This window comes from Phyllobates terribilis, unplaced genomic scaffold, assembly GCF_046119375.1.
Source record: "Phyllobates terribilis strain yellow unplaced genomic scaffold, ASM4611937v1 Scaffold_11__3_contigs__length_659146591, whole genome shotgun sequence".
NCBI lineage: Eukaryota > Metazoa > Chordata > Amphibia > Anura > Dendrobatidae > Phyllobates > Phyllobates terribilis.
In genome coordinates, this window is record NW_027362771.1 from 637,305,812 (window position 1) to 637,377,900 (window position 72,089).

Below are 72,089 nucleotides of genomic sequence, written 5' to 3' on the forward strand. Positions count from 1 at the left end.
CCCCGCAGCCAGCGTTCTGTCTGAACGTGTGTTCAGCGCTACTGGTGGTGTGCTGACAGATAAGCGCACGCGGCTCTCCACTGATAATGTAGAGAGAAACGACTTTTCTACCCCTGTGTCATCCTGGGGAGAGTAAAAGCTTGATGATTGGTTAAAATCACCCTACCAACCGTTTTAAGCTTTCAAATTACTAATCATGTTTATCTGTATCTTGACTGGAAAATAATTTGGGCTTTGTAGCAGTGTGCAGCACTGATCCTATTAGGCCATCTATACTAAAGCTTCACCAGATTTAAAATTAATAATAATTTTTAGCTGCATCTAGCCCGGAAAATAATTTTGGGGCTCCGAGATGCGCAAGACACATAAGTGCCTTCTTGCTGCACTACCTGCAGCATGACCCTCATATTGTCAGAATTCGAAGTAATCATGACTACTGGGTTGCCACACTCTTAGATCCCCCAAACTTTTCGATCAACCTTTTCATTTTAATAAAGACCAAAAAAATGGTCATTTTTGAAATTATAAGCATTAGCAGGTTGTTAGAAACTGAAATCAAACAGTTTTCAACTCAAAACTTTATTCTAGGTGATGTTACATTTTCACATAGGACCCCTTGTTCGAAAGGAGCTTCTGAACTCTCTCGTCCATTGAATTTGTCAGGTTTTGGATGGTTTCTGCTTCAATTGTTTTGCATGAGGACAGAATACCCTCCCAGAGCTGTTGCTTAGATGTGAACTGCCTCCCGCCATCATAGACACTCCTTTTAATGATGCTCCAAAGGTTCTGAATGGGGTAGAGGTCAGGGGAGCATGGGGGTCACACCATAAGTTTGTCCCCTTTTATGCACATATCAGCCAGAGATGTAGATGTTTTATGTGCAGCATGAGATGGTGCATTATCATGCAAAAAAATGATCTTGCTGTGAAATACACGGTTCTTCTTCTTGAACCATGGCAGGAAGTGCTGTTTGAGAAAATCCACATACATTATGGAGTTCATCTTTAGCGCCTTCAGGGATCCTAAAGGGGCCGACAATCTCTCTCCCCATGATTCCAGCCCAAAACATTACTCCACCTCCTCCTTGTTGGCGCTGTAGCCGTGTTTGCGTGGGGTGTCCATCAACCAGCCATCCTCCACTCCATCCATCTGGACCATCGAGCGCTGCACGGCACTCATCCGTGAACAAAACAGTTTTGAAATCAGTCTTCATGTAATGTTTGGCCCACTGGAGCCGTTTCTGCTTGTGTGAAGTGGATAGAGGAGGTCGACAGGATGGCGTATGCACAGCTGCAAACCTCTGAAGGAGCCTGCATCTTGTTGTTCGGGGGACGTTGGAGGCACCAGCAGCTTCAAAAACTTGTCTGCTGCTATGACAAGGCTTTTTGCCGCTGCTCTTTCAACCTGACGTAATTGCCTGTAGGAAAGAGTCCTCAATTTGCCCTTATCAGCACGCACACGTGTGTACTGTGAATCAGCTACATACTTCTTGATTGCCAAGACACTTCATCCTGATCATCGCACAATGTTGATTGTAGTCATGCCTTGACCTAAACACTCCACAATTTTTTGCTTCTCAGCAGCCGACACATCCTTTTTCTTTCCCATTTTGGCAGAAAATGTAGGCTGCTTAATAATGTGAGACAGCCTTCTTAAGTAGTCTTGCCTTTCATTGGACACACCTGCCAAACTAATTAGCACAGGTGTCTGCAATTGCTTACAGTGATATAAAGAGCCCTGACACACATCACCATCAATGAGTTTAACTGACAAACAAACAAATTCTTCCCTTATCACTCAAACACTTTTTGCATAATAATTTGGAACGCAGTGTACATGTGCTTTTCCACAAAACACCAGTGGTTCACGTCGTGAATCTTACAGTTCTAACTTGCCAACCGTGGTCTGTATGGAGTTGTTCAATAAAGGGCCCAAAATTAAGATAACATAGATGGGAGAGGTCTCTATGAATAGGAATTCCTAAGTATTTGATACCCTGTGAGGGCCAGGCAAAGGGAAAGTTGGACTGGATGGAATCCTATATGGATTTGGAGAGGGAGACATCGAGGGCCTCAGACTTCGCTGCATTGATTTTAAAATATGACCATGTAACAAAGTGATCTATTTCAGCCATAACAGCATGGATGGATATATGTGATTGAGTGATATATACTAGGACATCATCAGCAAATAGAGAGCACTTGTACTCGGTGCCTCCCACCTCAATCCACCTAATATTGGGGTTATGGCGAATTGATGAGAGCAGGTGCTCCGTCACTAGGATGTATAAGAGAGGGGACAGAGAACATCCCTGCCTTGTCCCATTGGTGATTGTGAAAGGTGATGAAAATGTTCTGACGCGCCCCCTGGGCCTTGGGACACCCGGAGCCGGACCCTTTTTGGTGGATGCTGGTGGTTGTAGTCTCCATGTCGGCGACCCGGTTCCGTGGCTCAGGGCGGTCAAACCAGTGGTGGAACTATTTATGTGGTTTTGATGTTTAAATGTCCGACTACGCCACCCGTGGATTGCGGTCAGAGTGAACCGCCACTCCAGGGCAGACCGCTGAGGCTGGTGTTGTGGGTGCAGCAGAGCGTAGCATAACTCCCCACGGGAGGAGTATAGCCTCAGGGCAGTGTATGCGGAGGATGGGGGTGATGGTGCAGGGCAGCAGCAGTAACGACACAGAGTCAGTGATGCAGTCCAGGGCCTTTACTCACAGTTCTTATTATCCAGACCACGTCTGCAGGTAACGGCTGCCCACGTCGTACTGTGCTCACCAGGTGAGGGGCTCAGACAACTCCCAGATAACTTTGGAGTGCTTCACAGGACCCCCTTTGTGTGTCCTTTGTCTGGCCTTTCTTACCAACCCTTCTGTCCGGCTGCCTCGGGCCTCCTCTTGGTAAACTTGGCGCCAGTTTCCCTGACCCTATGTGGTGCCTTCCTAGCGGGTGTAGCGAGGGGCTGCGCCACATAAAATGTCACAGCCTCCTGTTTCTAGCTGAGGGTCGTTTCCTGCCTCCACTAGTTTCGGGGACCGGTCTCCCCCTTTGGCCTGACCCCTCCACGCAGGTGGATTCGGGCGTGCGGTGGCGACTCGCCCGTCCACACCCCTGGGATCCCTTCGTTCCTCGTTCCTGGAGCCTTCTCCGCTCCTCTTCCTTCCTTCTCCCTCTTCCAGGCCTGGGCCTCTGTTACTAGGCCCGCCTCCGGAGCAGAGCTCATGCAGAGCCCCTGCTCCCTGCCACTTCTGCTCAGACTTCTCTGCACTGAACTAAGATGGTGCCCACCTTTTATACTCCCTTCTCAATGCACCCAGGAACTGCTTCCTCCCTGCTCCTGAACTACAGGGTTCCCCTTCCTCAGTGTTCCCTCCCCCCACTCCAGCCAGGGACAGGGACTGTCGTGCCCATCTCAGGGGCATATTGGTCGCCCTGCCCCACGGCAATGTGGTGTAATGCATTCAGGTGTCGGGTCCTGATCCACACTACATCCTTACCTGAGAGTGAGATATCACACCTCTGGGTGAGGTGCAATACCTCTGTAGCAACCGAGCCCTCAGGGTGCTACAGTTCCATCTATCTTCAGCCTAGGTGACGTATTGCGATACAGGGCCGTGATTTTGGCTATAAAAGGGTCCCCTAGACCCCTACCCCAAGCTTTTTAAGAGAATCATATATGGCGTGCCAGGAGACTCTATGGAATGCTTTCTCAGCATCCAACGAGAGTATCTAATTACAAATTTTTAACTGCATCTAGCCCAGGAAATACTTTGTGCATAGTAGCAGTGTCTGCTAGTCAGCGGATTATCCCGGCTGTTATGCAAGCTACACCACCTGTAGTTTGGACACTTAATTTTTTCAAAGGAAATGCTTCGGGACCACGGGATACTCAGTGAAGAGCATCAGGAGGCGCCCCAAGGCATAGGGGCTGGGACTGGCACTAGGATGCCTTGCGGTGGACAGCCGAGCTCGATCCTTATAAAAGCTTTTTAACTGCAGCAGCTTTAGTGGACGCTACTGGAGCTGGAATTACGCGGCTGCTGGCATGAGACTTGCCCTCCAATAGATCCTTGTAAATGGATTTAAAGTGTATTCATTCAAATTAGAGAGACAATTTAAATTAAAAAGCTTAGAGCTGCCTCCACCACAGGGGGGCTCGCTCGACCCACCAGCGGACAGGCACCAGTATTGGGAGAGGGGGGCTGGCCGTCAGGGTTCACCGTGGCTCTGGCACAAACCCGGTGACACGGAGGTGGCACGGGCAGGAGCGGACTGAACGTGTCGGCTTCTCACTTTTTGGATTTTAGAAGGGCATGACATGCCTATATCTGTGTCTCCCCCTCCTTTTACTCCTCCACCTCTTTTCTTTTCGCATGACTATATGTACTTGTCACTTTTCCATGTGTTAGTTGTGTCTTCTGAGCAGTTTGTCAGCTTTTGGACACCTTTGAAGGTGTTTTCTATGTGTTTCTATGTGTTTTTGTTTGCCTGCCATTGGTTTTAACGGTGTTCGAAGGTGTTCGATGAACAGTTCCACGAACAGTTCGGCGAACACACCGGTGTTCGACGAACCGAACCGAACTCGAACACTACGGGGGTGGCTCAACACTAGTTGACAGTAAGTGGGATCTCCAACCTCGTCATCATCACCCTGTGTGTCATCACACCCGTCGTCCTCAGATCAAACCTCTTCCTGCCCTGACAAAAAACTAAAGTTGTTGCTCCAATCAGGTATTTGAGTCTCATCATCGTCTTCATCATTGTCTCCACCAACAGGAGATACAGTTTGGGAACTTGGGTCGACATTATGGTCAGAACCTTCTGTGTCTGGTCCTGGATCCGACTCATAAAGATTCTGGGCATCAGTGCAGATCATTTCCTTGTCTGGATTCACAGAAGCTCTGGAGTCGACCTCTGATTCCCAGGCTATAGTATGAGTAAACAGCTCTGCAGACTCAACCACCTGTTCTAACCCATACTCAGACGGGCAGCTGGAGACTTGGGAGTTGTGAGGAAGCAAGTGCGATTGGGGTGACACCTCTGAGGACTGGAGCATTTGTGATGTTGAAGTTGAAGTGGAGAAGAGCCCATTTAAAGGAGCACTTGATATCCGTTGAAGCACCTGCTGTTTTTGTGCCTCATCTGTAATTTGTAGCAATTGGCGTGGCCGTAAGAAAGGGATCTTATCACATTGTCCGTTAAAGAAGTAGACATCTTAGTTTGGCTGGAAGATGGTCTTTCTTCTGCAGATGCTACTGTTGCATTAACACCAACCCCACGGACACAACCTTTTTTCCCCTTCCCAACACGCCTATTCCCCTTTCCACCAGCAGCAGGCCTTTTTCCACTCATTTTGGTGGTTAACTAATTGACAACTCTGCAGTTGTTTGCACAAAAAACAATGGATGGGAACCGAGCAGAGCTGAGTGGCCAAACTGTGGTATTAGCCGAAAAGTATTGGCTGGGTTTGATGCAGATAAAAATTATTTTGAATTTGCAACCTGGTGGAGGTTAGTATAGATGGACTAACAGAACAAGTCCCACACACTGCTACAAGCCAAAATATCTATTCGGAGCTAGATGCAGAAAGAAATTATATTGAATTTGCAACCTGGTGGAGGTTAGTATAGAAGGACTAATAGAACAAGTCGCACACACTGCTACAATCCGAAATATTTTTTCAGAGATAGATGCAATAAAAAATTATATTGAATTTGCAACCTGGTGGAGGTTAGTATAGATGGACAAATAGAACAAGTCCCACACACTGCTACAAGCCAAAATATTTTTTCAGAGCTAGATACAGAATAAAAATTATATTGAATTTGCAACCTGGTGGAGGTTAGTATAGATGGACTAATATAACAAGTCCCACACACTGCTACGAGACTAAATATTTTTTCAGAGCTAGATGCAGAAAATAATTATATTGAATTTGCAACCTGGTGGAGGTTAGTATAGCTGGACTAATAGAACAAGTCCTACACACTGCTACAAGCCGAAATATTTTTTCAGAGCTAGATGCAAAAAAAAATTATATTGAATTTGCAACCTGGTGGAGGTCAGTTTAGATGGACTAATAGAACAAGTCCCACACACTGCTACAAGCCGAAATATTTTATCAGAGCTAGATGCAGAAAAAAATTATATTGAATTTGCAATCTGGCTGAGGTTAGTATAGATGGACTAATAGAACAAGTCCCACATACTGCTACAAGCCGATATATATTTTCAGAGCTAGATGCAGAACAAAATTATATTGAATTTGCAACCTGATGGAGGTTTGTATAGATGGACTAATAGAACAAGTCCCACTCACTACTACAAGCAGAAATAATTTTTCAGAGCTAGATGCAGAAAAAAATTATATTGAATTTGCAACCTGATGGAGGTCAGTATAGATGGACTAATAGAACAAGTCCCACACACTGCTACAAGCCGAAATATTTTTTCAGAGCTAGATGCAGAAAATAATTATATTGAATTTGCAACCTGGTGGAGGTTAGTATAGATGCACTAATAGAACAAGTCCTACACACTGCTACAAGCCGAAATATTTTTTCAGAGCTAGATGCAATAAAAAATTATATTGAATATGCAACCTGGTGGAGGTCAGTTTAGATGGACTAATAGAACAAGTCCCACACACTGCTACAAGCCGAAATATTTTATCAGAGCTAGATGCAGAAAAAAATTATATTGAATTTGCAACCTGGCTGAGGTTAGTATAGATGGACTAATAGAACAAGTCCCACATACTGCTACAAGCCGATATATATTTTCAGAGCTAGATGCAGAACAAAATTATATTGAATTTGCAACCTGATGGAGGTTAGTATAGTTGGACTAATAGAACAAGTCCCGCACACTACTAAAAGCAGAAATAATTTTTCAGAGCTAGATGCAGAAAAAAATTATATTGAATTTGCAACCTGATGGAGTTCAGTATAGATGGACTAATAGAACAAGTCCCACACACTGCTACAAGCCAAAATATTTTTTCAGAGCTAGATGCAGAAAAAAAGTATATTGAATTTGCAACCTGGTGGAGGTTAGTATAGATGGACTAATAGAACAAGTTCCACACACTGCTACAAGCCGAAACATTTTTTCAGAGCTAAATGCAGAAAAAAATTATATTGAATTTGCAACCTGGTGGAGGTTAGTATAGATGGACTAATAAAACAAGTCCCACACACTGCTACAAGCCGAAATATTTTTTCAGAGCTAGATGCAGAAAAAATTTATATTGAATTTGCAACCTGGTGGAGGTCAGTATAGATGGACTAATATAACAAGTCCCACACACTGCTTCAAGCCGAAATATTTTTTCAGAGCTAGATGCAGAAAAAAATTATATTGAATTTGCAACCTGGTGGAGGTTAGTGTAGATGGACTAATAGAACAAGTCCCACACACTGCTACAAGCCGAAATATTTTTTCAGAGCTAGATGAAGAAAAAAATTATATTGAATTTGCAACCTGGTGGAGGTTAGTATAGATGGACTAATAGAATGATGCTATGCCCAAAAGGTTTTTTTTCACTAGGTGCAGTAAAAAAATTGGTATTCTGTACATAGGTGGTGTAGCTTGCAACACAGATAGGCTACTCCACTGACTAACACACACTGCAAGAAGCCAAAAAGGATTTGCTTTGCTAGATTTATCCAAATGCTGTGAAAAAAACTTGCACAGCACAAAAACAGACCTGCCTGGCAAAAAGTGATAGGAACTGATGTAACCTAGCCCTCAAAAGGAGTGCAATTACAATTAGTCTTTACTCCCAACCTATCTATTTAAGAGCACAGACCTGCCTGATAAAAGTGATAGGAACTGATGTAACCTAGCCCTGAAAAGGACTGCAATTACAATTAGTCTTTACTCCCAACCTATCTATTTAAGAGCACAGACCTGCCTGATAAAAGTCGTAGGAAATTATGTAACCTAGTCCTTAAAAGGACTGCAATCACAACTATTCCCTACTCCCAAGCTATCTGTAGATTTGTGCGTAAATTTGCTTGAAATTAATAAAGTATAGCGCACACAGCAACAGCGGTGCCGTCTAACACGCAGCTGCAGCAGTGAGAAAATGGTGGCGACGGGGAAAATGGCTGGGTCTTATAGGGCAAGGACATGTGACATACACTGCCAATGACACATGCCCTTTCTTGTGTGAAAAAAAGCAGTTCGCTCCGTGTGTGCGCTGCTGATAGCCTGACAGATTGCACCTCCCCACTGTAAATGCAGGAAAGAGAAAAAAAAATGGAGATCTTCATTTTTTATGCAGAGATCCATCCCCTGCCCCTCCCCCCACCCCGCTGTACACTCAAACTGCGTATTAACATTAATTTTCAGCATTACTGAGAAAAATTCCAGTTATGATTTTGGTGCACGAACATTTATCGAACATAACCTCGAACAGCCAAATTTTTTTCAAATTTTTCGTGTTCACCGATTGGCTCGAACACCGCCCAAAACAGCTCGAATTTGAGATTGGCGAACAGTTTAAGTCGAACACCGCTCATCTCTACTCCTCATACTCCACCACCATATCAACAGGGTGACCATCAACCAACACCCACTTCATTTTTTTAAAGGTGTTTATGATTCCCATAGGAAATATTTTTAGAGGCCTCTAAAATTCTGAATATACAGTATGTTCATGTATACAGTATGTTCATGTATACCGTATGTTCATTTGTACCCCCCAGGGATAAATGTTTTTCAGCCCATGCATTACTAGTATAGGAGACCCACTCGTTAATAATGAAAACTATTTTTTTAATAAGGTCCTCCTCTATGTCTCTTCAAAGGGGTATTGGAGTGCATCCTAATTTTTGGCAGCCCTTACTGTCACTGCATACGAAATAACAGAATAGGAGACCCACTCCTTTATAATGGAACATTTTTTTAAATGAAGCCTACCTCTACGTCTCTTTCAATGTGTATTAAAGTGCATCCTAATTTTTAGAAGCCCTTGAACTTGTTGCATAAGTAATAACAGTATAGGAGGCACTCTCCTATGTTGTATGTTGCAGTACCAGATGGCCCTGATTGAAGAATTATTAAAAAAAATCCCATCTGGCATCAGCGGTCACAGTTTCTTGGACAACCAAAGAGTGCAAGTGAGGGCGAAAAAAAGCAGATGCAGCAGAGGCAGGGGAACACTGTCAAAGGTCTGGAACAGTTTTCTCAGACCCTTCCAGCACCCAGGCACTGATGCGCATGTTATTCTAACAAGGAGGGAAAAGTTTTCGAAGATGTTGAAGAACTACCTTGGCGACCGTACCAGTGACCTCCGTGATTCCTCTGTACCTTACAACTATTGGGTATCCAAACTGGACACATGGCATGAACTGTTTCTCAACGCCTGGGAGGTTCTGGCTGCTAGCATTTTGTAAGAGATGTTTTTTAGTGCCACCAGGGGTATTATAACATATACACAATAACAGTATAAGAGTCCTACTCCTTAATAATTGGAAGCCCAATTGAAATCGATTCAATATTCTACAATGTTACCTTTCTTGTCTGAAATTCTTTTACGGGTGAGGTATCCCAGTATGGATAACGTATTGCACCAATCCAGCCAGGTATTATTGCCTTATACTGCGCATTGCTGCTGCTATGGAGAAAAAAAATCTATTCTATACCCTATTGATACTGCTGTTAGCTATATTTACAATAGGGGCAAGTGGAAGGTATCATCAGCTGGAAATGAGTGTTGTTCATTGTCGTCCAATACATCTCTTCCACAGTGCATTACTTGATCTGTCCATGCATTCATTGACCGATTCATAATTTTTTATGGTGAACTGTAATTAGAAATTGATGAAAGCAGACAGGGTTGCTTGCAGTCCTTCACAGTTTAGTGGTGCAACGTACTGTGATAAATCGACTCACTTGTCTTCTTAAAAAGGCAGACACAGGACCAATTTCTATTTAAAGTGCGGCTGATTTATTGCAGTCCTCATAAATCACGTCACCAGAAAATGTAAATACAGCCTTTATCCGGCAGAAGGTAAAACATAAAATAACAAGTCCAGACAATAGTACTGGTTAGCCTACCTGGCTTAGACTCCAGCATCCATGTCCTTTAACAAAGGGATTCACACCAGGAGACCTGCAATCTCTATACATTAAGTATGTGTTAAACAAACAGCTGAGAGCATTCACCTCCAGACCACCCCACCCCACACCAAATGCTCTCCAGGCTGGGGTTTTATCCTCTTACCTCCTCCCTCTCTACAGGCGTTCAATCACCCTATCACTCAAGATGGATGTTTAACCCACTCATGTGCTGGAACCTTTTTCCTATTTTTAATTACTGGAACTAACAACCTCAGTGCTACATATCTCCCCTCCAGTACTTTGCCAGTGACTTTGTCACAGTACAAAAAAACCCTCTTCGGAACCAGTGAAATTCTATTTTCTATTGTATTATATTATCTCTCTTATCTCTTATCTGAGATTCATGTATGGGTGACTTGTAGCAGTTGGGATACTGTCTTATATGCATCTAATCAGGAATTATTGTATTATACTCTGTGCTGAAAAAAAAAAAAAACTATTCCCTATTGATTGATAATTCTGGTTTGATGGTATTATCAGCTGGAAATGACTGTTCATTATGGATGTGTCAGATCATGTCTCACACACCACATGCCCAGATAAGATAGTACAATGTTAAAATTACATTTGCTGGTGAATGTATTTTTCACCATTGAAAGAATTGCAAAAGTGCAAAAACGCATCAACAATGCCATATGTGTATATAGCCCTAGGTGTGGAGGAGCATTTTGGTTTTTGGTTATTTATTTTGTCTTTTTTAGAAGTCATTACCCTGGAAAGGATGTTCCTTATCATTTATTCAAGGAAAATATATTTTTGCTTTGTTTTTGTATGTTTTATTGTGAGTCCGTAAAAGTGGTGTAATACTCTAGCAATGATGTTGACAGAAGTGATCTGGGAGTCAGAGATGCTTCCAGGGGTCTTCCCCATGCTGTTCACATGTCATTTGGGCACTGTTTCTATCAATTGGACCAATTTTTAGGCCCTCTGCAGACCTCCGGGGGGAAATGTGCCTGAAAAATGCTCGAGTTTCCCATAGACTTACATTGGGCTCGTTGCTTGCACCAAGTACCCGAGCATTACGATTTGCTCGACCCGAGCAACGAGTCCCAGAGCATTTTAGTGCTCGCCCATCACTAAAGTTTACTTCTTCACTATGTTTAACTTTTTAGAGAATGTCATATATAACTTTTTTACATACTGTATTTTATGAATGTAAAAAAATGATTTGGGATTCTTAACTAAAGCTGATGACTTAAAGATTATTCTATTTCCCTATTGACTGGAACACTGGAGACTGATCAGAAAAGGAACATCTCCGGGGACTTATTCTATCAGGCACTTTGTCTTCATTTCATACATAAATATCCACAGATAATGAATCCCATTCTTATATTTCTAGTCCACGCTAAGCTGACTACACTGCTGTCTAACATCGATCCTCGAGAGCAACGAGAAGAAAGTAATGTGAAAACGATTGTCAAGAGCAAAGACGTTCCTGATGTGAGAATCATTTGTATAACAATGCACAAGAAATACTTAATGATTATTTCCAAGTGTTTTATAAATCATAATAAGATGAAGTATTCAAAAAGTAACCAAATATTATACATACAACATTTTTATTATTGATATTTACGGTAATTTGCATTTCATGTGTTTTGTAATCTGGAAGGTTCAAATTGTCTTTATAATTGTATCTTAATTCTTAAAATATTTTAACATTTCCAAATAATCAGTGAGATCAATGTAAATATATTTCAAGAGAAACTAAAATGCATTTATTTTTTTATCTTTTTTAATAATTTTGTCTGGGATGGAAAGTTATAAAAAGTTGCCTTCATTTACCTTCATTTCTGTAAAAAAAATTGTATGTAAGTCGCTTCCAATCCCCTCTGCTTTCCCTTGTCTATTTGCCTGCCTTCAGCTGCCTTGATATCAAAACATATACATTAGGAGTACAGATGATGGCAGTGGATGATCTTTGTTCCTCTGAGTGTCCTGCTGCTGACCCTTTCACTGCCATCATCTGTACTCCCAATGAGTATTTTCTGATATCAATGCAGCTGTAGGCAAGGAAATCGACTGGGGAAAAACAAGGGTTTGGACGTCGCTTACATACAATTTTTCAAAAATATTAAGACAAATCCCATAATAAAGTGTTTTGTAAAGTTTCATAAGTTTACATGCTGGACAAAATTAAATATAGAAAAATGAAACTTTAATTACTCCTTAATCACTTGTATTATGTGATGGCTTCATTTAACAATTTAGGATAGAAGAGGGAAAATTGATAACATTATATGTAAAGTTTGGTGTCTAAACTACAATGTGCAAAACTACAGTGCTAACCACTGAGCCACCATGCTGGCCATATATGAATATGCTTTCTAGTATGCTCATTGAAGTGAATTACTATCAGTATTTTAGGTGCTTTATATTTATATATCTTCTGCTGGGTGGCTTTAATGTATTTTTATCTTGAACTGGGTATAATATGTTTTAAAGATTATTTTATGAGTTTCATCTGGTTTTACCATCTGTCCTGATATGATTTTTTTTATTTTCTTTCCATTTTTACCATGACATGATAAAAAAATAATACATATTTTTCTAACATTTTCTGCATTACTTTGCTATTGATTGTTTTGATAATGCTACAATCTAGTACACGATACACTCTATCTATTTTAATGCTTTTTATTCTATAGATCGTATATTGAGGCCCCACCTGGTCTCATCTCTTATGAGAATATTTTTTTATCATTTTATATTAGTTTTTACTTTGAAGAAGTTCAGAATAACTAGCTCCCACAGGTCCAGACATGTACGCCAGAGATGAGCAAATCTACTAAGATTCAACTTCACAGACCGATAGTATTTTTCAATAAAATAATATTCACATTGAAGTTCTCTGATGTAAATTGAATGTTCCTTATTCTGCTCAGGAGCCTCTCAACTACAGAACATATAAATCATCGGGTGAAGAATAAATAAATACTCACCTTGCTCTCATCTATCTGGCCGCCATACATTGCCGTCCGGTGCTCTTCTCAATCTCTCGCTCTCACGGCATGATACAATGACCTGGGTGATGACATCTAAGATCTATGTAATGCCAAACGCCAAGTGAAGATTCTGGAAAAGGAGATGTCGGGACAAGTAAGTGGTGAAGTGAGTATCTAATTTGTTTTCCACAATTTTTTTTACTATAATTCAGCATATGAAAAAAATATTGAATTCTGAAGAGTTTGTAGTTCTTTTAAATTCTAAGCAAATTCACTTCACCTCCAAGAGATTTGCTCATCTTTAATGTACACACAAATATAAACATGTAAGAAACTTTCCATCGGTCCCTCATCTCATTGACCTGCAGTCCTACGGGCTTCAGGTATCCAGTGTGTTTGACTAACCAAGAAGTTCTAAAAAATGGAGTAGTAATTATTATAGCAATGTTGGGTTCAACATCTTAATGTCTGTGTCTCCTAAGATGTTATCATGTTTAGCCTGATACTGATACATCTGTACCATAAAGTCTATAGGATCAAGGATCAGGATAGCAAAGATTTGAAAAGAGAAATTATGGGATCAGACAGAAAACTAAAATAGTAGAAGGAGAACATTGATAGGAAAAAGTTTTTTTTTGTTTTATATAATAGGTTATAACTTCCACTTCCCCAGTCTACATGCAGAACAGGACGGCGGTTACAGATTTCATCCTCTTAGGGTTTCAAGTCCGTGTAGGTTTAAGACTTTTCCTCTTTTGTTTGTTCCTCATTGTTTATTGTCTGATAATATGTGGAAATCTCCTGATCATTGTCCTGGTGTCCATCAGCAAGAACCTCCAAACTCCAATGTACTTTTTCATCTCACAATTGTCCTTCGGTGACATTTTATTGACCATGATCATTGTTCCCAGTATGTTATACATTTTACTGAATAATGGAGGAACCATTACTTTTACCAATTGCATCGCCCAATTGTATTTCTTCTGTTCCTCAGAAGCATTTGAAGGTTTTCTTCTCGCTGTGATGTCCTACGACAGATATGTGGCCATCTGTAATCCTCTCCGTTACTCCTCTATCATGACAAGCGGGTATTGTGTTATATTGACCGTCTTCTGTTGGTTGTTTGGATTTTCTTTTAACTTGATCTACACCATTACAACATCCCAACTAACCTTTTGTGGTCCAAATGTCATTGACCATTTATTCTGTGACCTTGTTCCTCTTCTAGAACTTGCTTGTTCAGACATTTTTATTGTCCATTTAGAAATTTATGTAGTAGGCATTCCAAATTTATTAATTCCAATCACAATCATTGTATTATCTTATACTTATATTGTCTTAACCGTCGTAAGGATCCCATCTAGTACCGGTAGACAGAAAGCCTTCTCCACCTGTAGCTCCCACCTCACTGTTGTCTCTATATTCTATGGGACTATATTCAGTGTTTATGTTGTACCTACAAAACAATCAGTCATCATCAACAAAATCCTATCCCTGTTATATACTGTATTTACTCCACTGATCAACCCCATTATATACAGTCTGAGAAATAAAGACATTAAAAAAGATGTACAGGAAACATTTATCCTTATGATGTCGAATTTTCACAATATTTTATAAAGATAATCCCCCAATTAAAAAAATAAATAAAATTGCTGACAGTTGTGTCAGTCATGAATCCACAAAGTACTTGAATAGACTATTTTATTGAATTTGGTACTTGTCTTGAGGTTTAATTAATCATTTCACCCGATTACAAGTTCATTATTCACAACTGAACATACAGTAGTTGCTTACGTAGTAAGACACAAGTCCTGAAAGACCATCATTATACATCACGCAATGCTTTGTTAATTATAATATGGAATTTCCTTTATCCTTACAAAAGCATTTTGCTCTTTTCTGAATGTTGTCAATATATCTGTCATTATTTCCTTTCTTAAATTTAGTAATGTAATTAAGAAATACCCTTCCCTGGTTCTGGTATTACTAATTGTATTTCTTCACACTTTTGCTGCCACTGATTTTCATGAACAATTTACACGTCTGATTGGCAGGACAATTTTAACACATTTATTGTGGACATAGTGATGATCGAGCATGCTCGCCACTATTCGGCACTCGCCAGAGCATCTCAGTGCTCGATATGCTCGGTGCTCGGCGAGTAATTTTGAAATGCTCGGGTTGGAGCTCTAGTCCCGTCCTGCATGTTTGGTGCTGTTTAAACAGCGAATTAACATTCGGGAATTGCCTGCTAGCTACTGTAATGCCGTAGCCATGTTGGTTGTGGCATTACAGTGATTGTCTGGCCTCATAGCGTCATCAGGTTTATATAAGACCTGGTGACCCTATGCTCGTCACAGTGTACCGTGGAAACAGTGAGAGTTGGAAGAGGTGCTACTGACTGAGGGACAGAATTGGCGGCTATTTTAAACAGAGAATCCACATCACTGTTAGAAATGTATTCTAACAGTACTTCTAAGGACTAATTCTGATGAATATTAATCCTGGTGAAAGCAGTAGTTAGGCATAGTTTGAGGAGAACATATACTACAGAATAGGGTGTATTGGACGTTCTTTCTGCTGCTGTTACTCATATCCAGAGCCCTAGATATCAGGGCTAAAAATCTTTTTGTTTTTAATCCTGATTATTTTGGTGAAAAGCAATATAATACACAATTAGAGATGAGCGGTGTTCGAATCAAACTGTTCGACAATTTCAAATTCGAGCTGTTTTGGGCGGTGTTCGAGCCGTTCGACAAACCCGAACGATTTGAGAAAAATTCGGCTGTTCGAGGTTATGTTCGATAACTGTTCCTGCACCAAAATCGTAACTGGATTTTTTCACAGTAATGCTGATAATCAATGTTAATACGCAGTTTGAGTGTACAGCGGGGTGGGGGGAGGGGCAGGGGATGGATCTCTGCATAAATAATGAAGATCTCCATTTTTTTTCTCTTTCCCGCATTTACAGTGGCGAGGTGCAATCTGTCAGCCTATCAGCAGCGCACACACGGAGCGAACTGCTTTTTTTCACACAAGCAAGGGCATGTGTCATTGGCTGTGTATGTCACATGTCCTTGCCCTATAAGACCCAGCCATTTTCCCCATCGCCACCATTTTCTCACTGCTGCAGGTGAGTGTTAGACGGCACTGCTGCTGCTGTTAGCGCTATATTGTGTAACTGTGAATTGCAAGCAAATTTTCTCTTAAATAGACAGAAAGGTTTAGGGAGTAGAGACTAGTTTGTAATTTCAGCCCTTTTGAGGGCTAGGTTACAGCAGTTCCTAGCACTTTTAGCAGGCAGGTCTGTGCTCTTAAATAGACAGATAGGTTGGGAGTAGTGAATAGTTGTAATTCCAGCCCTTTTGAGGGCTAGGTTACATCAGTTCGTATCACTTTTTGCCAGGCAGGTCTGATTTAGTGCTGTGCAAGTGTTTTTCACAGCATTTGGCTAAATCTAGCTAAGCAAATCCTTTTGGGCCTCTTGCAGTGTGTGTTAGTCAGTGGAGTGGCCTATCTGTGTTGCAAGCTACACCACCTGTGTATGCAATACAATTTTTTTACTGCACCTAGCCAAGTAAAACCTTTTGGGCAAATTAGCAGTGTGTGTTAGTCAGTGGAGTAGCCTATCTGTGTTGCAAGCTACACCACCTGTGTAGGTAATACCAATTTTTTACTGCACCTAGCCAAGTAAAACCTTTTGGGCATATTAGCAGTGTGTGGTACTCATTCTATTAGGCCATCTATACTAAGTTCCACCAGCTTTCAAATTACTAATAATTTTTAGCTGCATCTTGCCTGTAAAATAATTTTGGGCAAAGTAGCAGTGTGCGCTGCTCATTCGATTAGGCCATCTATACTAAGCTCCACAAGCTTTCAAATTACTAATAATTTTTAGCTGAATCTTGCCTGGAAAATAATTTTGGGCCCGTAGCAGTGTGTGGTACTCATTCTATTAGGCCATCTATACTAAGCTCCACCAGCTTTCAAATTACTAATAATTTTTAGCTGCATCTTGCCTGGAAAATAATTTTGGGCATAGTAGCAGTGTGTGGTACTCATTCTATTAGGCCATCTATACTAAGCTTCACCAGCTTTCAAATTACTAATAATTTTTAGCTGCATCTTGCCTGTAAAATAATTTTGGGCATATTAGCAATGTGTGGTACTCATTCTATTAGGCCATCTATTCTAAGCTCAACCAGCTTTCAAATTACAAATAATTTTTAGCTGCATCTTGCCTGTAAAATAATTTTGGGCATATTAACAGTGTGTGGTACTCATTCTATTAGACCATCTATACTAAGCTCCACCAGCTTTCAAATTACTAATAATTTTTAGCTGCATCTTGCCTGGAAAATAATTTTGGGCATAGTAGCAGTGTGTGGTACTCATTCTATTAGGCCATCTATACTAAGCTCCACCAGCTTTGAAATTAATAATAATTTTTAGCTGCCTGTATCCCGGAAATTAAATTTGGGCATAGTAGCAGTGTGTGGTACTCATTGTATTAGGCCATCTATACGAAGCTCCACCAGCTTTGAAATTAATAATAATTTTTAGCTGCATCTAGCCCGGAAAATAATTTTTCTTCCCAATAGTGGTAGCAATAGAAATATGGGGCGCGCGCCTGGCTAACAAAAATATATGCTTCATAACAAAAAACACCAGCCTAGCGCACTGCATTAATAAGATGGCATCATCGTCACTCCCAGTGCTAGGCCTACTACGCCGGCTAGCATTCCTGTGCCTAAAACAATGTATGGGTCCGCGCTAGCCACGATGCTGAGGGGTCTAATGCTGCTGCTAATGCTTTTTCACAATTCAATTGGCAGATTTTCACAGAGCACCTCCCCAACGCCCACCCATCGGGCAACTGTTGCCCACCCTCCCTATGGGATCTAGTGGCGAATAGTTGATGCCATTAATCAGAGCGTCAGTTGCCCCGTCGACGTGGAAAGCATACTGTAAGGCTTGGGAAGAGTGGGCACGACTAGTAGCAGGCAGACAGGTTGACCAATGTGAACAAGCCAGATTACAAGTCACCATAGAATTTCTCCACCAGCTAAAGATGAGGGGCATATCAGGGGCGTCAGCGCAGCGGTGTCTGACCGGAGTAGCATTTCACTTCCAACTACTGAATTGGGGAGATGTGACAAAAAGATTCATCATCAGACAATCCATAAAAGGGTGGAAAAGGGGTCAGCCAAGTCAGGAGTGTAGAGGTCCCATCCCGTGTCACTTAAACTGATTTCTCACAACATATCCCTAACACCATTAACATGACACTCACAATTTGAAGCAACACTACTGTCTATTGCATTTGCGATCGCCTTCTTCGGGGCGCTATGCATAAGCGAATTAGTCCCTCAATCCAAAATTACCACCAGTGGAGGCTTATTACACCAGGACGTAGTCATAGCCAATAATGCAAGACTTTTACGCATACGCAAATCGAAAACGGTTCCAGCGGGCAGGGGCACAAAGGAGGGCGACTAAGGTAATAAAGGGAATGGAGGGACTAGAATACCCAGAGAGGTTGTCAAAATTAGGCCTATTTACATTGGAAAAGAGAAGGCTTAGGGGAGACCTCATAAACATGTATAAATACATCAGGGGGCTGTACAGAGATCTCTACCATGACCTGTTTATACCAAGGATGGTGACAAAGACGAGGTGGCACACTATGCGTCTGGAGGAAAGGAGGTTCCTGCACCAGCATAGAAGGGGATTCTTTACGGTCAGAGCCGTGAGACTCTGGAACTCTCTGGGAGAGGTAGTGGTGATGTCCAACTCACTTAATGAGTTCAAGAGAGGCCTGGACGCCTTTCTTGAGAACAATAAAATTACATCTTATGCTTAGTGATAGTTAATTAATCCAGGGATTTAATCTAACTGCCAGATTGGTGTCGGGAAGTGAATTTTTCGTCAATGATGTAAATTGGCCTATACCGCATGGTATAGGAATAGCGGAATAGCTGCAGTGCACAAGAAATAGGCTGAAATGGATGGACGCTTGTCTTTTTTCGGCCTTATAAACTATGTAACTATGTAACTATGTAACTACTTCTACAACTTACAAACGGTACACTGAGTCAGGTAACAATAGTAAAAACATATATAACCATCAGATCACAAAGTAATTTCTTCCTATCACACATTGATGGAATGCCATTTTCAAGATACCAGTTCCAAGCTATATTTAATAAATGCCTAACATCGGCAGGGAACCACGCCAAAGAATACGGGACACACTCATTCCGCATAGGCGCTGCCACGGAAGCAGCAAGAGCTGGACTGTCAGAAACGGAAGTTCAGAGGATAGGGAGATGGCGATCCATGTGTTTGGCAAGATACATAAGACCGGACTTGTTATCCTAACGTGGTTTGTTTCATTTACAGGTGACGCTAAGCCAACAGTGTGGGTCATAGGCCACTCATATATATATCCTATATATATATCCAGGAGGACTAAGTCCTTGTTGTGTTGGTAGCGAGGTAACAATCATGCTTCCTTCCTCTGCCCTCTCCCCCCAACCTCGCACAACAGAAATGTGATCAAGGTCTCCCTCATCTGATGAGACTTCCATGCCCATCGCCAGTTCGTCCTCCACTTCTTCCTCAGCTCCTGCACCTTCCTCAACAGTTTGGCTACTACCATGCGCCATGGTTAATCCCTCTCCCCCACCCTCCCATGCCTGCCGCCTTGGTGCAGCCGACCGTATGGACATTGAAGATGTTATCCCTTCCGCACACGACTCCTCCTCTACTTCCTCCACCTCCTCTTGTCCCACCACCTGACTCTGAATTCTGTTTAACGTGTGCTCCAGCATGTAAATCACCAGAATAGTCATGCTGATAATGGCATCGTCAGCACTAAACATCTTCGTCGCCATTTCAATACTGTGCAGAAGGGTGTGTGGCGACCCTGACGGTTCAGTCGCCACAGAGGTACTGCATCTCACCCAGAGGTGTGGTATCTCACCCTCAGGTAAGGAAGGAGTATGGCTCGGGACCCTAACACCTGCATCCAACACATACCCGCAGTGGGGGTTGGGCGAGATTGCTCCTAAGGGAGAGCACAGTCCCAGGTCCCTAGCTGGCGGGAGGGTCCTATGTAGTGGGTGTGGGTGGAGAAAGCAGCTTAGGGGAGCACATGGCAACGAGAGTATAAATATAAAGCCATCTTAGAAAGAGTAAGCCAGTCAGAGGAAGAGAAGTGACATGAGCAGAGGCTCTGCGTGAGCTCTGCTCCGGAGGCGGGACTAGCCTGGGAGGCCCAGGACTGAAAGAGAGAAGAGAGGAGTGGGAGCAGGAAGGCTCCATGAACTGAAGGGACCCTAGGGGTACGGGCCATGCAGAAGTCCACCAGTACGCCCGCTGCTACCAGTAGGTAGAGGGGTCAGGCCAGATAAGGGGAACCGGTCCCTCAACTAGCGGAGAAACAGCAAGGCTCAACTAGAAACCGGAGGCTGCAGCATTTCATGTACTGCATGCCAAAGTCCACACCAGTCTCACTAAGATGGTAGCCACATAGGACCCAGGGGACGGAACACACGTCGCCCGTCAAGGCCCGAGGATACCGGATAGAAGTGTCACAGGGTGTGAGGTGCAGGGAGAAGGCCAGAGAAAGGACACACAGAAGGGGGTCCTGCTAAGTACTCCGGAGCTATCTGGACTGAGCCCCTCACTGAGTATGCACAGCACGACGTAGGAGATTTCTCTGGTACCTGTAATCTGGACAGCAACAACTGTGAGTAAATATCTTGAGACTGCATCACACGGACTCTGTGTTCATTACTGACTCCCTGCACTACAACCACCATCATACACCCACACTGCCCTGAAGCTACAATCTTCCTGTGGGGAGTAATAATACCATTGCTGCAAAACCACCAGCTTCAGAGGACTGTTCCACAGCAGCGGCCCCTTTGGCTGCACTCCACAGGTGGCGTAGTCGGACATTATAAAACCCATATATACAAGTTACCCTTGGATTGATCGCCCTGGGTCACGGGCCGGGTCACCGCCAAAGTGACTACAACCCCCAGCGTCTACCGGCCCGGCTCCGGGTACCCCACGGCCCAGAGGGCAGGTCAACTTCATAGGTCCCTGATCTGAGACCACTCCTGCAGCGTGATTTGCCCCACCTCTGGATCTCATTGGCCCAGGCTATACGTCAGAACGTATTGCACCAGGGCTTGTCGGTGCTGCCACAGTCGCTGCAACATGTGCAGAGTTGAATTCCACCGTGTAGGCACATCGCATTTCAGCCCGTGAACGGCAGGCCCAACGACTTCTGTAGAGATGTAAGTCATTGAGCTGCGGAATGCGAACGGCGGAAGTGAGCACACAGTGACCGTGCCCTCTGCAGAAGGCAATCTAGTCCGGGATAGTGGGCTAAAAATTGCTGGACAACCAGGTTCAACACGTGAGCCATACAAGGCACATGTGTGACATTGCCCCGGCGAAGGGCCGCACCCAGGTTTGAAGCATTGTCGCACACGGCCTTCCCTGGTTGCAGGTCCAGTGTAGACAAACATTCATGAAACTGGGTCTCCAGAGCTGACCACAACTCCTCAGTTGTGTGACGCACATTTCCCAGACATTTCAAAGTAAACACTGCCTGATGCCGTTGAGCCCTGCTGCCAGCATAGTAAGGAGGTGTGCAGGATGCCTTCTGCGCAGTTAGAAAGTGGATGGCATTACCAGACAGGCTTTAGGTGCAGGTGGAGGACCGAGAGGAGGTTGAGGAGGCAGAAGCAGTGGAGGAACTTCTAGATAAAGAGGATTTACGCACAACTCGTGGGGAAGGCAATACTTGGACAGCAGTCCCTTGTCCTGCTTTCACCATAGTTACCCAGTGCCCAGTCAGTGACATGTAACGCCCCTGTCCATGCCTACTCGTCCAAGTGTCTGTGGTGAAATACACCCTGTCACACACAGAGTTTCTCAAAGAAGTGGTGATGTTGTGTGCGACATGCTGGTGGAGCGCAGGCACACCTTTCTTTGAGAAGTAGTGCCAACTGGGCATCTGGTACTGGGGCACTGCGACGGACATAAGGTCTCAAAAATCCTCTGTGTCCACCAGGCGGAAAGGCAGCATTTCTGTAGCCAAGAGATTGCAGATGGTGAAATTCAACCTCTTAGCTTTGTCATGGCTAGGAGGAAATGGTCTTTTACTTGTCCACATCTGAGGGACCGAGGGCTGGCTGTTGTGCTTAGACGGGGTTTAGTAGGGTGGCACCGGCAAACTGCCGGTCTGTGAGGAAGATGCAGGTGGAAAAGTTAGGTTGCCTTGATCTAAAGGTGGTGCTCACGATGTCAGAGAGCGCTCAACACCAGCTGGTGTTTCCACTTCCAAATGAAATGATGACCTGTCAATCACACTGGCTGTTGCGGGTAAAGAGGTGGCAGGTCTCCGTCCAAAAACATGTGTGACTGCTGTCCCCCAAGTCACAGAGGATGAAGAGGCCGCGGATGCACAAGATGGGGCAGACGGTGGTTGGCCTTGCTTGCAAGGCCGCATTGTAGCAAAGTGAGCTTCCCAATGCAAATTATGCTTCATATCCATGTGATGGTTCATGCATGAAGTACTCAAACTATGGATTTTTTGGCCTCTACTTAGCTTTTGGTGACAAATATTACAGATAACACGAGTTGGGTCATTCTTATCGATCTGAAAAAATGCCCAGGCTATGCAAGGCTTAGAGCCCTTTCGACCTGTAGAGCCACCATGACTTTTGGTCAGAGGCAGAGTTGTGGTTGAGGATTCAGTTGTTTACGTGCTTCCAGTACTCCGTCTCTGTCCAGGAAGGTGCAACCTAACCTCGTCGTCAATAGCATCTGTGACGCCCAGCTGCGCTTGGTATTACAGATCCTCAAAGAGTGCATTCATGGAATCCTCCACAAGAGGCCCCCATAAACATTCACACATCTCCACCTTCCACCTCAGACCAGCAGAGGGAGCCCGTTAGGGATATAAATAGGGAAGGTGGAGCTAGGCAGCTCAGTTCCTCTGAAGAGTTCCTGCAGTAGAGAAGCCTAAGAGAGGTCAGTCTGTAGTCGAGCTCAGTCTAGTCTAGAGAACTCAGTTAATAGTTCAGCAGTGGAGCACGAGGCTCCTGCTAGCTAGATTCAGGGAGCCCAGTTTGAGCTTAAGGTGTGCCGGCGCCATAAGATCTGTGAAGCGCGGCAAGCTGCCATTAGTGTGTAAAGCCTAGCTAGGGCCCGAGTAGGCCGAAGGCGAGTGGAGAGTTAGTACATAGGGGGCAGAGGAGCTTAAACAGCTCACCCCAAAGCATTTACCGGACACCGGATCCGAGCTTACCGGGATCTCTATGACCCAGTAAGGCATAACCGGAATACCTTGAGAACTACTAGTCCCAGGATCGCTAAGGTGCTGATACGTAACAGAGCCAGGAGACGCTTAGGCCCCACATACTGGGAGCGTGAATTCCAAGACAAGGCCCTTCAACAAGGTCAGCCAGCGCAGGACAGAGACAAAGGCCTAGCTCCAGGCAGGTCAGAAACTTACTACGCAGAGGCAAGAAACAGGAGGCCCTACACCCGCTCATTGGGGAGGATTCTGATATGCACCCGTCACCCTACAGTGCTCCGGGATGTGCCTGAATTTCCACCAGTAAAAGGTACTGAAGTGACTACCGTGTCCATTCCCATTCTTGCTATGACCCAGCTGGGTCTCGCCTGTCCTGCATTCCCCCTGCATACGCTGCCCTGAGGCCTAGCTCCACCTGAGGGGAGCTATACCATCGAGCTGCCTTATCACCGGCCTCAGTGGACTGCTGGAGCGCTGGTGATTCTAACCAGATACCACAGGTGGTGTCACGAACTCTTATAAAATTAACAATTATCCACCCTTTTAAAGAGTGACCCCAGGCTACGGGCTCGGGAGCCGACCACCGTGACATCCCCAAGGCCAGGCAAAGGCCCGGGTACCGAGTCATCCCCATCCCCTGGGCTAGTCACTTCCTCCACCATCTCCTCTGCTGACCTCATCGACTGGCTGACTGTGGGTTGACAGTAAGTGGGATCTCCACCCTCGTTATCATCACCCTGTGTGTTCTCACACCCGTCGTCCTCAGAGCCAACCTCTTCCTGCCCTGACCGAAAAAGTCAAGTTGTCGCTCCAATCAGGTATTTGAGTCTCATCATCGTCTTCATCATTGTCTCCACCAAAAGGAGTTACAGTTTGGGAATGAGGGTCTACATTATGCTCAGAACCTTCTTCATCTGGTCCTGGATCCGACTCATAATGATTCTGGGCATCAGTGCAGATCATTTCCTTGTCTGGATTCACAGAAGCTCTGGAGCCAACCTCTTATTCCCAGGCTATAGTATGAGTAAACAGTTGTGCAGACTCAACCATCTGTGTTACCCCATACTCAGATAGGCAGCTGGAGACTTGGGAGCTGTGAGGAAGCAAGTGCAATTGGGGTGACACCTCTGAGGACTGGAGTATTTGTGATGTTGAAGTTGAGGTGGAGGAGAGCCCACTTGAAGGAGCACTTGATATCCGTTGAAGCACCTGCTGTTTTTGTGCCTCATCTGGAATTTGTAGAGATGGTCGTGTCCGTAAGGAAGGGATCGTATCACATTGTCCACGAAAAGAAGTAAACATCTTAGTTTGGCTGGAAGATGGTCTTTCTTCTTCAGATGTTACTCCCCCCCCGACCGCGGGGGGCCTCGACCCACCAGCAGACAGGCACCAGTATTGGGAGAGCAGGGCTTGCCGTCAGGGTCCACCGTGGCTTTGGCACAAACCCGGCGACACGGAGGTGGCACGGGCAGGAACGGACTGGCCGTGTTGGCTTCGCACTTCAACGTAGTCCCTCTGCCCACTCGCGCCTGTAACCTCAAATGGATGCGCAAGCGGTTTTTCTTCCCAGGGCTGTTCCCCGCCCAGCAGGAACGTGGGGGAGCTCAGGTCGGCCTTCCACTGTACTCCCTTACCTCCCTCGCCCTCTTTCCTTCTTCCGTTCTCCATCTAACCCCTTGGCTCTGTGGTGTCCGCTCTCCCTCCAGCTCTCTCCTTCTCACAGGTGGACTACCTCGTGTATTCACACTGTGGCGAATCTTTTGGGCCCAGGCATAAGAAGTTGTCGAGGTAATGGATAATATGTGCCTCCATAGAAACGTCCATTACAACCCATTCGAGGAAGCAACTAAACGGTTCAAATAGTGAGCAGGATCTGTACCACCCCATGGGCAAACAGCGATCTATGTAGTATGCTCCTTCCCAGAAGCAGCCCAATAGGTGGACACTATTCGGAGGCACAGGTAGTAAGTAACCGGAACGCCGCATCAATGTCTGTTTTGGCCATTAGGGTGACCCTTCCCAACTTCTTGATCCGCCTGATTGCCTTGTCAAAGGATGTACAGTATATACTACTGTACTTCGTTCCGCGTTGATGTTGTCATTTACTGACCTGGCCCTTGGATATGACAAATGGTGGATTAGTCCGAATGTATTGGGTTCCGTTTTTGGCACAATTCACAACGGGGATACCACTACGGCTTGTAAGGAAAGTGTTCTGAATGGAACCGCCATTCTACCGAAAGATATTTCTTTTTTAATTTTCTTGTCACGACGTCTGGGTGTTGGTAGGCTGATTTTAGATTTTTACTCCAGCCTTTCTTGATTTTAGAAGGGCATGACATGCCTACAGTGGTGGCCAAAAGTATTGGCACCCCTGCAATTCTGTCAGATAATACTCAGTTTCTTCCTGAAAATGATTGCAATCACAAATTCTTTGGTTTTATTATCTTCATTTAATTTGCTTGCAAGGAAAAAACACAAAAGAGAATGAAGCAAAAATCAAATCATTGATCATTTCACACAAAACTCCAAAAATGGGCCAGACAAAAGTATTGGCACCCTCCGCCTAATACTTGGTTGCACAACCTTTAGCCAAAATAACTGTGAACAACCGATTCCGGTAACCATCAATGAGTTTCTTACAATGCTCTGCTGGAATTGTAGACCATTCTTCTTTGGCAAACTGCTCCAGGTCCCTGATATTTGAATGGTGCCTTCTCCAAACTGCCATTTTGAGATCTCTCCACAGGTGTTCTATGGGATTCAGGTCTGTACTCATTGCTGGCCACCTTAGAAGTCTCCAGTGCTTTCTCTCAAACCATTTTATAGTGCTTTTGGAAGTGTGTTTTGGGTCATTATCCTGCTGGAAGACGCATGAGTTCTGAGGGAGACCCAGCTTTCTCACACTGGGCCCTACATTATGCTGCAAAATTTGTTGGTAGTCTTCAGACTTCATAATGCCATGCACACAGTCAAGCAGTCCAGTGCCAGAGGCAGCAAAGTAACCCCAAAACATCAGGGAACCTCCGCCATGTTTGACTGTAGGGACCGTGTTCTTTTCTTTGAATGCCTCTTTTTTTTTCCTGTACACTCTATGTTGATGCTTTCTCCCAAAAAGCTCTACTTTTGTCTCATCTGACCAGAGAACATTCTTCCAAAACGTTTTAGGCTTTCTCAGGTAAGTTTTGGCAAACTCCAGCCTGGCTTTTTTATGTCTCGGGGTAAGAAGTGGGGTCTTCCTTGGTATCCTACCATACAGTCCCTTTTCATTCAGACGCCGACGGATAGTAAGGGTTGACACTGTTGTACCCTCGGACTTCAGGGCAGATTGAACTTGTTTGGATGTTTGTCGAGGTTCTTTATCCACCATCCACACAATCTTGCGTTGAAATATCTCATCAATTTTTCTTTTCCGTCCACATCTAGGGAGGTTAGACACAGTGCTATGGGCTTTAAACTTCTTGATGACACTGCGCACGGAAGACACAGGAACATTCAGGTCTTTTGAGATGGACTTGTAGCCTTGAGATTGCTCATGCTTCCTCACAATTTGGTTTCTCAAGTCCTCAGACAGTTCTTTGGTCTTCTCTCTTTTCTCCATGCTCAATGTGGTACACACAAGGACACAGGACAGAGGTTGAGTCAACTTTAATCCATGTTAACTGGCTGGAAGTGTGATTTAGTTATTGCCAACACCTGTTAGGTGCCACAGGTAAGTTACAGGTGCTGTTAATTACACGAAGCATCACATGATTTTTCAAACAGTGCTAATACTTTTGTCCACCCCCTTTTTTAGGTTTGGTGTGGAATTATATCCAATTTGGCTTTAGGACAATTCTTTTTGTGTTTTTTCATTGAAGACAAATTAAATGCAGATAATAAGACCAAAGAATGTGTGATTGCAATCATTTTCAGGAAGAAACTGAGTATTATCTGACAGAATTGCAGGGGTGCCAATACTTTTGGCCACCACTGTATATCTGTGTCTCCCCCTCCTTTAACTCCTCCACCTCTTTTCTTTTCACATGACGATATGTACTTGTCACTTTTCCATGTGTAAGTTGTGTCTTCTGAGCAGTTTGTCAGCTTTTGGACACCTTTGAAGTGTTTTCTATGTGTTTTCTATGTGTTTCTATGTGTTTTTGTTTGCCTGCCATTGGTTTTAACAGTGTTCGATGGTGTTCGATGAAGAGTTCGACGAACAGTTCGGTGAACATACGGATGTTCGACGAACCGAACCGAACTCGAACACTACGGGGGTGGCTCAACACTATACACAATTTTTACTGCTCCATTTGCTTGTTAGCAGAATACAGCCAGATTTGGTTGATTTTAATAGCATTGCTGTATTGTGGAAGCAGAAGCAGAGAAACTTGTCCATTATTAAACATGATCCTATATTACTGCGGTTTAACTGGATGCTAAATGTCGGATACTTATTCCAAACTTTACACTTAGGGTTCGCTCATCCCTACTCATGAGATGTTTAATACAGTACTAGGAAACATTAGAGCAAGTAGCAGCTGAGCAGGATTGAGATTTGTGGTGAATATATTCTTGAGAAAAATTTGACAAAGGTGACAAATTTGAATTTCAAAAGATTAAAACATTTGCTCATCTGAAGCAAACACAATGATTATTGTGACAACACAGCATTTTTTCTTAAACACCTGCACGTCTAAATTCAGGAGAAATACACTATTATCCTTATTTTGACTTTGAATTCATGTGTTCTTCTTTGGTTGGTCAAGAAGGACAGACTATTGTTCGTGTAAGCCTGTATGTTGATACTTGAGCTAATATTTACTGAAACTTATGGTCTGTGACCTCTAGTGACAGGGACTGAGGGTCATGAAACAATGATGTTTACTAAAATGCTGATTACATATTGTCCCAGGCCAGCTACCTTATTGACTGCAGATCTATTAAATGTTCTAACAATATAAGCTAAACTCATCTCACCTCCCCCGTGACCTGTGGATAATGTCTAAAAGGACAGTTGTGAATCATAAAAGGGTTTTCTGCCTCTGTATCAGAGTCTTTTTACAAAAACACAGCCAGGAGAGATTTCAGGTCAACAAGCAGAACATATGGCTCCATCAAAAGGAATACAGATCTGCTGCAGTGAATATCACTGAACTCTTAGATATGTTATGAAGAAATCCAGGTTGGGACACTCAGGTCACCTGGCCACATATCACACTGTTCTATCACAGGGGGGCCAGTGGAAGGGTGAAACTGTATTGTACCATCTTGGGTATTTGCTGGGACTGTTCTATCTGTTTATTGTCCGCTTTGTGGTTCAATAAAGTATTGCCACACTGTTTTACCCTCACCCTGTGTTGTTTGAGTAGTATTAAGCCCATGGAAGACTGTGTGTCTTCACATATTGTTGGCAACAGTGGGATATTAATCAGCTCAGCAGATCTGGGGGAGCTGCAAAGGTATTGGTGTTAGCACACACCGTTCAAAGGGCACCACAACCAAGGAGTCATATAGACAGACCAAGCAGTTAATAAGTGAGGCATACACAGCAGGTTTTGGATGCTACCATGTCCAAACCCATCAGCCCAGCCTTGGGATTAGGACCGGAGGGAAAATATAGCCCCAAGAATAAACGGAGACTACAGGAGTAGTGATGAGCGAGTGTATTCGTTACTATTTGCACGGATAATACGGTATTTGAATTACTCGCTATATTGCGAGTGTTTGTGTACTCACCTCGCTATATTCAGATGTCCTGCCCTGCAGTTTTGGCGCCTCCTTTGCAGAAACTAAACATGCTGGGCTTCTAAACCAATCACAGTAATTACGCAGACATCTTGGTTGTGGCATTACTCTGATTGGCTGGCTGCCCAGAATCAAAGGGTCTATTTAAGCCCTGCCCCACCATTTTGTGCGCATTGCGTCTGGAACATGCATTCTATAAGCATAGGGAGAGATCGCTGAGCTGCTAGGGAGAGTGTTTAGGCCTCTTGATAAAACAAAAGCCCTTTTAAGGGCTACCTGCAGTGTATACTAGTTCAGTGTTTAAAGGAGCCGTTCACTAGCTCCATAATACCACCAAAAAATAGCTCTTTTCAGAGCTGAAGACACACAGCAAAGTCAGAGTACAGGGAGGGAGAGAGTGTGTATTAGGTATGGAGAGGATAAAATGTTTTTCCAGTGTCCATCTTATAACAGCTTTTGTCAGAGGCAAAGCAATATTTTTCCAGCACAGAGTAATAGCATTTTGTGCTGTCTTTTTTTTTTAAAAGCCCCGGTCTATTTTCCCTGCCATTTTAGGGGTCAGAGCCTGGCTTCTGCTGTCCATTAAACCACAGAAAAAGGCGGTTAGTGCCCAACGCAAAGCAGTAGTCCAAACATTTCTTACTGCCTGCTACCAAGCACGCACCAGCCCATTTTCCCTGCTGTTTTTGGGGTGACAGCCTGCCTTCTGTCCATATTAGTCCACTTAAAAAAGCGTTTAGTGTGCTACACAAAGCAGTAGTCCAAGCATTTCCTACTGCCTGCTACCAAGCATGCATCAGGCCATTTTACCCACTATTTTGGCTGTGACAGCTAGCTTGGCTTGTGCCATCAACAACTTAAAAACTGTCAACAAAACCCAAAATGCCAAAAAAGCCTGTTGGTAAGGGACGTGGACGTGGTATTGTCAGTGGTGCGCGAGAAGGCACTTAGTCTGTGTCAAGTCAGAAGAAGCTTGTGTTATGTTCTGCTACCAGAGCTAAGGAAAGAGAGGAGATCTGTCCCTACGATAGAACTCAGCTTAATCCCTACGATGTAACAGGGAACCTGATCCTGCGATCAGACCTGCTAAAGTCCTAAGCTAGTCTGTACGGAGACCTATAGATGTGGGGAAGGAATCCCTACAAGTACTAAGGACTGGGAGGAATATGGGACACCTCCTAACAGAAATAGTAGCAGACAGACGAACAAACAAAATATATAGAACATAGAGGTCAGTAGACCAAGCAAACTAACAGAGCAAGACACAGAGCACAGGTTAGCTAGAAAGTAGATATACAATGAAGTCCAGCAAAGCCAGAAGGGCGGAGCAGGATTAAATAGGCCAACAAGGTCATGTGACCAGCAAAGGAAAAAAAAACCTAAGAGCAAGGTTCTAACAGCTTGATGCATCCACTATGTTCCTGGAAAAATTTCCCGATCTGGAACGTATGTGGAAGCCAGAAGAACGAGTGAGGATTCTGTCTTGGATAGCAGACAAGGCCTCAATGCATTTGCCAAGCAGCAACAAAACTTCCACGACCACACAGTCTACTGTCGATACACAGAAGGCTCTCCCATCCAATCCTGAAGTTGGTACTCCTTTCTCCCACCATTATCAGTCACAGAAGACATATGACCCCAAGCTTGGCCACTCCGAGGATCTGTTTGGTACGTATCCTTTGGTTGGCTCTGGCCTATCATCGTGCAGCATTGAAGATGGACTAGAGGAGGTGGCGTGCGTTGATGCTCAAGTATTGAGTATTTAGTATCGGACCTACGGCCAGAAGAAAGCCTCTTGGAGGAACGTCATTTACTGTCTCCAGAGGAGGAGGCTGATGATGATGAGACACAGTTGCCATCAGGTCAGCCTATAATGTCAACTGGGAAGGAGGATGAGTTGGTTGATGATGAGTGCACTGATTTGACCTGGACTGTTGGCATGCATAGTCATGACAGCAACACAGAGGTAGATGGTTTTGTAGCACCAACACAGGCACCAAGGGGTCATGGTTTGCCCAGAGTGAGAACTGGCTAAACAGTTCCCAAGAGCACCCCCACTGTGTGCCAAGTCAGGGCGAGCGGGCGTTCAGCTGCTGTGTGGAATTTTTTTTCTGATGGTACTTCAGAGAAAACATTGTAGTCTGTAGCATCTGACATACCAAGATGAGCAGAGCCCAGGGCAAAGGCAACCTGAGAACCACCAGTATGCAAAACCACATGGTAGCCAAACACCCCAGTAGATGCCCGGAACACCAGGGTACCAAATATGCCTCTGCAGGTCAAACCAGTGCCATGTCACTTGGGCTATGTCCTTCAGAATCTGCTGGTCAGGAAGCAGGCGCTCATACCTCCTGCACAAAAGTTGCGGTTGCTCACACACAATTAAGATCAACCACATTCACTTCTTTGTCCCAGCGAAGCATCCAATTGTCCGTGCCTGAGAGCTTGGAAAGAAAGCATAAATACCCAGCCAAGCACCCACAGGCACAAATACTAAACTCGCACTTTGCCTAATTGCTAGCTGTGGAAATGCTGCCATTTAAGCTTTTGGAAACAGTCTTTCCGTGATCTCTTGGCTGTGACTGCCCCACAATACAGTGTTCCCAGCTGCCACTATTTTGCCCATCTCTGCGTTACACAAGCACTAGTGTTGAGTGAGCATGCTTGACACTGCTCGTTACTCGCCCGAGCATCTCACTACTCGGGATGTTCGGCGAGCACCGAGCATTTCCGGGTTACTCGGGCGAGAGCTCAGGTCTCCGCCCTGCACTTTTGGCGCTCTTTACAGAGCCAATGAACATGCAGGGATTGCCAGCCAGTCACTGTAATGCTGCAGCTATGTTGTTTGTGGGCATTACAGTGATTGGCTGGCCGCACAGCGTCACCTTGAGTATTTAAAACCGGGCGCCGCCATCTTGTGCACAGTCGCTCCGGATCAGCCAGTGTAGGGTCAGTGCTGCTGAGTTAGCGAGAGATATATAGTGCGAAATAGGTAGTGTAGGGTCTCTAAAGCCTGCCAAATCAAACAAACAGTCCTTCCCAGGACTAATATCCATCCCAGATATCAGGCAGGCAGGCAAGCTGTATAGGAGACGCAGTGGTTATACCAGCAAATGCTGCATTACAGTCCTGTGTGCTCCTGTTGGTCAAATTGCTAGACTTATCACCCCGGTCTCAGGGGCCAGGAAAAATTATTTTTTTTTTCATCTAAATTCTGTATTTTTTTTTTTCCTCAGTCAGACTGTCTAAATACGCGTCTTATTAACATTTTGGTATTTCCCTCCCCCCCAAAAAAAATTGTGTGTGTCTATGACTGTTCAGAAACCAATATATCTGTTTAAAAGAGTCTGGTATAGGCCAGAAAAATAGAACTGTGGTTTTGCTGTTCCACGGGTGAAATCTCTGTATTATCCTGTTTTTGGCATTTTTTGCATAAAAAACTGTAATAGTGTCACCCTGACTGGTCAGACACCAATATATCTGTTTAAAAGAGTCTGGTGTAGGGCAGAAAATTATAACTCTGGTTTTGCAGTTCCACGAGTCAAATCTCTGTATTATCCAGCTTTTGGTATTTTTTCTGAAAAGAAAAACAGTAATAGTGTCTCCCTGATTGTTCATACACAAATATATCTGTTTGAAAGATTTTGAAAGATTCTGGTGTAGGCCACAAAACTATAACTGTGGTTTTGCAGTTCCACGGTTCAAATATCTGTATTATCCACCTTTGGGCCTTTCTTACATAAAAAAAACAGTTTGAGTGTGTGGCTGACTGTTCAGCCCCAAATATATCTATATAAAAAAGTCTGGTATACGCCAGGAAATTAGAACTGTGGTTTTGCAGTTCCACGGCTCAAATCTCTGTATTATCCAGCTTTTGGCCTGTTTTACGTAAAAAAACAGTAATAGTGTCTCCCTGACTGTTCAGACACAAATATATCTGTTTAAAAGATTCTGGTGTAGGCCAGAGAACTAGAACTGTGGTTTTCCTCTTCCATGGTTCTAATCTCCTTTTTATTACCCTTTTTCCATTGAGAGTGCAAGGGTAAGCTATTTTACTTCATTTACAATGGGCAAGGTGCGAGGCAGGGACGTAGAACTGGACGTTCTGATGATGATGCGTGTAGAGGACGGGGCTGTGGCCAAGGTGAAAATGTGCCACAACTAGTGTTGAGCGAACATGCTCGACACTGCTCGGTACTCGCCCAAGCATCACGCTACTCGGGATGTTCGGCGAGCACCGAGCATTTCCGGGTTACTCGGGCGGGAGCTCGGGTCTCCGCCCTGCATGTTTGCCGCTCTTTACAGAGCCAAAGAACATGCAGGGATTGCCAGCCAGTCACTGTAATGCTGCAGCCATGTTGGTTGTGGGCATTACAGTGATTGGCTGGCCGCAAAGCGTCACCTCGAGTATTTAAAACCGGGTGCCGCCATCTTGGACACAGTCGCTCCGGATTAAACAGTGTAGGGACAGCGCTGCTGATTTAGGGAGAGATATAAACTGCGAAATAGTTAGTGTAGGGTCTGTAAAGGCTGCCAGAACAAACAAACAGTCCTTCTCAGGACTAATATCCATCCCAGATACCAGGCAGGCAGGCTGTATAGGAGACACAGTGGTTATACCAGCAAACGCTGCATTACAGTCCTGTGTGCTCCTGTTGCTCAAATTGCTGGACTTAGCACCAGGTGTCGGGGGCGAGGAAAAATCCTTTTTTTTCCATCTAAATCCTCCTTTTTTTTTCCTCCTTCACACTGTACAAATACCCGTCTTATTAACCTTTTGGTGTGTCCCCCCTTCCGCCCCCCAAAAAAATGCGTGTCTCTGATTTTTCAGACACAAATATAACTGTTGAAAATAGTCTGGTGTAGGCAAGAGAAACAGAAGTGTTGTTTTGCACTTCCACGGTTCAAACCTCGGTATTATCCATTTTGGGCCATTTATATCCAAAAAAAAAAACAGTTTGAGTGTGTCGCTCACTGTTCAGCCGCAAATATCTCTATTTAAAAAAGTGTGGTATACCCCAGTAAACAATAACTGTGGTTTTGCCATCCCACGGTAAAAAATCTCTATTATTCAGGTTTTGGTAGTTTTTTCCGTAAAGAAAAACAGTAGTGTCTCCTGACTGTTGTGACACAAAAATGTATCTGTTGAAAATAGTCTTGTGTAGGCCTGACATCCCAGTGTGGTTTCGCAGTTCCATGGGTCAAATCACTGTACTATCCAGTTTTGGGCCTTTGGTATCTAAAAAAAAAGCAGTTTGAGTGTGTCGCTCACTTTTCAGCCGCAAATATCCCTATTTAAAAAAGTGTGGTATACCCCAGTAAACAATAACTGTGGTTTTCCTCTTCCACGGTTCTAATCTACTCTTATTACCCTTTTTCCATTGATAGTGCGAGTGTAAGCTATTTTACTTAATTTACAATGGGCAAGGCGCTTGGCAAGGGACGTGGAAGTGGACGTTCTGGTGATGGTTCGTGCAGAGGACGGGGCCGTGGCCAAGGTGAAAATGTGCCTTAACCAACAGCCACATCATCTCGCTCCCACTTCTTGACCGAATTACTAGGGAAGCACAGAACAACACCAGTATTGAGAACTGATCAGTGTGAACAGGTTATTAATTGGATAGCAGACAATACTTCCAGTTACCTGGGCACCACCACCTCCGGTCTGTCTTCCACACGGTCAACTCTTAGTAGCTGTGAGTCTCGACCACATACTCCTCCTCACCCTGATGCCCCTTCCTCCCACCATGCCGAGTGTCATCAGACAGCAAGTGATCCCACACTTGGACACTCTGAAGAGCTGTTCACTGGTCCATTTCCATATTTGGGCCCCTCACCTGATACGCTTGAAGTGGTGGAAGAGGAGATCCCATGTTGCGATGCCCAAATATTTGAACAGCCACGGCCACAGGAAGTCGACGTTGGCAATCTGTCACAAGAGGTGGACGATGACGAGACACAATTGCCAGGAAGTGAGGAGGAGTATCGTGGTGCGCAAGTGGAAGAGGAGGAGGTGGTGGATGATCTAGTAACTGACTCAACGTGGAAGGAGGACATGCAGAGTGAGGCCAGCAGCACACAGGGGGAGGGAGGCAGAGCACCCCAACAGGCAGGAAGAAGCAGTGTGGTGGCCGCAGACAGAAGGCAGGCAACCGTTCCCCGTAACACCAACACGAGGGACGTTGCCAGTACAAGCGGTAGGTCTTCCAGAGTCTGGAATTTTTTTAAAGACTCTGCTGATAACCCCAAAAAGGCTATATGTTCCACCTGCCATGCCAGCATCAGCAGGGGTGACAAAACTACCAGCCTGACCACCACCAGCATGATCAGGCACATGGCAGCAAAGCACCCGACTTTGTGGGGCGAAACCCAGAGTCCACGACCAGTGTCAGCGGGTGTCACCACTGCTTCTTCCACTGTTGTGCGTGCAATAGAACCCCCTGTTGTGTGTGCAAGGCAATCCCCTGTCCATACTGCATGTAAAGATGCCCCCTCCTCTCAGTCTTCACTTGTTATGGCAGTTTCTCACGAAACAGCATCAACATCCACGTCCACGTCCCACCGCAGCGTTCAATTGTCCATATCCCAGACCTTTGAACGAAAGCGGAAATTCGCAGCTAACGCCGCACAGGCGACAGTCCTAAATTCGCACATTTCACGACTGCTTGCATTGGAAATGCTGCCTTTTAGGCTGGTGGAGACGGAATCCTTCCGCAATCTTATGGCGGTGGCCGTCCCTCTGTACTCGGTCCCCAGCTGACACTATTTTGCCCGGTGTGCCATCCCCGCACTACACAAGCACGTGTCCCAAAGCATCTGCCGTGCCCTCAACAACGCAGTTACTGGGAGAGTCCACCTGACAACGGACATGTGGACAAGTGCTTGTGGCCAGGGACGGTACATCTCTCTGATGGCACACTGGGTAAACATAGTGGAAGCCGGGACCCAGTCGGACCTTGGGACGGAACACATCCTCCCCACACCGAGGATTGCGGGCCCTATGTCAGTCAGAGTTGCCCCCACAGTGTTCAGCTTCTGCGCATCCTCCTCCTCCCCCTCCTCCTCCTCATGTTCAGCCTCCATCTCAGATATCACCACATCAGTTACAAGCTGGAAGCATTGCAGTACTGCCTCCGCCAAGCGGCAACAGGCTGTGCTGAACTCATAAGCTTAGGTGATAAACCTCACACTGCTTGTGAGTTGTGGACAGCTGTGAAAGAGCAGGCAGATCTGTGGTTGAGACCGCTGAACCTACATCCCGGCATGGTCGTGTGTGACAATGGTCGTAACCTGGTGGCGGCTCTGGGGCGAGGTGAGATCACACACGTACCATACCTGGCTCATGTGCTTAACCTCGTGGTTCAGCAGTTTCTTAAATCGTACCCCGAGTTGCCAGATCTGCTCGTGAAAGTACGCTGCCTGTCAGCTCATTTTCGCAAGTCGGCTACAGCTTCCGCCACCCTTGCTGTGTTGCAGCAGCGTTTGAAGCTTCCGGCACACCGACTGGTGTGTGATGTCCCCACACGTTGGAACTCTACCCTCCACATGTTGCAAAGGATTTGTGAGCAGAAGAGAGCAGTTGTGGAGTACCAGCTGCAACAAGGCCGTCGATATTCAGGTCAGACTCCACACATAAGACCTCAGGAGTGGACCTGGATGTCTGACATATGTACCATCCTGACAAACTTTGAGGAGGCCACCAAGATGGTGAGTGGCGATGACGCCATCATTAGTGTCAGCATCCCACTTGTCTGTCTTTTGCAACGCTCTCTGCAGAGAATTAAAGAGGAGGCATTGCAGCCAGAGTATGATTAGAAGGATCAAGAAGCCGTAGCGGGCGATTACACACAGCCCAGCCTCATCTCATCCCAACGTGAATTGGGGGACAATGAGGGAGAGGAGGAGGAGGAGGAGGAGAAGGAGGAGGAGGAAGAAAAGGAGCTGCTACCATGCGTTGTAGACGGTAGTACCTGTACAAGTGTCGGTTCAGCGTGGGTGGCCTGAGGACAGGGGGGAGGAGGAAGAGGAGGAGGAGGAGGAGAGCATGGTCAGTCGTCATCTTAGTGAGGACACGGAAATCTTGCCGTTACCAGTCTGGCACGCATGGCTGACTTTATGTTAAGCTGCCTTAACCGTGACTCTCGCGTTGTCAAAATGTTGGGTGACAGTCATTACTGGTTGGTGACACTTGTAGACCCCCGCTACAAGGAGAACTTTCACTCTCTTATTCCTGAGGTGGAGAGGTCTACAAAAATGGGACAATACCAGAAGGCCCTTGCTGCAGAACTCTTAAAAAAATTCCCATCTGAACACGCTAGAGGCAGAGGTCACAGTTCGTTGCCCAACCAAGGCGTACAGGCGAGAGAGATGCAACTCCAATCCAGCAGAGGCAAGGGAACACTGTCAACGTTCTGGGACAGTTTTCTGACACCCGCCCAGCTTACAGGCCCTGACGCGCGGGGTACTCTCACAAGGAGTGGAAAGTTTCAAAAGATGGTGAGGGAGTACCTTGCCGATCGTTCCAGCGTCCTCCGTGATTTCTCTGTGCCTTTTAATTATTGGGTATCCAGCTGGACACTTGGAATGAACTCGCTCTGTACGCCTTGGAGGTCCTGGCCTGCCCTGCCGCTAGAGTGTTAGCGGAGCGTGTTTTTAGTGCCGCTGGGGGAATTATAACTGATAAGCGCACTCGCCTGTCAACTGACAATGCTGACAAGCTGACCTTTATCAAAATGAACAAGGGCTGGATTGGGCCAGACTTCTCATCACCACCAAATGACAGCAGAGTAACATAAAGTCAAATCCACTGTGTTATTTCGGGAGGTGTATTCCCATGCATCGCTTCACACCCACACATGGGTATACGCTTCCTCATTTCGGCTGTTTTTTGCTCTTCTCCTTATCCTCAGCCTCCATGACCACTATACCACCAGGGTGACCGTGGTCCATGTTGCCAGCATTGCAAGTTCCTCTGTCCTAATTTTTGGCAGCTTTTGCTTGGAAGGCATAGGCAAAGACTATGGGAGACCCACTCCCCAATAATGGGAATAATGTTTTTATTATGCTGTACTGCATGGCTCTTGTAAGGGACATTGCAAGTTCCCCCTTCCTAATTTTTGGCAGCTTTTGCTTGGAAGGCATAGGCAAAGACTATGGGAGACCCACTCCCCAATAATGGGAATAATGTTTTTAATATGCTGTACTGCATGGCTATTTTAAGGGGCATTAAAATCGTCTTGTTAAGCTACTGTGACCTCCACGTCTCTTCCAAGGGTCGTTAATATTGTCTTTTTATTCCACTGAGACCTCCACCACTCTTCCAAGGGGCATTAAAAGCATCTTGTTAAGCTACTGTGACCTCCACGTCTCTTCCACAGGGCGTTGATATTGTCTTTTTATTCCACTGTTACCTCCATCACTCTTCCAAGGGGCATTGATATTGTCTTTTTTTTCCACTGCGACCTCCACCACTCTTCCAAGGGGCATTAAAACCATCTTGCTGAGCTACTGTCACCTCCACGTCTCTTCCACGGGGCATTGATATTGTCTTTTTATTCCACTGTAACCTCCACCACTCTTCCAAGGGGCATTAAAACTGTCTTGTTAAACCACTCTGAACTCCACGTCTCTTCCAAGGGGAATTAAAACCATCTTGTTAAGCTACTGTCACCTCCACATCTCTTCCAAGGGGCATTAAAACTGTCTTGTTAAACCACTCTGAACTCCACATCTCTTCCACGGGGCATTAAAACTGTCTTGTTAAACCACTCTGAACTCCACAGCTCTTCCAAGGGGCATTGACATGTTGTTTTTAATTACCTTTAACCTCCACGACTCTTGCAACGGGCATTGCATTTCCTCCTAATTTTTGTCAGCTTTTGCTTTTCAATGCATAGGTGAACACTAAGGGAGACCCACTCCCCAATAATGGGTAGAAGGTTTTTAATACGCTGTAATCCACGTCTGTTTCAAGGGGCATTGCAGTGCCTAATAATTTTTGGAAAGCCTTCCATTCCCTGCTTAGGACAACAGTGTACAGGAGACCCAGTTGCTATAAATGGAAAAAACGGTTTAGTTAAGGCCCTCTGACCTCCATTTCACTTCCAAGGGGCATTGGAGTGCCTCGAAATTTTTGGTAGGCATTGCTTTCACTGTATGCCTTATAACTGTGTAGCTGAACCGCTCCTTTTGGTGCAGAAACATATCCTACAAGACATGTGTGGTTGGCTGGCCTGATATTGATGTGAATGGTCCCTGTTCCGCCTGCTCTTTCTCCTTTGCCACCACCTCATCCATCATTCATCACCTGAAGCTTTGTTTTAAAGGGAGTCATAGAACTGGGATAGTAGCAGGAAAACATTCAGCAATCCTCGAAGGAGGTAGAATATGCGCCAAAACGCTGACCACCTCAGGCCTAGCTGCTACTACATACATGCGCTTGCATTCCAAGGAACAGAAAGCTAAGGAGGTGGATGGCCTCATGATCATGAATAATTTACTCATTGTGTAGGAGGCCGACCACTGCTGCTGTCTACCTTCTGAACTTTGTGTTGAAGCCTGATTTACCCAGGACCCGCAATCCTCTATGTCTGGAGGACGTGTTGCATCCCAGTGTCCAACTGTGTCCCGGCTTCCACAATATTAACCCAGTGTGAAGGCGTCAGTGAGATGGACAATTCCTGGCCACATTCACTTGTCCACGTGTTTGTGGTTAGGCTGTCCTTCCCACTAAATGCACTGGGGAGGGCACAGGTAATGTTTTGGTATGCGCGCTTGTGTATAAGGCGCACCGGGACAAATAGGGGCGGCTGGGGACTATTTATGGACACCCGGCCACCCCCACGCGGCTGGGGACTGTGTGTGGGCACCCGGCCGTGGGGCGGCTGGGGACTGAGCATGGACACCCGGCCGCCCCCTGGCGGCTGGGGACCAAGCTTGGACATCCGGCCGCCGGGCGGCTGGGGACTGAGTATGAATACCAGGCTACCAACGCAGCCATGACGTGGTGGCCAGATTCCACCTCCACATGCCTAAAAGGCCAAATTTCAAGTGCAAGCGAGCTAGCAGTATGGTATTGCAGCCTGGGGGTGGGTGGGTGGTTGGCTGCATACTTTCGCTTGTATTGCAAGTTATGGGGGAGGTACAATTGAACACTGCCCTGGGACAAGGACTTGCATGGGGATAGTTGCAAGTCTGCATCTTCTGATGCGGCAAGGATCACTTCTGATGGGCACACTTTTAGGCAGTGACCTGGGTGTCAGAGATGCTTCCAGGGGTCTTCCCCATGCTGTTCCCATGTCTTTTTAGCACTGTATGCATGTGTCACACAGCACATGGCCAGATAAGGTTGTAAAATGTTAAAATGACATTTCCCGGTGAATGCATTTGTCACGGTTGAAAGTAATACAAACGTGCAAAAACGCATAAAAAATGCTACTTGTGAACATAGCCCAAGGTGTGGAGGAGTATTTTTGTTTTTGGTTATTTATTTTACCTTATACACAAGTCTTTACCCTGGAAAGGATGTTCCTTAACCCCTTTCTGACCTGGTCAGTAATGGTACGCACCAGGTCGGGAAGGCCGGTTCAGCGGGAGCTCCGGCGGTGAGCCCACACTGAAGCGAGCACATGTCAGCTGATTATTGGAATCGCAATCCACCCACGGCTGTTAACATGTTAAATCTCTGACAGTGGCATTTAACTCGCGCTTCCGGGAGTCCTAAGCCCCGCCCATCAGTGACCCCGTCACGTGATCGCGGGTCACCAATGGGTGGGCATGACAACTCAGGGTCTGCAGCAGACGCCTGTGGTTGTCATGTCTCAATTGCTATGAGCTCCACCTAGTGGTCAGCGCTCATAGCAGGTGAGCATTTCTCCTGCATTCAAGCGATCTGCTCATCGCTTGTATGCAGTAGAAGCAATCAGACAACTGCTGCTTCTAGTCTCCTCTGGAGACTATAGAAGCAAGCAGAAAGTGTAAAAAAAAAGTTTTTAAAAATATTAAAAAAATAAAAAATATATAAAAGTTTAAGTCACCCCCCTTTCGCCCCATTCAAAATATAATATATATATATAAAAAAAAAATCACATACACATATTTGGTATCGCCGCGTTCAGAATCGCCCGATCTATCAATATAAAAGAATAATTAATACAATCAGTAAACGGCGTAGCGAGAAAAAAATTTTAAACGCCAGAATTAAGTTTTTTGGGTCGCTACAACTTTGCAATAAAATGCAATAACGGGCGATCAAAACATTGGATCTACCCCAAAATGGTATAAATAAAAATGTCAGCCCGGCACGCAAAAAAATGAGCCCTCACATGGCCCCAGATCCCGAAAAATGGAGAAGCTAAGGGTCTCAGAAAATGGCGTCATTTTTTTTTGTTTTTTTAGCAAGCTTTGGATTTTTTTTTCACCACTTAAATAAAAAAGAACCTATACATGTTTGGTGTCTATGAACTCGTAACGACCTGGAAAATAATGATGGCAGGTCAGTTTTAGCAATCTGTGAACGTGGTAAAAAAAGGACCCTAAAAACAACTGTGGAATTGCATTTTTTTTGCAGTTTCACTGCACTTGCAATTTTTTTCCCATTTTCCAGCACACGATATGGTAAAACCAGTGATAGAGTTTAAAAGTACAACTCGTCCCACAAAATATAAGCCCTCACATGGCCATATTGAACAAAAATTAAAAAAGTTCTGGCTCTGGGAAGAAGGGGAGCAAAAAAGGAAAACACAAAAACAGAAAGACCCATGGTCGTTAAGGGGTTAACATATTTCACAGGAAAGCACTTTCACTTTCGTTTTTGAAGGTTTTATTGTGAGCCTGTAAAAGTGGCTTAATACCTCTGACCACGTTGTTGACAGCAGTGACCTGGGGGTCAGAAATGCTTCCAGGGGCGATCCCCATGCTGTCCCCATGTCATTTGAGCACTGTCACTATCGTTTTGGGCACTTTTTAGGCTTTCTACAGACTGCCGGGGGAGCCGCCGCAAAAATGTTCGGGTCTCCCATAGACTAACATTGGGCTCGTTGCTCGGGTCGAGCACCCGAGAATCACAGTGAGCTCGGCCCGAGCTTCGAGCACCCGAGCATTTTAGTGCTCGCTCAACACTAGCCACAACCAACAGCCACATCTCGCTCCCACTTCTTGACCGAATTACTAGGGAAGCACACTACAAAACCAGTGTTGAGACCTGATCAGTGTGAACAGGTTATTAATTGGATAGCAGATAATACTTCCAGTTACCTGGGCACCACCACCTCCGGTCTGTCTTCCACACGGTCAAGTTTAAGTAGCCGTGAGTCTTCACCGCATACTCCTTCTCAGCCTGATGCTCCATCCTCCCACCATGCCGAGTGTCGTCAGACAGCAACTGATCCCACACTTGGACACTCTGAAGATGCTGGCAATTTGCCACAAGAGGTGGACGATGATGAGACACAATTGCCACGAAGTGAGGATGAGGATCGTGGTGCTCAAGTTGAAGAGGAGGAGGTGGTGGATGAGCTATTAACTGACCCAACGTAGCAGGAGGACACGCAGAGCGAGGCCAGCAGCACACAGGGGGAGGGAGGCAGAGTATCCCAACAGGCAGAAAGAATCAGTGTGGTGGCCGCACACAGAAGGTGGGCAACTGTTCCCCGTAACACCAACACGAGGGACGTTGCCAGTACAACCGGTAGGTCTTCCAGAGTCTGGAATTTTTTTTAAAGACTCTGCTGATAACCCCAAAAAGGCCATTTGTACCACCTGTCTTGCCAGCATCAGCAGGGGTGACAAAACTATCAGCCTGACCACCACCAGCATGATCAGTCACATGGCAGCAAAGCACCCAACTTTGTGGGGCGAACCCCAGGGTCCACGACCAGTGTCAGCGGGTGTCACCACTGCTTCTTCCGCTGTTGTGCGTGTAATAGAACCCCCTGTTGTGCGTGCAAGGCAATCCCCTTTCCATACTGCATGCAAAGATACCCCCTCCTCTCAGTCTTCACTTGTTATGGCAGTTTCTCAAGAAACAGCATCAACATCCACGTCCACGTCCCACCGCGGCGTTCAATTGTCCATATCCCAGACCTTTGAACGAAAGCGCAAATTCGCAGCCAAAGCCCCACAGGCCACAGTCCTAAATTCGCACATTTCACGACTGCTTGCGTTGGAAATGCTGCCTTTAAGGCTGGTGGAGATGGAATCCTACCGCAACCTTATGGCGGTGGCCGTCCCTCGGTACTCGGTCCCCAGGCGACACTATTTTGCCCGGTGTGCCATCCCCGCACTACACAAGCATGTGTCCCAAAACATCTGCCGTGCCCTCAACAATGCAGTTACTGGGAGAGTCCACCTGACAACGGACTCGTGGACAAGTGCTTGTGGCCAGGGTTGGTACATCTCCCTGACGGCACACTGGGTAAACAAAGTGGAAGCTGGGACCCAGTCGGACCTTGGGAAGGAACACATCCTCCCAACACCGAGGATTGCGGGCCCTATGTCAGTCAGAGTTGCCCCCACAGTGTACAGCTCCTGCGCATCATCCTCCTCCTCATGTTCAGCCTCCATCTCAGATATCACCACATCAGTTACAAGCTGGAAGCACTGCAGTACTGCCTCAGCCAAGCGGCAACAGGCTGTGCTGACACTCATAAGCTTAGGTGATAAACCTCACACTGCTTGTGAGTTGCGGACAGCTGTGAAAGAGCAGGCAGATCTGTGGCTGAGACCACTGAACCTACATTCAGGCATGGTCGTGTGTGACAATGACCGTAACCTGGTTGCGGCTCTGAGGCGAGGCGAGATCAAACACTTACCATGCCTGGCTCATGTGCTTAACCTCATGGCTCAGCGGTTTCTTAAATCGTACCCCGAGTTGCCAGATCTGCTCGTCAAAGTATGCCGCATGTCAGCTCATTTTCGGAATTCGGCTACAGCTTCCGCCGCCCTTGCTGTGCTGCAGCAGCGTTTGCAGCTTCCGGCACACCGACTGGTGTGTGATGTCCCCACACATTGAAACTCTACCCTCCACATGTTGCAAAGGATTTGAGAGCAGAAGAGAGCAGCTGTGGAGTACCAGCTGCAACAAGGCCATCGATATTCAGGTCAGACTCCACACATAAGACCTCAGGAGTGGACCTGGATGTCAGACATATGTACCATCCTGACAAACTTTGAGGAATCCACCAAGATGGTGAGTGGCAATGACGCCATCATTAGCGTCAGCATCCCTCTTGTCTGTCTTTTGCTACGCCCTCTGCAGAGAACTAAAGAAGAGGCATTGCAGCCAGAGTATGATGAGATGGATCAAGAACCCATAATGGACGATTGCACACAGCCCAGCCTCATTCATCCCAATGTGCATTGGGGGACAATGATTGAGAGGAGGAGGAAGAGGAGGAGGAGGAAGAACAGGAGCTGGTATCATGCGCTGTAGACAGTAGTACCTGTACAACTGTCATACAGTCGGTTCAGCGTGGGTGGCCTGAGGACAGGGGGGAGGAGGAGGAGGAGAGCATGGTCAGTCGTCATCTTGGTGAGGACACGGAAGTATTGCCCGTTACCAGTCTGGAACGCATGGCTGACTTTATGCTACGCTGCCTTAACCGTGACCCTCACGTTGCCAAAATGTTGGGTGACAATCATTACTGGTTGGTGACACTATTAGACCCCCGCTACAAGGAGAACTTTCACTCTCTTATTCCTGAGGTGGAGAGTTCTACAAAAATGGGGCAGTACAAGAAGGCCCTTGCTGCAGAACTGTTAAAAAAATTCCCATCTGAACACGCTAGCGGCAGAGGTCACAGTTCGTTGACAAACCAAGGCGTACAGGCGAGAGAGACGCAACTCCAATCCAGCAGAGGCAGGGGAACACTGTCAACATTCTGGGACAGTTTTCTGAGACCCGCCCAGCTTACAGGCCCTGAGGCGCGGGGTACTCTCACAAGGAGTGGAAAGTTTCAAAAGATGGTGAGTGAGTACCTTGCCAACCGTACCAGCATCCTCAGTGATTCCTCTGTGCCTTTTAATTATAGGGTATCCAAGCTGGACATTTGGAATGAACTCACTCTGTACGCCTTGGAGGTCCTGGCCTGCCCTGCCGCTAGAGTGTTATCGGAGCGTTTTTTTAGTGCTGCTGGGGGAATTATAACTGATAAGCGCACTCGCCTGTCAACTGACAATGCTGACAAGCTGACCCTTATCAAAATGAACAAGGGCTGGATTGGGCCAGACTTATCATCACCACCAAATGACAGCAGAGTAACATAAAGTCAAATCCACTGTGTTATTTCGGGAGGTGTATTCCCATGCACCGCTTCACACCCACACATGGGTATACGCTTCCTCAATTCGGCTTTTTTTTGCTCTTCTCCTTATCCTCAGCCTCCACCACCACTATACCACCAGGGTAACCGTGGTCCATGTTGACAGCATTGCAAGTTCCTGCGTCCTAATTTTTGGCAGCTTTTGCTTGGAAGGCATAGGCAAAGACTATGGGAGACCCACTCCCCAATAATGGGAATAATGTTTTTAATATGCTAAACTGCCTGGCTCTTGTAAGGGGCATTAAAACCATCTTGTTAAACCACTCTGACCTCCACGTCTCTTCCATGGGGCTTTAAAACCATCTTGTTAAGCTACTGCGACCTCCACAACTTCTCCAAGGGGCATTACAACAGTCTTGTTAAGCTACTGTAACCTATACCACTCTTCCTAGGGGCATTTAAATCATCTTGCTAAACTACTGCAACCTCCACGTCTCTTCCAAGGGGCATTAGAACCGTCTAATTAAGGTAATGAGACCTCCACCACTTTTCAAAGGGGCATTAAAACCGTCTTGCTAAGCTACTGCGACCTCCACGTCTCTTCCAAGGGGCATTTAAAACGTCTTGTTAAGCTACTGCAACCTAAACGTCTCTTCTAAGGGGCATTAAAACCGTCTTGTTAAGCTACTGCGACCTCCACGTCTCTTCCAAGGGGCATATAAACCGTTTTGTTAAGCCACTGCAACCTCCATGTCTCTTCCAAGGAGCATTTAAACCATCTCATTAAGCTACTGCAACCTCCATGTCTCTTGCAAGGGGCATTAAAACTGTCTTGTTAAGCTACTGCGACCTCCACATCTCTTCCAAGGGGCATTTAAACAGTCTTTTTAAGCTACTGCAACCTCCACGTCTCTTCCAAGGGGCATTAAAATAGTCTTGTTAAGCTACTGCGACCTCCACGTCTCTTGCAAGGGGCATTTAAACCGTCTTGCTAAGCTAATGCGACCGCCACGTCTCTTCCAAGGGGCATTTAAACCGTCTTGATAAGCTAATGCGACCTCCACCACTTTTCCCAGGGGCATTGATATTGTCTTTTTATTCCACTGCGACCTCCACGTCTCTTCCAAGGGGCATTTAAACCGTCTTGTTAAGCTACTGCAACCTCCATGTCTCTTCCAAGGAGCATTTAAACCATCTTGTTAAGCTACTGCAACCTCCATGTCTCTTGCAAGGGGCATTAAAACCGTCTTGTTAAGCTACTGCAACCTCCACGTCACTTCCAAGCTGCATTTACACAGTCTTGTTTAGCTAATGCGACCTCCACCACTCTACCAAGGGGCATTAAAACCGTCTTGTTAAGCTACTGCGACCTCCACGTCTCTTCCAAGGGGCATTAAAACTGTCTTGATAAGCTACTGCATCCTCCATGTCTCTTCCAAGGGGCATTAAAATAGTCTTGTTAAGCTACTGCGACCTCCACGTCTCTTGCAAGGGGCATTTAAACTGTCTTGTTAAGCTAATGCGACCTCCACATCTCTTCCAAGGGGCGTTTAAACCGTCTTGATAAGCTAATGCGACCTCCACCACTTTTCCCAGGGGCATTGATATTGTCTTTTTATTCCACTGCGACCTCCACGTCTCTTCCAAGGGGCATTTAAACCATCTTGTTAAGCTACCGCAACCTCCATGTCTCTTCCAAGGAGCATTTAAACCATCTCGTTAAGCTACTGCAACCTCCATGTCTCTTGCAAGGGGCATTAAAACCGTCTTGTTAAGCTACTGCGACCTCCACGTCTCTTCCAAGGGGCATTAAAACCGTCTTGTTAAGATACTGCAACCTCCACGTCACTTCCAAGGGGCATTTAAATAGTCTTGTTAAGCTACTGCAATCTCCACGTCTCTTCCAAGGGGCATTAAATCCATCTTGTTAAGCTAATGCGACCTCCACCACTCTACCAAGGGGTATTAAAACCATCTTGTTAAGCTACTGCGACCTCCACGTCTCTTCCAAGGGGCATTAAAACTGTATTGTTAAGATACTGCAACCTCCACGTCTCTTCCAAGGGGCATTTAACTGTCTTGTTAAGCTACTGCAACCTCCACGTCTCTTCCAAGGGGCATTTAACCGTCTTGTTTAGCTACTGCAACCTCCACGTCTCTTCCAAGGGGCATTAGAACCATCTTGTTAAGCTAATGCGACCTCCACCACTCTTCCAAGGGGCATTAAAACCGTCTTGTTAAGCTACTTCGACCTCCACATCTCTTCCAAGGGGCATTAAAACCGTCTTGTTAAGCTACTGCAACTTCCACGTCTCTTCCAAGGGGCATTAAAACCGTCTTGTTAAGCTAATGCGACCTCCACAACTCCTCCAAGGGGCATTAAGACCGTCTTGTTAAGCTACTGCAACCTCCACGTCTCTTCTAAAAGGCATTAAAACCGTCTTGTTAAGCTACTGCGACCTCCACGTCTCTTCCAAGGGGCATATAAAACGTCTTGTTAAGCTACTGCTACCTAAACGTCTCTTCTAAGGGGCATTAAAACCGTCTTGTTAAGCTAATGTGACCTCCACCAGTCTTCCAAGGGGCATTAAAACTGTCTTGTTAAGCTACTGCGACCTCCACGTCTCTTCCAAGGGGCATTTAAACCATCTTGTTAAGCTACTGCAACCTCCACGTCTCTTCCAAGGGGCATTAAAACAGTCTTGTTAAGCTACTGCGACCTCCACGTCTCTTGCAAGGGGCATTTAAACCGTCATGTTAAGCTAACGCGACCTCCACGTTTCTTCCAAGGGGCATTTAAACCGTATTGATAAGCTAATGTGACCTCCACCACTTTTCCCAGGGGCATTGATATTATCTTTTTATTCCACTGCGACCTCCACGTCTCTTCCAAGGTGCATTTAAACCGTCTTGTTAAGCTACTGCAACATCCATGTCTCTTCCAAGGAGCATTTAAACCATCCTGTTAAGCTACTGCAACCTCCATGTCTCTTCCAAGGGGCATTAAAACCGTCTGGTTAAGGTAATGAGACCTCCACCACTTTTCCAAGGGGCATTAAAACCGTCTTTTTAAGCTACTGCGACCCCCACGTCTCTTCCAAGGGGCATTTAAAACGTCTTGTTAAGCTACTGCAACCTAAACATCTCTTCTAAGGGGCATTAAAACCGTCTTGTTAAGCTAATGCGACCTCCACCAGTCTTCCAAGGGGCATTAAAACTGTCTTGTTAAGCTACTACGACCTCCACATCTCTTCCAAGGGGCATTTAAACAGACTTGTTAAGCTACTGCAACCTCCACATCTCTTCCAACGGGCATTAAAATAGTCTTGTTAAGCTACTGCGACCTCCACGTCTCTTGCAAGGGGCATTTAAACCGTCTTGCTAAGCTAATGCGACCTCCACGTCTCTTCCAAGGGGCATTTACAGTCTTGTTAAGCTACTGCAATCTCCACGTCTCTTCCAAGGGGCATTAAAACCATCTTGTTAAGCTAATGCGACCTCCACCACTCTACCAAGGGGCATTAAAACCGTCTTATTAAGCTACTGCGACCTCCACGTCTCTTCCAAGGGGCATTAAAACTGTCTTGTTAAGCTACTGCATCCTCCACGTCTCTTCCAAGGGGCATTAAAATAGTCATGTTAAGCTACTGCGACCTCCACATCTCTTCCAAAGGGCATTTAAACAGTCTTTTTAAGCTACTGCAACCTCCACGTCTCTTCCAAGGGGCATTAAAATAGTCTTGTTAAGCTACTGCGACCTCCTCGTCTCTTGCAAGGGGCATTTAAACCGTCTTGCTAAGCTAATGCGACCTACACGTCTCTTCCAAGGGGCATTTAAACCGTCTTGATAAGCTAATGCGACCTCCACCACTTTTCCCAGGGGCATTGATATTGTCATTTTATTCCACTGCGACCTCCACGTCTCTTCCAAGGGGCATTTAAACCGTCTTGTTAAGCTACTGCAACCTCCATGTCTCTTCCAAGGAGCATTTAAACCATCTTGTTAAGCTACTGCAACCTCCATGTCTCTTGCAAGGGGCATTAAAACCGTCTTGTTAAGCTACTGCAACCTCCACGTCACTTCCAAGGGGCATTTACACAGTCTTGTTTAGCTAATGCGACCTCCACCCCTCTACCAAGGGGCATTAAAACCGTCTTGTTAAGCTACTGCGACCTCCACGTCTCTTCCAAGGGGCATTAAAACTGTCTTGATAAGCTACTGCATCCTCCATGTCTCTTCCAAGGGGTATTAAAATAGTCTTGTTAAGCTACTGCGACTTCCACGTCTCTTCCAAGGGGCATTAAAACCATCTTGTTAAGATACTGCAACCTTCACGTCACTTCCAAGGGGCATTTAAATAGTCTTGTTAAGCTACTGCAATCTCCACGTCTCTTCCAAGGGGCATTAAATCCATCTTGTTAAGCTAATGCGACCTCCACCACTCTACCAAGGGGCATTAAAACCATCTTGTTAAGCTACTGCGACCTCCACGTCTCTTCCAAGGGGCATTAAAACTGTCTTGTTAAGCTACTGCAACCTCCACGTCTCTTCCAAGGGGCATTTAACCGTCTTGTTAAGCTACTGCAACCTCCACGTCTCTTCCAAGGGGCATTAAAACCATCTTGTTAAGCTAATGCAACCTCCACCACTCTTCCAAGGGTCATTAAAACCGTCTTGTTAAGCTACTTCGACCTCCACATCTCTTCCAAGGGGCATTAAAACCGTCTTGTTAAGCTACTGCAGCCTCCACGTCTCTTCCAAGGGGCATTAAAACCATCTTGTTAAGCTAATGCGACCTCCACAACTCCTCCAAGGGGCATTAAGACCGTCTTGTTAAGCTACTGCAACCTCCACGTCTCTTCCAAGGGGCATTTAAACCATCTTGTTAAGCTACTGTAAACTCCGCGTCTCTTCCAAGGGGCATTAAAACTGTCTTGTTAAGATACTGCAACCTCCACGTCTCTACCAAGGGGCATTTAAACCGTCTTGTTAAGCTACTGCAACTTCCACTTCTCTTCCAAGGGGCACTTAACCGTCTTGTTAAGCTTCTGCAACCTCCATGTCTCTTCGAAGGGGCATTAAAACCGCCTTGTTACGCTAATGCGACCTCCACCACTCTTCCAAGGGGCATTAAAACCGTCTTCTTAAGCTACTGTGACCTCCATGTCTCTTCCAAGGGGCATTTAAACCGTCTTGTTAAGCTAATGCGACCTCCATGTCTCTTCCAAGGGGCATTTAAACTATCTTGTTAATCTAATGCGACCTCCACCACTTTTCCCTGGGGAATTGATATTGTCTTTTTATTCCACTGCGACCTCCACGTTTCTTCCAAGGGGCATTTAAACCGTCTTGTTTAGCTACTGCAACCTCCATGTCTCTTCCAAAGAGCATTTAAACCATCATGTTAAGCTACTGCAACCTCCATGTCTCTTCCATGTGGCATTAAACCGTCTTGTTAAGCTAATGCGACCTCCATGTCTTTTCCAAGGGGCATTAAATCCGTCTTGTTAAGATAATGCGACCTCCACCACTCTTCCAAGGGCCATTAAAACCGTCTTGTTAAGCTACTGCAACCCCCGCGTCTCTTCCAAGGTGCATTAAAACTGTCTTGTTAAGATACTGCAACCTCCACGTCTCTTCCAAGGGGCATTTAAACCATCTTGTTAAGCTACTGCAACTTCCACTTCTCTTCCAAGGGGCACTTAACTGTCTTGTTAAGCTACTGCAACCTCCACGTCTCTTCCAAGGGGCATTAAAACCATCTTGTTAGGCTAATGCGACCTCCACCACTTTTCCCAGGATCATTAATATTGTCTTTTTATTCCACTGTGACCTCCACGTCTCTTCCAAGGGGCATTTAAACCTTCTTGTTAAGCTACTGCAACCTCCATGTCTCTTCCAAGGGGCATTAAAACCGTATTGTTAAGCTAATGCAACCTCCACCACTCTTCCAAGGGGCATTAAAACCGTCTTGTTAAGCTACTGCGACCTCCACGTCTCTTCCAAGGGGCATTAAAACCATCTTGTTAAGCTACTGCAACCTCCACGTCACTTCCAAGGGACATTTAAACAGTCTTGTTAAGCTACTGCTATCTACACGTCTCTTCCAAGGGGCATTAAAACCGTCTTGTTAAGCTAATGCGACCTCCACCACTCTTCCAAGGGGCATTAAAACCGTCTTGTTAAGCTACTACGACCTCCACGTCTCTTCCAAGGGGCATTAAAACCGTCTTGTTAAGCTACTGCAACCTCCACGTCTCTTCCAAGGGGCATTTAAACCATCTTGTTAAGCTACTGCAAACTCCACGTCTCTTCCAAGGGGCAATAAAACTGTCTTGTTAAGATACTGCAACCTCCACGTCTCTACCAAGGAGCATTTAAACCATCTTGTTAAGCTGCTTCAACTTCCACTTCTCTTCCAAAGGGCACTTAACCGTCTTGTTAAGCTACTGCATCCTCCACGTCTCTTCCAAGGGGCATTAAAACCGTCTTGTTAGGCTAAAGCGACCTCCACCACTCTTCCAAGGGGCATTACAACCGTCTTCTTAAACTACTGCGACCTCCACATCTCTTCCAAGGGGCATTTAAACAGTCTTGTTTATCTACTGCAACCTCCACGTCTCTTCCAAGGGACATTAAAACCGTCTTGTTAAGCTACTGCGACCTCCACGTCTCCTCCAAGGGGCATTTAAACCATCTTGTTAAGCTAATGCGACCTCCACGTCTCTTCCAAGGAGCATTTAAACCGTCTTGTTAATCTAAAGCGACCTCCACCACTTTTCCCTGGGGCATTGATATTGTCTTTTTATTCCACTGCGACCTCCATGTCTCTTCCAAGGGGCATTTAAATCATCTTGTTCAGCTACTGCAACCTCCATGTCTCTTCCAGGGAGCATTTAAACCATCTTGTTAAGCTACTGCAAACTCCATGTCTCTTCCAAGGGGCATTAAACCGTCTTGTTAAGCTAATGTGACCTCCACCACTCTTCCAAGTGGCATTAAAACCGTCTTGTTAAGCTACTGCGACCTCCACGTCTCTTCCAAGGGGCATTAAATCCGTCTTGCTAAGCTACTGCAACCTTCACGTCTCTTCCAAGGGGCATTAAAACCGTCTTGTTAAGATAATGCGACCTCCACCACTCTTCCAAGGGGCATATAAAACGTCTTGTTAAGCTACTGCTACCTAAACGTCTCTTCTAAGGGGCATTAAAACCGTCTTGTTAAGCTAATGCGACCTCCACCAGTCTTCCAAGGTGCATTAAAACTGTCTTGTTAAGCTACTGCGACCTCCACGTCTCTTCCAAGGGGCATTTAAACCGTCTTGTTAAGCTACTGCAACCTCCACGTCTCTTGCAAGGGGCATTTAAACCGTCTTGTTAAGCTAACGCGACCTCCACGTTTCTTCCAAGGGGCATTTAAACCGTATTGATAAGCTAATGCGACCTCCACCACTTTTCCCAGGGGCATTGATATTATCTTTTTATTCCACTGCGACCTCCATGTCTCTTCCAAGGGGCATTAAAAACGTCTGGTTAAGGTAATGAGACCTCCACCAGTTTTCCAATGGGCATTAAAACCATCTTGTTAAGCTACTGCGACCCCCACGTCTCTTACAAGGGGCATTTAAAACGTCTTGTTAAGCTACTGCAACCTAAACATCTCTTCTAAGGGGCATTAAAACTGTATTGTTAAGCTAATGCGACCTCCACTAGTCTTCCAAGGGGCATTAAAACTGTCTTGTTAAGCTACTGCGACCTCCACATCTCTTCCAAGGGGCATTTAAACAGTCTTGTTAAGCTACTGCAACTTCCACGTCTCTTCCAAGGTGCATTAAAATAGTCTTGTTAAGCTACTGCGACCTCCACGTCTCTTGCAAGGGGTATTTAAACCGTCTTGCTAAGCTAATGCGACCTCCACGTCTCTTCCAAGGGGCATTTAAACCGTCTTGATAAGCTAATGCGACCTCCACCACTTTTCCCAGGGGTATTGATATTGTCTTTTTATTCCACTGCTACTAGAGATGAGCGTTGTTCTACTCGAACTGTTCGCCAATCTCAAATTCGAGCTGTTTTGGGCGGTGTTCGAGCCGTTCGGCGAACACGAACAATTTGAGAAAAATTCGGCTGTTCGAGGTTATGTTCGATAACTGTTCGTGCACCAAAATCATAACTGGATTTTTTCTCAGTAATGATGAAAATTAATGTTAATACGCAGTTTGAGTGTACAGCGGGGTGGGGGGAGGGGCAGGGGATGGATCTCTGCAGGAACAATGAAGATCTCCATTTTTTTTTCTCTTTCCCGCATTTACAGTGGGGAGGTGCAATCTGTCAGCCTATCAGCAGCGCACACACGGAGCGAAGTGCTTTTTTTCACACAAGCAAGGGCATGTGTCATTGGCAGTGTATGTCACATGTCCTTGCCCTATAAGACCAAGCCATTTTCCCCGTCGCCACCATTTTCTCACTGCTGCAGCTGCGTGTTAGACGGCACCGCTGTTGCTGTGTGCGCTATACCTTGTTAATTTCAAGCCAATTTTCGCACAAATCTACAGATAGCTTGGGAGTAGGGAATAGTTGTGATTGCAGTCCTTTTAAGGACTAGGTTACAGCATTTCCTACGACTTTTATCAGGGAGGTCTGTGCTCTTAAATAGATAGGTTGTGGGAGTAAAGACTAATTGTAATTGGAGTCCTTTTCAGGACTAGGTTACATGAGTTCCTATCAGTTTTTGCCAGGCCGGTCTGTGCCAGTGCTGTGCAAGTTTTTTTCACAGCATTTGGCTGAATCTAGCAAAGCTAATCCTTTTTGGCCTATTGCAGAGTGTGTTAGTCAGTGGAGTAGCCTATCTGTGTTGCAAGATATACCACCTGTGTATAGAATACCAATTTTTTTACTGCACCTAGTGAAGTAAAATCTTTTGGGCATAGCATCATTCTATTAGTCCATCTATACTGACCTCCATCAGGTTGCAAATTAAAACTAATTTTTAACTGCATCTACAGTACCTCTGAAAAAATATTTGGGCTTCTAGCAGTGTGTGGGACTTGTTCTATTAGTCCATCTATACTGACCTCCATCAGGTTGCAAACTGAATATATTTTTTTCTGCATCTACCTCTGAAAAAATATTGGGCTTCTAGCTGTGTGTGGGACTTGTTCTATTAATCCATCTATACTGACCTCCATCAGGTTGCAAACTGAATATAATTTTTTTCTGCATCTAGCTCTGAAAAAATATTTGGAATTCTAGTAGTGTGTCGGACTTTCTCTATTAGTCCATCTATACTGACCTCCATCAGGTTGCAAATTAAAAATAATTTTTATCTGCATCTACAGTACCTCTGAAAAAATATTTGGGCTTCTAGCTGTGTGTGGGTCTTGTTCTATTAATCCATCTATACTGACCTCCATCAGGTTGCAAACTGAATATATTTTTTTCTGCATCTACCTCTGAAAAAATATTTGGCCTTCTAGTAGTGTGTCGGACTTTCTCTATTAGTCCATCTATACTGACCTCCATCAGGTTGCAAATTAAAACTAATTTTTATCTGCATCTACAGTACCTCTGAAAAAATATTTGGGCTTCTAGCAGTGTGTGGGACTTGTTCTATTAGTCCATCTATACTGACCTCCATCAGGTTGCAAACTGAATATATTTTTTTCTGCATCTACCTCTGAAAAAATATTTGGCCTTCTAGTAGTGTGTCGGACTTTCTCTATTTGTCCATCTATACTGACCTCCATCAGGTTGCAAACTGAATATAATTTTTTTCTGCATATAGCTCTGAAAAAATATTTGGCCTTCTAGTAGTGTGTCGGACTTTCTCTATTAGTCCTTCTATACTGACCTCCATCAGGTTGCAAATTAAAAATAATTTTTATCTGCATCTACAGTACCTCTGAAAAAATATTTGGGCTTCTAGCAGTGTGTGGGACTTGTTCTATTAGTCCATCTATACTGACCTCCATCAGATTGCAAACTGAATATAGTTTTTTCTGCATCTACCTCTGAAAAAATATTGGGCTTCTAGCTGTGTGTGGGTCTTGTTCTATTAATCCATCTATACTGACCTCCATCAGGTTGCAAACTGAATATATTTTTTTCTGCATCTACCTCTGAAAAAATATTTGGCCTTCTAGTAGTGTGTCGGACTTACTCTATTAGTCCATCTATACTGACCTCCATCAGGTTGCAAACTGAATATATTTTTTTCTGCATCTACCTCTGAAAAAATATTTGGCCTTCTAGTAGTGTGTCGGACTTTCTTTATTAGTCCATCTATACTGACCTCCATCAGGTTGCAAATTCAAAATAATTTTTTTCTGCATCTAACTCTGAAAAAATATTTGGCCTTCTAGTAGTGTGTCGGACTTTCTCTATTAGTCCATCTATACTGACCTCCATCAGGTTGCAAACTGAATATATTTTTTTCTGCATCTACCTCTGAAAAAATATTTGGCCTTCTAGTAGTGTGTCGGACTTTCTCTATTAGTCCATCTATACTGACCTCCATCAGGTTGCAAATTCAAAATAATTTTTTTCTGCATCTAACCCAGCCAGTAGTTTTGGCCTATTACCACAGTTTGGCCACTCAGCTCTGCTCGGTTACCATCCATTGTTTTTTTGTGCAAACAACTCCAGAGTTGTGAATTAGTTAACCACCAAAATGAGTGGAAAAAGGCCTGCTGCTGGTGGAAAGGGGAATAGGCATGTTGGGAAAGGGAAAAAAGGTTGTGTCCGTGGGGTAGGTGTTAAAGCAACAGTAACATCTGCAGAAGAAAGACCATCTTCCAGCCAAACTAAAATGTCTACTTCTTTTAGCGGACAATGTGATAAGATCCCTTTCTTACGGCCACGCCAATCGCTACAATTTCCAGATGAGGCACAAAAACAGCAGGTGCTTCAACGGATATCAAGTGCTCCTTTAAGTGGGCTCTCCTCCACATCAACTTCAACATCACAAATACTCCAGTCCTCAAAGGTGTCACCCAAATCGCACTTGCTTCCTCACAGCTCCCAAATCTCCAGCTGCCCGTCTGAGTATGAGGTAGAACAGATGGTTGAGTCTGCAGAGCTGTTTACTCATACTATAGCCTGGGAATCAGAGGTCGACTCCAGCGCTTCTGTGAATCCAGACGAGGAAATGATCTGCACTGATGCCCAGAATCTTTATGAGTCGGATCCAGGACCAGACGCAGAAGGTTCTGACCATAATGTAGACCCTCATTCCCAAACTGTAACTCCTGTTGGTGGAGACAATGAGGAAGACGATGATAAGACTCAAATACCTGATTGGAGCGACAACTATAGTTTTTTGTCAGGGCAGGAACAGGTTGGCTCTGTGGACGACGGGTGTGATAACGCACAGGGTGATGATGATGAGGTCGGAGATCCCACTTACTGTCAACCCACAGTCAGCCAAGAGATGAGGTCAGCAGAGGAGGTGGAGGAAGATGCTAGTGACGACGAGGTCAGGTTGCGCCTTCCTGGACAGGGACGTAGTACTGGAAGCACGTCAACAACTGCATCCTCAAACACAACTCTGCCTCTCACCACAAGTCGTGGTGGCTCTTCAGGTCGCATGGGTGCTAAGCCTTGCATAGCCTGGGCATTTTTTCAGATCGATAAAGATGACCCAACTCGTGTTATCTGTAACATTTGTCAGCAAAAGCTAAGTAGAGGCCAAAAAATACATAGTTTGAGTACTTCATGCATGAACCGGCACATGGACATGAAGCATAAGTTGCAGTGGGAAGCTCAGTGTGCTACAATGCGGCCTAGCCGGCTGGGCCAACCACCGTCTGCCATATCTTGTGCATCCGCGGCCTCTTCATCCTCTGTGACTGGGGGGACAGCAGTCACACCTGTTTTCGGGCGCAGACCTGCCACCTCTTTACCCGCAACAGCCAGCGTGATTGGCAGGTCATCATTTTCTTTGGAGGTGGTAACACCAGCTGGTGTTGAGCGATGTCCGACATCGATAGCACCACCTTTGGATGAAGGCAACCTAACATGTCCGCCTGCATCTTCCTCACAGACCGGCAGTTTGCCGGGGACACCCTTATCAACCCCGTCTAAGCACAATAGCCAGCCCTCGGTCCCTCAGATGTGGACAAGTAAAAGACCATTTCCTCCTAGCCATGAGAAAGCTAAGAGGTTGAATTTCACCATCTGCAAGCTCTTGGCTACAGAAATGCTGCCTTTCCGCCTGGTGGACACAGAGGATTTTCGAGACCTTATGTCCGTCGCAGTGCCCCAGTAGCAGATGCCCAGTCGGCACTACTTCTCAAAGAAAGGTGTGCCTGCGCTCCACCAGCATGTCGCACACAACATCACCGCTTCTTTGAGAAACTCTGTGTGTGACAGGGTGCATTTCACCACAGACACTTGGACGAGTAGGCATGGACAGGGGCGTTACATGTCGCTGACTGGGCACTGGGTAACTATGGTGACAGCAGGACAAGGGGCTGCTGTCCAAGTCTTGCCGTCCCCACGAGTTGTGCGTCAATCTTCTTTATGTCAAAGTTCCTCCACTGCTTCTGCCTCCTCAACCTCCTCTCGGTCTTCCACCTGCACCCAAAGCCTGTCTGGTCATGCCACAAGCTTTCTAACTGCGCAGAAGGGATCCTGCACACCTCCTTACTATGCTGGCAGTAGGGCTCAACGTCATCAGGCGGTTTTTACATTGAAATGTCTGGGAAATGTAAGTCACACAGCTGAGGAGTTGTGGTCAGCTCTGGAGAACCAATTTCATGAATGGTTGTCTCCACTGGACCTGAAACCAGGGAAGGCCGTGTGCGACAATGCTGCAAACCTGGGTGCGGCCCTTCGCCGGGGCAATGTCACACACGTGCCTTGTATGGCTCACGTGTTGAACCTGGTTGTCCAGCAATTTTTAGCCCACTATCCCAGACTAGATGGCCTTCTGCAGAGGGCACGGTCGCTGTGTGCTCACTTCCGCCGTTCGCATCCCGCAGCTCAGCGACTTACATCTCTACAGAGTCGTTGGGCCTGCCACTTCACCGGCTAAAATGCGATATGCCTACCCGGTGGAATTCAACTCTGCACATGTTGCAGCGACTGTGGCAGCACCGACAAGCCCTGGTGCAATACGTTCTGACGTATAGCCTGGGCCAACGAAATTCAGAGGTGGGGCAAATCACGCTGGAGGAGTGGTCTCAGATCAGGGACCTATGCACCCTTCTGCACAGTTTTGAAATGGCGACGAAGATGTTTAGTGCTGACGATGCCATTATCAGCATGACTATTCCGGTGATTTACATGCTGGAGCACATGTTAAACAGAATTCGGAGTCAGGTGGTGGCACAAGAGGAGGTGGAGGAAGTAGAGGAGGAGGAGTTGTATGCGGAAGGGCTAACATCTGCAAGGTCCAGACGGTCGGCAGCACCAAGGCGGCAGGCATGTGAGGGTGGGGGAGATGGTTTTACCAGGGCGCATGGTAGCAGCCAAACTAGTGAGGAAGGTGCAGGAGCCCAGGAAGAAGTGGAGGACGAACTGATGGAAGACTCATCAGATGAGGGAGACCTTGATCACATTTCTGTTGTGCGAGGTTGGGGGGAGAGGACAGAGGAAGGAAGCATGATTGTTACCTCGCCACCAACACAACAGGGACTTGGTGCTCCTGGATGCGCAACACACATGAGTGCCTTCTTGCTGCACTACCTGCAACATGACCCTCGAATTGTGAGAATTAGAAATAATCCTGACTACTGGGTTGCCACACTGTTAGATCCCCGGTACAAAAGTAAATTTGCAGAAATTATTCCTGCCATAGAAAGGGATGCACGCATGCAGGAGTATCAGCAGAGACTGTTGCAGAATCTTACATGTGCTTTTCCACAAAATACCAGTGGTGCACGTAGTGAATCTCACAGTTCCAACTTGCCAACCGTGGGACCGTCAAGTGTTCAGCACTCAAACCGTAACAGAACCACAGTATCTGCTGGTAACATCAATTTTGCGGAATCATTTCACCACTTTTTTAGCCCATCCTTTGCAAGTTCACAGGAGACAAGCAGTCTGACACATAGTCAACGCCTAGAGACGATGGTACAGGAGTATCTCCAAGTAAACATTGAAGCCATGACTGTGTCACTGGACCCTTGCTCTTTTTGGGCTTCCAATCTGGATAAATGGCCGGAGCTAGCCACTTACGCCTTGGAGATCTTGTCATGCCCCGCAGCCAGCGTTCTGTCTGAACGTGTGTTCAGCGCTGCTGGTGGTGTGCTGACAGATAAGAGCACGCGGCTCTCCACTGATAATGTAGACAGACTCACGTTCAGAAAGATGAACAAATCATGGATCCGAAACGACTTTTCTACCCCTGTGTCATCCTGGGGAGAGTAAAAGCTTGATGATTGGTTAAAATCACCCTACCAAACGTTTTAAGCTTTCAAATTACTAATCATGTTTATCTGTATCTTGACTGGAAAATAATTTGGGCTTTGTAGCAGTGTGCAGCACTGATCCTATTAGGCCATCTATAATAAGCTCCACCAGATTTAAAATTAAAAATAATTTTTAGCTGCATCTAGCCCGGAAAATAATTTTGGGGCTCCGAGATGCGCAAGACACATAAGTGCCTTCTTGCTGCACTACCTGCAGCATGACCCTCATATTGTCAGAATTCAAAGTAATCATGACTACTGGGTTGCCACACTTTTAGATCCCCCAAACTTTTCGATCAACCTTTTCATTTTAATAAAGACCAAAAAAATGGTCATTTTTGAAATTATAAGCATTAGCAGGTTGTTAGAAACTGAAATCAAACAGTTTTCAACTCAAAACTTTATTCTAGGTGATGTTACATTTTCACATAGGACCCCTTGTTCGAAAGGAGCTTCTGAACTCTCTCGTCCATTGAATTTGTCAGGTTTTGGATGGTTTCTGCTTCAATTGTTTTGCATGAGGACAGAATACCCTCCCAGAGCTGTTGCTTAGATGTGAACTGCCTCCCGCCATCATAGACACTCCTTTTAATGATGCTCCAAAGGTTCTGAATGGGGTAGAGGTCAGGGGAGCATGGGGGTCACACCATAAGTTTGTCCCCTTTTATGCCCATATCAGCCAGAGATGCAGATGTTTTATGTGCAGCATGAGATGGTGCATTATCATGCAGAAAAATGATCTTGCTGTGAAATACACGGTTCTTCTTCTTGAATCATGGCAGGAAGTGCTGTTTGAGAAAATCCACATACATTATGGAGTTCATCTTTAGCGCCTTCAGGGATCCTAAAGGGGCCGACAATCTCTCTCCCCATGATTCCAGCCCAAAACATTACTCCACCTCCTCCTTGTTGACGCTGTAGCCGTGTTTGCGTGGGGTGTCCATCAACCAGCCATCCTCCACTCCATCCATCTGGGCCATCGAGCGCTGCACGGCACTCACCCGTGAACAAAACAGTTTTGAAATCAGTCTTCATGTAATGTTTCCCCCAATGGAGCCGTTTCTGCTTGTGTGAAGTGGATAGAGGAGGTCGACAGGATGGCGTATGCACAGCTGCAAACCTCTGAAGGACCCTGCATCTTGTTGTTCGGGGGACGTTGGAGGCACAAGCAGCTTCAAAAACTTGTCTGCTGCTATGACAAGGCTTTTTTGCCGCTGCTCTTTCAACCTGACGTAATTGCCTGTAGGAAAGAGTCCTCAATTTGCCCTTATCAGCACGCACACGTGTGTACTGTGAATCAGCTACATACTTCTTGATTGCCAAGACACTTCATCCTGATCATCGCACAATGTTGATTGTAGTCATGCCTTGACCTAAACACTCCACAATTTGTTGCTTCTCAGCAGCCGACACATCCTTTTTCTTTCCCATTTTGGCAGAAAATGTAGGCTGCTTAATAATGTGAGAGAGCCTTCTTAAGTAGTCTTGCCTTTCATTGGACACACCTGCCAAACTAATTAGCACAGGTGTCTGCAATTGCTTACAGTGATATAAAGAGCCCTGACACACATCACCATCAATGAGTTTAACTGACAAACAAACAAATTCTTCCCTTATCACTCCTAAACACTTTTTGCATAATAATTTGGAACGCGGTGTACATGTGCTTTTCCACAAAACACCAGCGGTTCACGTAGTGAATCTTACAGTTCTAACTTGCCAACCGTGGTCTGTATGGAATTGTTCAATAAAGGGCCCAAAATTAAGATAACATAGATGGGAGAGGTCTCTATGAATAGGAATTCCTAAGTATTTGATACCCTGTGAGGGCCAGGCAAAGGGAAAGTTGGACTGGATGGAATCCTATATGGATTTGGGGAGGGAGACATCGAGGGCCTCAGACTTCGCTGCATTGATTTTAAAATTTTACCATGTAACAAAGTGATCTATTTCAGCCATAACAGCATGGATGGATATATGTGATTGAGTGATATATACTAGGACATCATCAGCAAATAGAGAGCACTTGTACTCGGTGCCTCCCACCTCAATCCACCTAATATTGGGGTTATGGCGAATTGATGAGAGCAGGTGCTCCATCACTAGGATGTATAAGAGAGGGGACAGAGGACATCCCTGCCTTGTCCCATTGGTGATTGTGAAAGGTGATGAAAATGTTCTGACGCACCCCCTGGGCCTTGGGACACCCGGAGCCGGACCCTTTTTGGTGGATGCTGGTGGTTGTAGTCTTCGTGGCGGCGACCCGGTTCCGTGGCTCAGGGCGGTCAAACCAGTGGCGGAACTATTTATGTGGTTTTGATGTTTAAATGTCCGACTACGCCACCCGTGGATTGCGGTCAGAGTGAACCGCCGCTACAGGGCAGACCGCTGAGGCTGGTGTTGTGGGTGCAGCAGAGCGTAGCATAACTTCCCACGGGAGGAGTATAGCCTCAGGGCAGTGTATGCGGAGGATGGGGGTGATGGTGCAGGGCAGCAGCAGTAACGACACGGAGTCAGTGATGCAGTCCAGGGCCTTTACTCACAGTTCTTATCATCCAGACCACGTCTGCAGGTAACGGCTGCCCATGTCGTACTGTGCTCACCAGGTGAGGGGCTCAGACAACTCCCAGATAACTTTGGAGCACTTCACAGGACCTCCTTTGTGTGTCCTTTGTCTGGCCTTTCTTACCAACACTTCTGTCCGGCTGCCTCGGGCCTCCTCTTGGTAAACTTGGTGCCAGTTTCCCTGACCCTATGTGGTGCCTTCCTAGCGGGTGTAGCGAGGGGCTGCGCCACATAAAATGTCAGAGCCTCCGGTTTCTAGCTGAGGGTCGTTTCCTGCCTCCACTAGTTCGGGGACCGGTCTCCCCCTTTTGCCTGACCCCTCCACGCAGGTGGATTCGGGCGTGCGGTGGCGACTCGCCCGTCCGCACCCCTGGGATCCCTTCATTCCTCGTTCCTGGAGCCTTCTCCGCTCCTCTTCCTTCCTTCTCCCTCTTCCAGGCCTGGGCCTCTGTTACTAGGCCCGCCTCCGGAGCAGAGCTCATGCATAGCCCCTGCTCCCTGCCACTTCTGCTCAGACTTCTCTGCACTGAACTAAGATGGTGCCCACCTTTTATACTCCCTTCTCAATGCACCCAGGAACTGCTTCCTCCCTGCTCCTGCACTGCAGGGTTCCCCTTCCTCAGTGTTCCCTCCCCCCACTCCAGCCAGGGACAGGGACTGTCGTGCCCATCTCAGGGGCATATTGGTCGCCCTGTCCCACGGCAATGTGGTATAATGCATGCAGGTGTCGGGTCCTGATCCACACTCCATCCTTACCTGAGAGTGAGATATAACACCTCTGGGTGAGGTGCAATACGTCTGTAGCAACCGAGCCCTCAGGGTGCTACAGTTCCATTTATCTTCAGCCTAGGTGACGTATTGCGATACAGGGCCGTGATTTTGGCTATAAAAGGGTCCCCTAGACCCCTACCCCAAGCTTTTTAAGAGAATCATATATGGCGTGCCAGGAGACTCTATGGAATGCTTTCTCAGCATCCAACGAGAGTATCTAATTACAAATTTTTAACTGCATCTAGCCCAGGAAATACTTTGTGCCTAGTAGCAGTGTCTGCTAGTCAGCGGATTATCCCGGCTGTTAAGCAAGCTACACCACCTGTAGTTTAGACACTTAATTTTTTCAAAGGAAATGCTTAGGGACCATGGGATACTCAGTGAAGAGCATCAGGAGGCACCCCAAGGCATAGGGGCTGGGACTGGCAGTAGGATGCCTTGCGGTGGACAGCCGAGCTCGATCCTTATAAAAGCTTTTTAACTGCAGCAGCTTTAGTGGACGCTACTGGAGCTGGAATTACGCGGCTGCTGGCATGAGACTTGCCCTCCAATAGATCCTTGAAAATGGATTTAAAGTGTATTCATTCAAATTAGAGAGACAATTTAAATTAAAAAGCTTAGAGCTGCCTCCACCACAGGGGGGCTCGCTTGACCCACCAGCGGACAGGCACCAGTATTGGGAGAGGGGGTCTGGCCATCAGGGTTCACCGCGGCTCTGGCACAAACCCGGCGACACGGAGGTGGCACGGGCAGGAGCGGACTGGCCGTGTCGGCTTCTCACTTTTTGGATTTTAGAAGGGCATGACATGCCTATATCTGTGTCTCCCCCTCCTTTTACTCCTCCACCTCTTTTATTTTCGCATGACTACATGTACTTGTCACTTTTCCATGTGTTAGTTGTGTCTTCTGAGCAGTTTGTCAGCTTTTGGACACCTTTGAAGGTGTTTTCTATGTGTTTCTATGTGTTTTTGTTTGCCTGCCATTGGTTTTAACGGTGTTCGAAGGTGTTCGACGAACAGTTCGACGAACAGTTCGGCGAACACACGGGTGTTCAACGAACCGAACCGAACTCGAACACTACGGGGGTGGCTCAACACTAACTGCTACCTCCACGTCTCTTCCAAGGAGCATTTAAACAGTCTTGTTAAGCTACTGCAACCTCCATGTCTCTTCCAAGGAGCATTTAAACCATCTTGTTAAGCTACTGCAACCTCCATGTCTCTTGCAAGGGGCATTAAAACCATCTTGTTAAGCTACTACGACCTCCACGTCTCTTCCAAGGGGCATTAAAACCGTCTTGTTAAGCTACTACAACGTCCACGTCACTTCCAAGGGGCATTTACACAGTCTTGTTAAGCTACTGCAATCTCCACGTCTCTTCCAAGGGGCATTAAAACCATCTTGTTAAGCTAATGCGACCTCCACCACTCTACCAAGGGGCATTAAAACTGTCTTGTTAAGCTACTGCATCCTCCACGTCTCTTCCAAGGGGCATTAAAACAATCTTGTTAAGCTAATGCGACCTCCACCACTCTTCTAAGGGGCATTAAAACCGTCTTGTTAATCTACTGCGACCTCCACCTCTCTTCCAAGGGGCATTAAAACCGTCTTGTTAAGCTACTGCGACTTCCACCACTTTTCCAAAGGGCATTTTTATTCCACTGCGAACTCCACCATTGTTCCAACTGGCATTGCATTTCCTCCTAATTTTAGTCAGCTTTTGCTTTTCAATGCATAGGCGAACACTAAGGGTGACCCACTACCCAATAATGGGTAGAAGGTTTTTAGTATGCTGTAATCCACGTCTGTTTCAAGGGGCATTGCAGTTCCTCATAATTTTTGGAAAGCCTTCAATTCACTGCTTAGGCCAACAGTGCACGGGAGACCCAGTTGCTATAAATGGAAAAAACGGTTTAGTTTAGGCCCTTTGACCTCCATGTCACTTCCAATGGGCATTGGAGTGCCTCAAAATTTTTGGTAGGCATTGCACTCAGTGTATGCCCTAAAAATGTGCAGTCGAACCTCTCCTTTTGGTACAGAAACATATTCTACAAGATATGTGTGGTTGACTGGCCTGATATTGATTTGAATGGTCCCTGTTCCTCCTGCTCTTTCTCCTTTGCCACCACATCATCCATCATTCATCACCTGAAGCTTTGTTTTAACGGGAGTCATAGAACTGGGATAATAGCAGGAAAACATCCAGCAATCCTCGGAGGAGGTAGGATATGCGGCAAAATGCTGACCACCTCAGGCCTAGCCGCTACTACATACATGCGCTTGCATTCCAAGAAAACAAAGCAGATGCTAACTTCTATCATCATCATCATGCTCCTCACCTTGGCACTCTCAACTCCCCTGATGGAGAAGCCAGGGCCCACCGGAGGAGTCTGGTTCTATGGTGGGCTCGTCCAATGCTGCCCTAAAGCAGGCCGGGCTAAGAAAAGTGTGTGAGGGGTTGTTCCAAGGAGAAATGGGGGCAGCTTGGGACCGTTTATGGACACCCGGCCACCCCGAGGTGGCTGGGGACCGTGTGTGGACACCCAGCCGTGGGGCGGCTGGAGACCGAGTATGGACACAAGGCCACCCCCTGGCGGCTGGGGACCGAGCATGGACACCCGGCTGCCGGGCGGCTGGGGACTGAGTATGGATACCTCGCTGCCGAAGCAGCCATGAGGTTGTGGCCAACTTCGGCCTCCTCCAAACTAAAAGGCCCAATTTCAAGTCCAAGCAAGCTAGCAGTATGGTATTGCAGCCTGGCGGTGGGTGGGTGGCAGGCTGCATACTTGCGCTTGCATTGCAAGGAATGGGGTATGTACAATTGAACACTGCCCTGGAACAAGGACTTGCACGATGATAGTTGCAAGTCTGCATCTTTTGATGTGGCAAGGATCACTTCTGATGGGCACACTTTTAGGCAGTGACCTGGGTGTCAGACATGCTTTCAGGGGTCTTCCCCATGCTGTTCCCATGTCTTTTCAGCACTGTATGCATGTGTCACACAGCACATGGCCAGATAAGATTGTAAAATGTTAAAATGACATTTGTCACGGTTGAAAGCAATTAAAAAGTGCAAAAACGCATAAAAAATGCTACTTGTGAACATAGCCCAAGGTGTGGAGGAGTATTTTTGTTTGTGGTTATTTATTTTACCTTATACACAAGTCTTTACCCTGGAAAGGAAGTTCCTTAACATATTTCACAGGAAAACTGTTTCAGTTTCGTTTTTGAACGTTTTATTTTGAGCCCTTAAAAGTGGCTTAATATCTCTGACCACGTTGTTGACAGCAGTGACCTGGGGGTCAGAAATGCTTCCTGGGGCAATGCTCATGCTGTCCCAATGTCATTTGAGAACTGTCACTATAATTTTGGGCACTTTTTAGGCTTTCTACAGACTGCCGACATCCTCCGTGATTCCTCTGTGCCTTGTAATTATTGGGTATCCAAGCTGGACACTTGGAATGAACTCGCTCTGTACGCCTTGGAGGTCCTGGCCTGCCCTGCCGCTAGCGTGTTATCGGAGCGTGTTTTTAGTGCCGCTGGGTGAATTAAAACTGATAAGCACCCTCGCTTGTCAACTGACAATGCTGACAAGCTGACCCTTATCAAAATGAACAAGGGCTGAATTGGGCTAGACTTCTCATCACCACCAAATGACAGCAGAGTAACATAAAGTCAAATCCACTGTGTTATTTCGGGAGGTGTATACCCATGCACCGCTTCACACCCACACATGGGTATACGCTTCCTCAATTACGCTTTTTTTTGCTCTTCTCTTTATCCTCAGCCTCCACCACCACTATACCACCAGGGTGACCGTGGTCCATGTTGCCAGCATTGCAAGTTCCTGCGTCCTAATTTTTGGCAGCTTTTGCTTGGAAGGCATAGGCAAAGACTATGGGAGACCCACTCCCCAATAATGGGAATAATGTTTTTAATATGCTATACTGCCTGGCTCTTGTAAGGGGCATTAAAAACATCATGTTAAACCACTCTGACCTCCACATCTCTTCCAAGGGGCTTTAAAACCATCTTGTTAAGCTACTGCGACCTCCACAAATTCTCCAAGGGGCATTAAAACCGTCTTGTTAAGCTACTGTAACCTCCACCACTCTTCCAAGGGGCATTTAAATCGACTTGCTAAGCTTCTGCAACCTCCACGTCTCTTCCAACGGGCATTAAAACCGTCTTGTTAAGGTAATGCGACCTCCACCACTTTTCCAAGGCGCATTAAAACTGTCTTGTTAAGCTATTGCGACCTCCACGTCTCTTCCAAGGGGCATTTAAACCGTCTTGTTAAGCTACTGTAACCTCCACGTCTCTTCCAAGGGGCATTAAAATCGTCTTGTTAAGCTACTGCGAACTCCACGTCTCTTCCAAGGGGCATTCAAACCGTCTTGTTTAGCTAATGCGACGTCCATGTCTCTTTCAAGGGACATTTAAACCGTCTTGTTAAGCTAATGCGACCTCCACCACTTTGCCCAGGGGTATTGATATTGTCTTTTTATTCCACTGCGACCTCCACGTCTCTTCCAAGGGGCATTTAAACAGTCTTGTTAAGCTACTGCAACCTCCACGTCTCTTCCAAGGAGCATTTAAACCATCTTGTTAAGCTACTGCAACCTCCATGTCTCTTCCAAGGGGCATTAAAACCATCTTGTTAAGCTAATGCATCCTCCACCACTCTTCCAAGGGGCATTAAAATTGTCTTGTTAAGCTACTGCGACCTCCACGTCTCTTCCAAGGGGCATTAAAACCATCTTGTTAAGCTACTGAAACCTCCACGTCACTTTCAAGGGGCATTTAAACCATCTTGTTAAGCTACTGCAACCTCCACGTCTCTTCCAAGGGGCATTAAAACAGTCTTGTTAAGCTAATGCAACCTCCACCACTCTTCCAAGGGGCATTAGAACCGTCTTGTTAAGCTACTGCGACCTCCACGTCTCTTCCAAGGGGCATTTAAACCATGTTGTTAAGCTACTGCAACCTCCACGTCTCTTCCAAGGGGCATTAAAACTGTCTTGTTAAGCTAATGCAACCTCCACCACTCTTCCAAGGGGCATTAGAACCGTCTTGTTAAGCTACTGCGACCTCCACGTCTCTTCCAAGGGGCATTTAAACAGTCTTGTTAAGCTACTGCAACCTCCACGTCTCTTCCAAGGAGCATTTAAACCATCTTGTTAAGCTACTGCAACCTCCATGTCTCTTCCAAGGGGCATTAAAACCATCTTGTTAAGCTAATGCATCCTCCACCACTCTTCCAAGGGGCATTAAAATTGTCTTGTTAAGCTACTGCGACCTCCACGTCTCTTCCAAGGGGCATTAAAACCATCTTGTTAAGCTACTGAAACCTCCACGTCACTTTCAAGGGGCTTTTAAACCATCTTGTTAAGCTACTGCAACCTCCACGTCTCTTCCAAGGGGCATTAAAACAGTCTTGTTAAGCTAATGCAACCTCCACCACTCTTCCAAGGGGCATTAGAACTGTCTTGTTAAGCTACTGCGACCTCCACGTCTCTTCCAAGGGGCATTTAAACCATGTTGTTAAGCTACTGCAACCTCCACGTCTCTTCCAAGGGGCATTAAAACTGTCTTTTTAAGCTACTTCAACCTCCACGTCTCTTCCAAGGGGCATTTAACTGTCAGGTTAAGCTACTGCAACCTCTACGTCTCTTCCAAGGGGCATTAAAACCGTCTTGTTAAGCTATTGCTACCTCCACCACTCTTCCAAGGGGCAAAAAAACCGTCTTGTAAAGCTACTGTGACCTCCACTTCTCTTCCAAGGGGCATTAAAATCGTCTTGTTAAGCTACTGCAACCTCCACTTCTCTTCCAAGGGGCATTAAAACCGTCTTGTTAAGCTAATGCGACCTCCACCACTCTTCCAAGGGGCTTTAAAACCATCTTGTTAAGCTACTGCGACCTCCACGTCCCTTCCAAGGGGCATTTAAACTGTCTTGTTAAGCTACTGCAACCTCCACGTCTCTTCCAAGGGGCATTTAAACCATCTTGTTAAGCTACTGCAACCTCCACGTCTCTTCCAAGGGGCATTAAAACTGTCTTGTTAAGATACTGAAAGCTTCACGTCTCTTCCAAGGGGCATTTAAACCGTCTTGTTAAGCTACTGCAACTACCTCTTCTCTTCCATGGGGCATTTGACCGTCTTGTTAAGCTACTGCAAAAAATGGTTTAGTTTAGGCCCTCTGACCTCCATGTCACTTCCAAGGGGCATTGGAGTGCCTCAAAATTTTTGGTATGCATTGCACTCACTGTATGCCCTATAACTGTGTAGCCGAACCTTTCCTTTTGGTACAGAAACATATTCTACAAGACATGTGTGTTTGACTGGTCTGATATTGATGTGAATGATCCCTGTTCCTGCTGCTTTTCTCCTTTGCCACCACCTCATCCACCATTCATCACCTGAAGCTTTGTTTTAATGGGAGTCATAGAACTGGGATAATAGCAGGAAAACATCCAGCAATCCTCGGAGGAGGTAGGATATGCGGCAAAAAGCTGACCACCTCAGGCCTAGCCGCTACTACATACATGCGCTTGCATTCCAAGAAAACAAAGCCGATGCTAAATTCTATAATCATCATCATGCTCCTCACCTTGGCACTCTCATCTCCCCTGATGGAGAAGCCAGGGCCCACCGGAGTAGTCTGGTTCTCTGGTGGGCTCGTCCAATGCTTCCCTAAAGCAAGCCGGGCTAAGAATAGTGTGTGGGGGGATGTTCCAAGGAGAAATAGGGGCAGCTGTGGACCGTTTATGGACACCATGCCGCCCCCAGGCGGCTGGGGACCGTGTGTGGACACCCGGCCACGGGGCGGCTGGGGACCGAGTATGGACACACGGCCGCCCCCTGGTGGCTAGGGACCGAGCATGGACAACCGGCCGCCGGGCGGCTGAGGACTGAGTATGGATACCTTGCTGCCGAAGCAGTCATGAGGTAGTGGCCAGCTTTGGCCTCCTCCAAACTAAAAGGCCCCATTTCAAGTGCAAGCAAGCTAGCAGTATGGCATTGCAGCCTGGCAGTGGGTGGGTGGCAGGCTGAATACTTGCGCTTGCATTGCAAGGAATGGGGGAGGTACATTTGAACACTACCCTGGGACAAGGACTTGCACGGGGATATTTGCAAGTCTGCATCTTTTGATGTGGCAAGGATCACTTCTGATGGGCACACTTTTAGGCTGTGACCTGGGAGTCAGAGATGCTTCCAGGGGTCTTCCCCATGCTGTTCCCATGTCTTTTCAGCACTATATGCATGTGTCACACAGCACATGGCCAGATAAGATTGTAAAATGTTAAAATGACATTTGTCACGCTTGAAAGCAATAAAAAAGTGCAAAAACGCATAAAAAATGCTACTTTTGAACATAGCCCAAGGGGTGGAGGAGTATTTTTGTTTGTGGTTATTTATTTTACCTTATACACAAGTCTTTACCCTGGAAAGGAAGTTTCTTAACATATTTCACAGGAAAACCGTTTCAGTTTCGTTTTTGAACGTTTTATTGTGAGCCCGTAAAACTGGCTTAATACCTCAGGCCACGTTGTTGACAGCAGTGATCTGGGGGTCAGAAATGCTTCCTGGGGCAATGCCCATGCTGTCCCCATGTCATTTGAGCACTGTCACTATCATTTTGGGCACTTTTTAGGCTTTCTACAGACTGCCGGGGGTGCCGCCGCAAAAATGCTCGGGTCTCCCATAGACTAACATTGGGCTCGTTGCTCCGGTCGAGCACCGGAGTATCATGGCGAGCTCGGCCGGAGCTTCGAGCACCCGAGCATTTTAGTGCTTGCTCAAACTAACAAGCACGTGTTAAACAATCAGAACCGTGCTCTCACCAATGCCGAAACCGTGAAGGTCCACCTAACAACAGACACCTAGACAAGTTGTTGTGGACAGGAACGATACATTTCTGTCATGGCACACTGGGTGAACCTGGTGGAGGGTGGGACAAAGGCACAAACTGGAGCATCACACATCCTACCCACCCCAAGAATAGCGTGCCGAACTTCTGTCAGGGTTTCCGCCTCTTCATATTCCACTTCCTCTCTCCACTTGTCCTGCTCTTCATCCTCAGCTGAATACCCTCCCCATCACTGCCAAGCTGGCACCTGTGCAGCAGCGCTTTGGCAAAGCGGCAACACGCTCTGCTGAAGCTGATCTGTTTAAGTCAGAAAGCACAAACTGCAGTAGAGCTGTGGTAAGCTTTAAAACAGCAGACTGATCAGTGGCTCTCCTCGCTGCACCTCCAACTCGGTCTGGTTGTCTGCGATAATGGGCATAACCTGATGGCGGCTTTAAAGGTCGGCAAGCTGGTACACGTGCCATGCATGGCTCACGTGTTGAACCTAGTTGTTCAGAAATTTCTGAAAAATTACTGTGACAAGCCGTACCTACTTGAGAAGATGCGCCATATTAGCGCCCATTTCCGCCATTCCTCTACCACTTTTGCTGACCTTACAGCGCTGCAAAAGCGCTTGAATTTGCCAAGTCACTGACTCATTCGCGACCTGCCCATGCAGTGGAACTCCACCTATCATATTTTGTCAAGGATTAGTGCACAGCAGAGGGCAGTAGCTGAATACCAGCTTCAATATGCCCGTCAGACTGAGAGTCAGCCACCACACATAACTACTGTCGAGTGGGTGTGGATCGCTGACATTTGTGAGGTTCTTGAGAACTTTGAGTACTGCACCAACCTTGTGAGCGGTGATCAGGCTATTATCAGCGTTACCATCCCACTGCTGTGTCTCTTGAAACAATCACTACATAATCTCAAAGAGGAATCTTTGAGTGCCCAGCATGTTGGTATGGAGCCAGATTTCCCAATGGGTGATACTACCCAGCCCAGCCAATATTCTGAGGCAACATTGGGTGATGAGAAGGAAGATGAGGAGGATGAGGAGGGAGAGGACTTGTTTTTCTGTGC

General features: G+C 46.0%; 1 protein-coding gene across 1 annotated transcript; it reads left to right on the forward strand.

Moving 5' to 3' along the window:
• Nucleotides 1-13,754: 13,754 nt before the first annotated feature.
• On the forward strand, nt 13,755-14,696 carry LOC141167569 (olfactory receptor 11L1-like). Its single transcript, XM_073654958.1, has one exon. The coding sequence runs from the start codon at nt 13,755-13,757 to the stop codon at nt 14,694-14,696; it is 942 nt and encodes a 313-aa protein (XP_073511059.1).
• Nucleotides 14,697-72,089: the final 57,393 nt, after the last annotated feature.

Excerpts from the sequence above, each read along its gene's own strand:
- LOC141167569 (XM_073654958.1), top strand. The coding sequence starts at position 13,755 with ATGCAGAACAGGACGGCGGTTACAGATTTCATCCTCTTAGGGTTTCAA.